This window comes from Megascapheus bottae, chromosome 23 (genome assembly GCF_031878675.1).
Source record: "Megascapheus bottae isolate mThoBot1 chromosome 23, mThoBot2.hap1, whole genome shotgun sequence".
NCBI lineage: Eukaryota > Metazoa > Chordata > Mammalia > Rodentia > Geomyidae > Megascapheus > Megascapheus bottae.
In genome coordinates, this window is record NC_143531.1 from 477,132 (window position 1) to 549,220 (window position 72,089).

Below are 72,089 nucleotides of genomic sequence, written 5' to 3' on the forward strand. Positions count from 1 at the left end.
TCAAATGGTATGGCTCTAGCCTTTAGTAAGCCCAAGGACAGACCTCAAGCCCTGAGATCAAAGCCACAGGACTGGAAATAACAAGTCTTATGAGCTTCTGTGCCTCTTCTGGCTTCAGACTGGGATTCTCTGATCTGAGCCTTCTCAGTAGTAAAGATTGTGAGTGTGCCTTTTTTTTTTGCTAGTCCTGGGGCTGTAATTCAGGGCAGGCACTGACCCTGAGCTTTTTTTGATCAAGGCTAGTGTTCTACCACTTCAGCAAGAGTACCACTTCTGGCCTTTTCTGTTTATATGTTTCTGAGAAATTGAAACCAGGGGTTCATGCATGCGAGGCAAGCACTCTAACTCTAAGCCACACTCCCAGCCCCAGGATGTTATTTTTGAATTAGTTTAATCTGCATATCAATTCTATGTGTGTGTGTGTGTGTGTGTGTGTGTGTGTGTGTGTGTATGAATGCTGGTCCTGGGGCTTGAACTCAGGCCTTGGGCACTGTCTCTGAGCTTTTTATGCTCAGGGATAGCACTGTATCAATTGAATCATAGTCTCACTTCTGGCTTTTTGATGCTTAACTGAAGAGTCCACAAAATTTCTTGCCAAGGTTGGCTTTGCACCATGGCCCTAAAATCTAAGCCTCCTGAGTAGCTAGTGTTATAAGTGTGAGCCACCAAGTGCTTGGGAATCTGCATATCTAGACTTTTAATAACTTGTGTTTGTATTAGTGTATTTCTTTTTACCCCAGAACTTCATTTTATGTTGTCTTCATTCATCTACTGCAAACAGTAAGCTGGACTCGTGGCATTTCCCTGGTAGATTTTCTTTCCTCTATTCTGTACAGCTGTCTAATGAGTCACTTCAATGTCCACTTTATGGGCCCCATATGCATTTCATTTAATTACCAAATGCACAACAAATGTATGAAAACCTCTCATGAGGCTGTCACTCAAGAATGCCTTAGATCAGTGGGTGGTTGGAGGAGAGAAGAGGGAAAAGATTGAATGGATTCATCCACACAGCAGCAGTGCTTTAAAGTCCACCATAAAGAACACTGCATGTGGGATCAGAAAACTACTCTGATAACCTGACACCAATTCTCTCATTGGGTCTCTGAATCAATAACAGTATGAGAATTCTGTTTATTAAATAAAATTTTAAAAGTAAATAAAAAGGTTGTTTCATAAATAAAATCACTCTGACAATATATACAATACAGTCAGTACCTGTTATAACTCCTGCATCAACTCTTCAGCTAATGTATGCATGTATGTGTGTGCATTTGGTACTGGTTCTAAATCTTGAACTCAGGGCCTAGGCTCTAACCAAAACCAAATACATGCTCTACCATTTGAGCCTTAGATTCCCTTCCAGCTTTTGATACTTACTTGGAGATTACAATCTCATAGACTTTCCTATTATGTTGATCTTTAGAGAGTTTAGATCTTGGCCTTCTAAGTTGCTGGGATCACAGGCATGAATCACTGACACTGAGTTGCTTCTTGTTTATCTTATCTCCTAGTCATATAAACATCTGTGAAAAAAATCTTTTTAGGAAATGATGTGAGATATAAACAACATACTATTTAGCCTTAAAGCATTTTAATATAGAGTACACAAGCCCCACCAAGTTCTACCTCCAGGCTCTCTTTGTCTGCCTGATCCATTTTCAGCATTAATTAGCCAATGACTGTTGCTTGTCCATGCCTATAACCCTACCTACTTAGGAGGTTGAGATCTGAGGATCTCAGTTCAAAGCCAGACTGGGAAGAAAAAAATACAGGAGTCTTCAATTAGCCAGCAGAAAACTAATAGTGGAGCTCTGATTCAAGTGGTAGAGTATGGGCCTTGAGTGAAAAACACATGTAAAAGTAAGAGTATGTATTGTTCAAAAAAGCTAAGGGAAACCATCTAGGTCCTGAGTTCAAGTCCCATTACCCAATATAAATGATTCCCCACTGTGCTTTCTTAGCACATTCTGACAGCCATCATTCCCTATTCTGTATCTATGGATTTAAGTCTTGTAAATTTGTAATAGAAATAAAACTACACAGAAATCTATAATGTCCTTTTTACAGGAGCTTGAACTCAGGGCCTGTTCACTGTTCTTTCCCCTTTTCACACAAGACTTGCATTCTACAACTGAGCAACAGCCCTACTTCTACTTTTATTGTAATCCATATGAGAGAAGAATCTTGAGGACTTTCTGCCTGGGCTAGCTTTGAACTTTTATCCTCAGATCTCAGCCTACTAACTAGAATTATAGGCATGAGCCACCAATGTTAGGTTGTAATGTCATTTTGTACCTCAACTTTAATATTCCTTTTTTCCCCTCTTCTTCTTCCTCCCACATTGGAATTGAAAATATCTAAAGTTCAGGGATCAGATAGACACATAATAGTGAATCTAATCTAGGACCAGTTCCTAGATTGATGTTCTTTCCTTGCAAAAGACTAAATGCTTTATTTTTCTCATTCAGAGAATAAAATATGCCATTTAAGCTAAAAATTTAGATAAACTATTACAAATTAAATCTATTTCAATTTCAAGTAAGAATTGAAAATAATAATAATAATTATGTGGTAGTATATGAACAAAAATCATATACAAATTTGTAAAAAAAATTATTACAATCTAAAATATTCCTGATACTTTATAGACTACAAATATCTACTCATATCAACCCACTGAAGAAAATACATGATAGGCAGAGTCCAGTGGTTCTCATCTGTAATTCTAGCTACTGAAGAGGCTGAAATTTGTGGATTGCAGTTTAAAGCCAGCCAGGGTATGAAAGTCTCTGAGACTCTTATCACCAATAACTTACAAAACAATGGAAATGGAGCTATGGCTCACATGGTATGGCCTAGTGGTATAGTGCTTGCCTAGCATGCACAAAGACCTGGGTTCGAGTCCTTGGTTTCATATACATAGAAAACAGCCAGAAGTGATGTTGCAGCTCAAGTGGTAGAGCTCTAGCTTTGAGAAAGCTAGAAAAAAAAGAAATAAAATCTCAAAAACTTGTTTTCTTGGTAAAAGATGAAGAAGAAAAAAAAAGCCCAGGATTGCCAAATGTTTCCTGTAAAGTTCCAAATAGTTAATACTTTTTTCTTCAAAAGCTGTTATGGGTTAAATTGTGTATTCCCAAGAAATGGGCAGCATTCCTAACTCCCAGTGCCTCAGAGTTATTTAGATGGAGAGTTGGTGCATATGTAATGAGTTAAGAAATCACCCAGCAGTGTAACATAAGCCTTTAATCCACTGTGACAGCTGTATGTGACTGTCACGTGACCACCCAGAGACAGACTAACATGGGGTGCTTTGAACAGAGAAAAACCTAAAGAAAACATCTCTAGGACAAACAGAAGCTTGAAGAAGGGTGAACAGGGTCCATGACCTCAGTTTCAGACTCCAGACTTTAGGATGATCAGAGAATGAGCTGTCACTGCTTCCAGTTTGTGCTGCTTTGCAATGGCAGCTGTGGGTAAATATGAGACTGGCCTTGTAGTCTGCATTGAGCGTTGTCCTCACAGGGACTCGATGCAAAGAATTCATGCAACCAATGTCCTAAGAAACACTTTATAGACAAGCAAACTTGACTTTCCATGGGATGTTTTTATTTCATGAGATACTCTTGACATTTATTAGTTGAATAGCTTAACTAGTTAACTAGTTAAATACAAAGCTATTATTTTCCCAGTGGGTAACTGGTGGTTCATGTAATAATTTTGGCAAACTTAGCTGAAAAATTGGTTTTCTTTTTGTAAAAAACCTTAATCTGCTCAACTACCTGCATGTAGTTTCATCCATGTGGTTACTGGCTGTGGGTATCATAAGGTGACATCATAAGGTGATGACCACTTGTGGAGCTATGATCACCTGCGTGTGGGGTTTACCTTTAAAAGCTCAGCTCCACTGAAACATGTGGATGCTCTCTATTAGCCTGAAAGTAGAGAGTAGACCTTATGCTGCTGTTAAAATGACTTCTAGCTCAGTTCACTAAGTGCTGGTGACTATTGCTGGGGAGGGGGGTGGTTCAGGGTCCCCCAAAGTGGCCAGAATAGTACAGTTCAGAAAACAAGCGCCCCATGACAAACCCACAGCTAGCATTATACTTAATGGCGAAAAGCTAAAGCGAATTCCTCTAAAATCAGGAACGGGACAAGGATGCCCATTCCCTCCAATCCTCTTTAACATAGTATTAGAATTCCTAGCCAGAGCAATAAGGCAAGGAGCAAGCATAAATGGGATCCAAATAGGGAAAGAGGAAGTGAAACTTTTCCTCTTTGCAGATAATATGATTCTGTATTTAAAGAACCATATAGACTCCACTCCAAAGATGCTTGAGCTGATTCAAAACTTTGGCAAGATAGCAGGGTATAAAATTAACCCTCAAGGGCCGGGAGTTTGGCCTAGTGGTTAAAGTGCTTTCCTAGCATGCACGAAGACCCGGGTTCGATTCCTTGGTACCACATATGTAGAAAAAGCCAGAAGTGGTGCTGAGGCTCAAGTGGTAGAGCTCTAGCCATGAGACAGTGCTCAGGCCCTGATCTCAAGCCCAGGACTGGCAAAAAAATATTTTAACCCTCAAAAATCAACTGCCTTCCTATAGGCCAATAAGGAGAGGAACAAGGCAACAATCAGGAAAGCAAATCCTTTTGCAATAGCCTCAAAGAAAATAAGGTACTTAGGAATTAACTTAATTAAGAATGTAAAGGACCTTTTTGATGAAAACTTTAAAACCCTGAAAAAGGAAATTAAAGCAGAACTGAGGAAATGGAAAAAACTTCCCATGCTCCTTGATTGGAAGAATTAACATCGTGAAAATGGTAATCTTGCCAAGGACTATCTAAAAATTCAACGCAAAATCCATCAATATCCCAATGTCACTTTAAAGAAATTGAAGGGGCGATCTAAAATTTCATATGGAATAATAAAAGACCCCATATAGCAAATACGATTCTTAGCAGAAAGAACTGCATAGGAGGAATTTCAATACCAAACTTTAAACTCAACTACAGAGCTATAGTGACCAAAACAGCTTGGTACTGGCACAAGAACAGGCCTGAAGACCAACGGAATAGAACTGAGGACCTAGATATTAAACCACAGACCTATGGCCACCTAATTTTTGATAAGGAAGCCAAAAAAGAGAATGGAAGAAAAACAGCCTCTTCAGCAAGTGGTGCTGGCAGAACTGGTTAAGCACCTGCAGAAAACTAAAGTCAGATCCTTCTTTGTCACCCTGCACCAGTATTAACTCCAATGGATCAAAGACCTTGAGGTTAAAGCAGATACACTGAAAACTTTACAAGAAGGAATAGGAGATACACTAGGTCTCCTTGGCACAGGTAAAAACTTTCTTAATAAGGACCCAGAAACACAACAAATCAGAGAAAGTCTGCATAAGTGGGACTGCATTAAACTGTAGAGCTTCTGTATGGCAAAGGACAGAGCTAGCAAATTAACTAGAAAGCCTACAGAGTGGGAGAAGATCTTCACTAACCATACAACAAACAAATGTCTCATATCTAAAATATATCAACAGCTCAAAAAATTTAATCACTCCAAAACTAATCTCTAAAGAAACAACCATTCCATTAAAAGATGGGCCAAATATTGAAAGAGAGTCTTCTCTGAAAAAGAAATAAAAATGGCCTATAGACGCATGAAGAAATGATCAAAATCTCTGGCAATAAAAGAAAGGCAAATCAAAATGACTCTAATATTCCACCTCACTCCAGTTAGAATGGCCAGGGTCAAGAAATCTAATAACAACAGATGCTGGAGGGGTTGTGGCCAGGAGGGATCACTACTACACTCTTGGTGGGAGTACAAACTCATTCAACCAATATGGAAAGCAGTATGGCAGTGCCTCAAAAGACTAAATATAGAACTCCCCTATGACCAAGCAATTCCACTACTTGGCATTTACCCAATCATCCAGAAACAAGGACATACTAAATCCACTAGCACAACGATGTTCATTGCAGCACTATGTACCATAGCAAAGATATGGAACCAACCCAGATGTCCCACAGTTGATGAGTGGATCAACAAGATGTGGTATTTATACACACTGGAATTCTATGCTGCTGTCAGAAAGAACAATATTGCCCCATTTGTAAGAAAATGGAAAGACTTAGAAAAAATCATATTAAGTGAAGTAAACCAGACTCAAAGGAACACAGGCTCAATGGTTTCCTTCATTTGTCATAATCAGTGGAAACCTTGGGCTTTCTAGCAGAGATTCACAATAGAACAAAATCTCCATACATAAGGCCATATAGTATGACTCTAAGTGTTAGTACCTCCAGGATATAGAAACAAAAGCTATATAATGAGTGATTGTTGTCCTTAATGTACTATGTTCTCTCTCATCACTTTTGCTGACTCTTGGTTATCTCATATTGCTACAATATTTCTCCTTGTTATCTGATATATTTTATATGCTTAATTGGTTATTTCAAATAGGAGAGGGAAGGGGGAAATCAAGATGAGTGGGGGGGAAGAAGGGGAGGTAAACTGGGACCCATGACATGAGAAATTGTATCAATATTTGTGAAGTACTTTCTATCTGGTGAATATAATGTAACCCTTCTATTAATTACAATAAAAATATATGAAAAAAAAGTAATCTAATAACAACTGATGCCGGAGGGGTTGTGGCTAGGAGGGATCACTACTACACTGTTGGTGGGAGTGCAAACACATTCAACTACAATGGAAAGCAGTATGGCACTTCCTCAAATGACTAAACATAGACCTCCCTTATGACCCAGCAATTCCATTACTTGGCATTTACCCAGTTGTCCAGAAACAAGGACATACTAAATTCACTAGCACAACGATGTGCATTGCATCACTATGTACCATAGCAAAGATATGGATCCATCCCCCCTTCAGTTGATGAGTGGATCAACAAGATGTGGTATTTTTACACAATGGAATTCTATGCTGCTGTCAGAAAGAATGACATCAACCCATTTGGAAGGAAAGGTAAAGACAGAAAAATCATATTGAGTGAAGTACCCCAGACTCAAACATTTGTCATAATCAGTAGACACCTTGGGCTCTCCTAGCAGCAATTTACAATGGAGCAAACTCTAGATATATAAGGCCATATAATATGACGCTAAATGAAAGGACCTCCAGGATATAGAAACAAAAGCCATACAATGAATGATTGTTGTCTGTAATGTACTATGTTATCTCTCATCTCTTTTGCTATTCCTTGGTTATCTCATATTATTACAGTATTTTACCTTCTTATCTAATATATTCTATATATACTTATTTGGTTATTTGAAATAGGATGGGGAAGGGGGAAACAAGATGAGGGAGGAGATGGAGGTAGCGAAATGGGGACCAAGACATGAGAAACGGTATCAATGTTTGTGAAATAATGCACCTTCTATCTGGTGAATATAATGTAACCCTTCTATTAATTACAATAAAAATATATGAAAAAAATAAAACAAGCACCCTTGGTACTCATGGCTCATTCCTTTAAAACCACCTATTGGTAGACTGAGATCTGAGGATCACATTTTGAAGTTATCCCTGCCAGGATTGTCCCTGAGACTCTTCATTCCAATTAACTAATAATAGGCAAAAAATAAATGAATATAAAAATTAAAAATGCAGGAGTGATTTAAGTAGTAGGGTCTGGATTGATCTCAAAAGCTCAAGAACAGCACTCAGACCCTGAGTTCAAGTTCTAGTACAGCCACATGTTGGGGCCTAGCCTCCATCTCTGAGGCCTGATTCTGGCTCAGCTGCAATTAAAGGGCTTTGTCTAGGCATTCGGTCTTTTGCATACCTCTCTTAAGGCATCTCTGTGTACGTGACTCGATTGAACCCCCCGCAGTTTCGCGGGTCTCACAGCAGCTCAAGTCTCGCGTGCTTTCCTGCACCTGTCCTGCCCACTACCTGAAAGCCCACCCAGACCCTTAGTGGTAACACAGAGGCCCTCTTCCTATTGGCTAGCTTCCCAGTGCCCACCTTCTCCTACCCTAACAGTGTATAACTAATTGTCTGACGCAATAAAGGAGGAGAGCATCAGAGAGCATCAGAGAACAAGAGATCAGCAGAGAGATCTGATGCGCTTTCATGGTTAACACTGCTTCTGACTCAGCATGGTTTTTTCTTCCCTGGTGATTGGGGGAGGGCTGGGTCTTCGACACTTACCATCTCTCTCGGCTCCCGGGGGACTACAGGCTGGCCCTGTGTGTCCCTCCCCGTTCCCGTGTTGCTGCCCCCGAGAGGAGCAACAGCCACACACAAAAAAATCAAAATCAAACAGAATAGGTGCAGGACCAGATATGATTCCAAGTTCTTGTGGCCTGTGTTCTAAAAACTTCTATTGTTTCTTGATGATTTTCATAATATACATATACACTATGATTTAGGGTACATTTAAGATGCCCCATCCTCTTTTTGTCAATTCAGGCATCTGAGCTCAGAATCTCATGCCGTCTTGGTTGGTGTTTCTTTAAAATCAGCTAGTGCTCTACCACCTGAGGCATACCTACCTCTAGCCCAGACTTTTGGTGGTTATTTTGGAGACAGAGCTCCACAGACTTTTCTGCCCAGGCTGGTGTTGTATCGGGATCCTCAGGATCTCATTGTCCTGAGTAGCTAGAATTACAGGTGTGAGCCTCCAGAATTCCTTTATCATTACCTGGTAATGATAGTAAAATCACATAGTAAAAAATCACATAGTATAGACAATTGAATGAATATGAGAAACTCCAGGTTACCCACATAGAACACAAGCTACTCTTAACTACCTGCCTCAATTTTGATTTGAAGCAGTCTAAATTCAGTTTGAGTGAGTCCCCATCTCCACCCTCTGTGGCTAGGCAATACTTCTATATCTGAAACCTTCAAGTAAATAAGGAGTCAGTGCAGGTAGCTCACACCTGTAATCCTAACTACTCAGGATTTGAGAATCAAGGTTCAAAGATAGTCTAGACTCCTACCTCCTACCTTATTCCTACCTCCAGTGAAACCACCTAAAACCAAAAGGCAGAACTGAGGCTGAGACTCAAGTGGTAGAACATTAGCCTCAAGCAAGAAAGCTTAACCATAGCACTTAGCCCTGAGTTCAAGCCCTAAGCCTGACACCAAAAATAAATACATAAAAAGTAGAACATAATGATAGCATTTATTTATGATATGGAGATTATTAAAGCAACATTTTCAGTTAATACTAATGCATCTAGTATAATGAAATAACTAAATAGTATAATGAAATCACTAAATAGTAGAGAGGAATTTGTATCTCATTCTTGTAATAATTCATCAGAATCCACTCCTATCCAGAACAAAATTTATCTTCAAGGTGAAGGGATTGTTGTGTTAGTGTTCAATGTGGCATACTATTCTCAAATTCCTTACCATTAAAGCCTCCCCAGTACCAGGGTGGCACATTCAAGCAAGCCCTTAGGCTTCTGGCATGGCTTTTTCTTGGTTGTGTAGCTACATGTCATCATGGTAATTGGTCCTAATTTCTCACAACTCTGAAAAATTACAGTATCCTGATATGTGCTTCGATGTCTTTATTAATGACACCTGCAATCATAAAGCATTAAGATTCCCTTTCCTTAGTGTGTTGTTTAATCAGGATACACACAAAATTTGGGAAATCATTACAGCTAAAAAACCATAATGGAAAATTAAGATCTAGATGACTTTCCTCTAAATTTTGAAGTTATTGAAATGTAAGACCAAAAATCTCTATATGTTGTAGCCACAGAAATAAGTAGACATATTTCATTACAGTAAATCCTGAAAGAAAGTAACTAGACAATCCATAATGCTAATAAGAATGGTGACAGAAAATGACTTAATAGCTTGGTGCAAACGGCTATTAATGGAGGGTGAATGCTGAGGCTTTATGGTTCAAAGCCACCCTGGGCAGGAAAGTCCATGAGACTCATCTCCAATTAATCTGCCCCAGTTTCTACAGAAGTGGAGCTGTGCTTCAAGTGGTAGAGCACTAGCCTTGAGCAAAAGGCTTAGGGACAGTGTCCTGGCCTCAAGTTCAAGCCCCCAAAAATGACAAAGAAAGAAAGAAGGAGAGGGAGAGAGGGAGGGAGGGAGGGAGGGAGGGAGGGAGGGAAGAGAAGGAAAGAAGGAAGGAAGGAAGGAAGGAAGGAAGGAAGGAAGGAAGGAAGGAAGGAAGGAAGGAAAAGAAAGAGAGAAAGGCAAAGAGGGAAGGAGAAATGGAGAAAATAGAGAAAATGAAGGAAGAAAGGAACTCTCATAAGTTAGATTTCTGGTGTGAACAAACAACAGCCTCAAACAGCTTATATATGTACAGAACTTCCAATGACATTATAAATAAAGTAACAGACTTTATATTTTATTGTTGGAGTAATGTATAGAGGGGTTATAATTACATTCATCAGGTACTGGGTATATTATTTCTAGAACATTGATACCCATTCCCATGTTTTTCTCCTACTTTCCCTTCCTGAACCACCTTCCAATCATCTTGTTTTTCTCCTTTCCTTCTCTATTTTCAATAAACAAAATACATATGATATACCAGGTACCAAAGTCAGATATAGTAACAACATGAGGTAAACAATAAGGGGGAAAAGGGAAAAGAAATAACTTCACATTGTAGTATATTAAGAACAACAATCATAAAGATAAACCTCTTGTTTCCATATCCTGGAGTTCATTTCACTTACCTTTATCCTGTACGGCCATATGTACATAGCTTTTGAGTTATTGTGATCCTCTGCTAGGAAAATGGTACTAATGCTAAGGGATATGTACTAATTATTACAAATTAGGGAAACCATGGAGTCTATGTTTCTTTTGGTCAAGGAAACTTAATTACAAAATTAAAGTTTTATTGGGAGAGCTAGATCAAAAGCAAAAAATATTTCAGACTTGTCTCGTATGTTTATATATGAACAGTTTGTGGCATTAAAACTATATTTCATGAAAATATAAGACATAATAAAATCATATAAATCAGAAAACTTTCAAAAATATAATCTTCCTAAGATCTGATTTAATTATACTCTCCCAAGATCATTGTCTGAATTCAAATGCATAAGGCTAATTTCTCAGTTGCATTCAAGTTCACCATACTTACCACTGAGAAACTCTTAAATTGAGATACACCAAAATGAAGAAAAAGAATTTAATTGCTAGTGCCCTTTTATCACAGTAGGCTCATGTGTGCACTCACATCTATAGCAGATTTCAGTCCCATGAAGAAGTACACATATGGTGTTTGACACCCTTTTCTCTCTCTTTCTCATTCTCATCTTCCCTTTCCTCTTTCCAAAAGAGGTCACCTGGGACCATGAGCTCATTTTGCCCAAAGGAAGAACCATCCTGAGGGCTGGGAGTGTGGCCTAGTGGTAGAGTGCTTGCCTAGCATGCACGAAGACCCAGGCTCGAGTCCTCAGTACCACATTTAGAGAAAACGCCAGAAGTAATGCTGTGTCTCAAGTGGTAGAGCCCTAGCCTTGAGAAAGCCCAAGGACAGTGCCCAGGCCCTGAGTTGAAGCCACAGAACTTGAAAAAAATAAAGAAGAATCATTATCTCCAATTATCTAAAAGATATGGAGCTGGGATTGTAGCTCCAGTGGTAGATTGTCAGCCTTGAGTGAATAGGTTAAGTGAGAAAATGCGGCCTTGAGTTCTAATCCCAACACCAGTACACAAAGAAAAAAATATGCTTTGGAATTGAATCAATACTTCCCAATACTATATACTGGACTGTTGGAATCCAATGAGATAATGTAAAATATTAACTTCTCTGATCTTTTCTTACTCTATTTTTTCATACCAAAATATTTTTTTGCTTTGGATTGGCAACTGATATTATTAATGTTTCTTCATGTATTAATATTTCTTCATTATGCCTAATGCATTCTCAGTGAAGATTAGTTGAGTTATTTTAACTATAATTTATAAACAGCCTAGAATGAGGTACTGGAAGATCATACCTCTAATCTTAGTCATTCAGGAAACTGAGAACTCAGAATTGAAGTTCAAAGGCAGCCTAATCAGGAAAATCTATAGAACTCTTATCTCCAAGTAATCACCAAAAAGTGGTGGAATACTGGCCTTGAGTAAAAAATAAATGGGACAGTTCTCCTCTACTACTGGCATACACTCACACAAAATAAAACCGCACAAACACATGCACATAGAATAAAACCACACACACACACACACACATACACACACACACACACACGCATATTAACTAGTCAAATTTATGATTTCAGCCTTTTACCATTTAAATTTACAATATGGTGGTGGTGGTGTGTTTGTGTTTGTGTCTGTGTCTGTGTCTGTGTCTGTGTCTGTGTCTGTGTCTGATTGTGTCTGTTTGTACTGGTTCTGGGGCTTGAAATCAGGGCCTGGTTGCTATTCCTGAGCTTTTGGGTTTTGCTCAAGGCTAGTATTCTATCACTTGAGCCACACTTCCACTTCTGCTTTTTGTTGCTTAATAAGAGAGATAAGAGTCTCAGACTTTCCTGCCTGCATTGGCTTTGAACTTCAATCCTCAGATTCACCTCCTGAGTAGCCACACTTACAGGTATGAACCATGAGCACTTGAGCACCCAGCTTAGTTTTTACATATGGCATCAGAGCAAGTCATAGCTTTCACCTTCTATCGAACACAAATGAGTGATGTGGTTCGCCTCTTGAGAAACTACCATATAACTGTTTAAAAGAATAAAGTTTTAGCAGAAGTCTTTCCTTTTTCTGTGATATTTGAAAAAGGTAGCTTATAAAAAGTAAGTTCAATTGAGAAGTCCACTGTCATGATAGATACATGGCTGGTATACATGTATATGTGTCCATGATACATGAAGAGTATATATGCATGTGTAACTAGTATACATGGTAGTACATATGTGTACATGGCTGGCATATGTGGATAGATATATAGTTAGTATACATGTCTAGAATACATGTGTAGGTGTCTAATGCACATGGCTACATATATGGCTACATACATGGCTAGTTTCAAACAACATTGATGAGATGCCAGTGTTCAAGTGCACTTTGTCTTTGCCATTGCAGCACATTTTTAGGCTTTATCATTTTCTTTTTATTACAGCTTACTTACTATTTACTGTTATTTTTTCTGATGAGATAAGTTAAAACTCTTCGGTTAACTATTTTTTTTTTAATTTTTGCCAGTCCTGGGGCTTGAAATCAGGGCCTGAGCACTGTCCTTGGTTTTTTCTCAAGGCTAGCACTATGTGAGCCACAGCCACTAATTCCGGCTTTTTCAGTGTATGTGGTAACGAGAAATTGAACCCAGGTTTTCATGCATGCTAGGTGAGCACTTTACCACTAGGCTAGCTAGGCCACACTCCTGGCCCCAAACAAGATATACATTTTTTTTTGCAAGTTCTGGGGTTTGAACTCAGGACCTGAGTGCTGTCCTTGGACACTCTAACATTAGGCCAAACTTCCAGGCCAGGGTTAACTCTTAATTCTTAGTAAATTTATGGAGCATTTTAGAAAGTTATCACAAACTTCAAATGCACAGACTTCCAGGCCCTGGAATCCTGCCACTCTATAATAAATCAATTCTTATTTGAAGTTTACTGTTCTTCCATTTCAATTTCCCATTGTCAACCATGGTCTGAAAACTATGAATGGTAAATGTTAGAAATAATTCAAAGGTTTCAAAGCACATTCCATTTGAAAATGGAATCAATGTTTTCATTATGTTATCAGTATTTCCATAATATTAATAAAATCTAGTATCATTGTACTCCAATTGACCTGGGATGTGAATCACCCCCCTTTTCAGGACAACCATAGTGCTTGGTGCAAGTAACCTTGAATTAGGATAATAATGTCTGCAAAGAGTGAAAAATCGGTTTTGCCAAAGAAAAATCAAGAAGTTCTAAGTAGATGCAGAGTCCATCTTTCCTATAGGGTCACATTTGGCTGAAAGTTTTGATATTTATCTATCTGAAATAAAATAAGATTATTGCATGATGTGTGTGTGTTTGTGTGTGTGTGTGTGTGTGTGTGTGTGTGTGTGTGTGGTTCAGGGCCTTGTAATCTTGCTTGGCTGTTTTTTTATTAAAGAATGTATCAACATTGATTTTTACACCATATTTCAAATGATATATTTAACAAACAAGTATTCAATAAGGGAATCTCTATATATAATCACTGGCACTTAGAGTTTAGAACATAATTAAAATTAGGCTGAGGGTTTCTATGTCATAGATACATATTAATCTATGTAATAAAATATTATGTCTACAGAGTAAAATATTTTTATGTCTATGTAGTTGTGTTTATATTTCCAGTACCATGCCCATAGCATTGGGTATGCAAATACTGAGTCCTCGCTCTTGTACTGTTTGGGTCTAATAGACACATATTAAGGATACCATGTGCCTTTTGTTTCTTTGGTCTTGACTTGTTTCACTCAACATGATTTGCTCTAGATTCATCCACTTCCCTTCAAATGCCATTATTTTATCTTGACTTGGCAGTTTTTATTCAAGGCTTCTGCTGTACTACTTGAACCAAACTCCATTTCTGGCAAACTATAATACAAGGAAAAAAATGTAAAAGCTTACAGTAGTAGAATGCTTACTTAGCAAGCCTGAAGTCATAGGTTCAATATTCAGCATGACAAGAAAAGGAAACTGAGATTTTCAAATCTACTACTTAAGCCATGTCTTTACTTCTTGCTTTTTGATGGGTAAATGGGAATAGTCTCTCATATTTCCTTGACCAGACTGGCTTTGAACTGCATTCCTCAGATCTCAGTCTCCTAATTATCTAGGATTATAGGTATGAGCTACAGGTGTCTAGCTGATGAATATTTTAAAATAAGAAACAAATATGGGTATGATGTCATGAGAATCAAATTAATGAGAATAGAAGTTTGTTTTTTGCATAGAATGGCAATTTTAAGTCTGGGTTCTTGATCTATACAATCCTTGTGTGATTTTTAAAAAATTATTTATGCATTTATTTAATTATTTAATGCTGGTCCTAGAGTTGAACTAGGGACCAGGACACTGTTCCTAAGCTTTTTGCTCAAAGTTATTGCTTTCCCACTTGAAGCACAGCTCCACTTCTGGAGAAATTGATGCTGATTAATTACAAATAAGAGTCTCATGGACTTTGTTGTGCAGGCTGCCTTTGAACCATAAGCCTCAGAACTCAGTCTACTAAATAGCTAGACTTACATATATCAATCATTTTTATCTGGCTATTAATTCTTTTTCCTTCACAATTCTTATTAGCCATATGAACCATCTAGTTATTATTTTTCAGGATTTACTGCAATGAAAATGTGTACTTTTTTGTGGTCACAACAAATATTTCTGACTTTATGCTCCAGTGACTTCAAGGTCATCTGGATCATAATATTTCAATTATGCTGACACTTAAGTTGTAATGATGCCCCCACCCCCGCCCCTGGTTTTGTATGTATCCTGGTGAAATAGCACACTTAGGAAATGGAGTTGTAATACTTCATGATTGCAGGTGTCATTAATAAAGACATTGAAGCACATATCAGGATACTGTAAGTTTTCCAAGCTGTGAGAAATCATGATGTCATTTAGCTACATAACTGAAAAGCCTCAGGGCTTGCTTGAGTGTGCCCCCCAGGTACTGGGGAGGCTTTAATGGTAAGGGACTTTAGAATAGTGTGCCACATTGAACACAAACATGACAATTCCTTCACCTTGAAGAGAAATTTTGTTCTGGGTAGGAGAGGATTCTGATGAGTTATTACAAGAATGAGCTACAAATTCCTTGCCACAATGGTAGTTGTGGCATTTTTTTTTTTGCCAGTCCTGGGCTTGCCTATCCTTGGACTTTCTCAAGGCTAGAGCTCTACCACCTGAGCCTCAGCACCACTTCTGGCTTTTTGCTATGTATGTGGTACCCAAGGAACTGAACTGGTTCTTCATGCATACTAGGAAAGCACTCTACCACTAGGCCAAACTCCAGGCCCCTCCAGTCTTTTTTTTTTTAATTCAAGTCTTGGGATTTGAGTTAAGGGCCAGGGTGTTGCCCCTGGTTTTTTCTTTTTGTTTTTTTTGTTTTTTGTTTTGTTTTGTTTTGCTAAGAGATAACACTTTACCACTTGAATCACAGCTCCACTTCAGACATGTGTGTGTGTGTGTGTGTGTGTGTGTGTGTGTGTGCGTGTGTGTGTAAATATTTGGGAATGAGAGTCTTATGGATGTTCCTAAATTGGCTGACTTCAAATACCGCTCCTCAGATCTCAGCCTCCTCAGTATGCAGGGCTACAGGTGGGAATCACCAACACTTGGCATCTTTAATTAAATAAAATCGTACTTAAAATCTAGTAAGAGAAAATGGCATTTAATGTCATATATCTAAAATGATTTTCCCATTGCCCTGTAATGCTATTTGACAGACTTTTTTTTTTGCCAGTTCTGGTGCTTGAACTTGAGGCCTGGGTAATGTGCCTGAGCTTTCTCAAAGCTAGCACTCTACTACTTGAGCCACAGCACCACTTCCAGATTTTTCTATGGATGTGGTACCAAGGAATCGAACCCAGGGCTTCATGCATGCTCGGTGAGCACTCTATCACTAGGCCATACTCCAGGCCACCATTTGATTCACTTCTATCATGCATATTGTACTGTAAGTATTCTCAATCTAAGTAGTTCACTTTACAATTCTTATTATTTTTCTGAAAAATAAGGAGTGTTGAAGAATTTTGCTACGACAGAATAGTAAACTTCAATATGATGTATATATCCATTTAGTCACTTGGTGGATTTTTTAAATCATCAATAACTGCAAGAGTCATACTGTTATTTCTGGGAACAATCCTAGCTCATAGACTCAAGTCCTGCAGTCTTGATATTTCTATAAAAAATATCTGTCATTAGTAGATATCTACCCTCTGGAACTTCTGCACCGTGTTCTGCTGGTTTCTTTCTCTGATTTTTCCCCCATATGTTTCCAAATGATTGTATTAATTCTTACAAAATAAAATGAAGTAAATAAAAAACTTATATTGTGACATGAATGTGCAAAACATTTTATGAGGCTTATTTTCTCAAGGCTAACATTCTAGCACTCGAACATGCCTCTATTTTCCAGCTTTCTGATAGCTATTTGGATTTCTCTCTTTGGGCTGCATTTGAGCCACCAATGTCCAGCAGATTTTGTTAGTTTTGCTTTTCAACTCAGTAGCTTGGTCTTCAAATATCATTAAGGTTCCATTTGAATGTTGACACATATTTTCCTATTGACTATTACTTCAACTCTAAAAGTTCTAATTTGTTTATTTTATTTCATGTTTCATTGCTTCATACTGTTCTTTCTTAATAACATTTTTCTTTTCAACTCTATGTGAAATGTAAGTATTTTCAATGTAAAAATAACTCTTTTTCGGGGGTGTAGGAGGGAAATGGGGACCAAGACATGAGAAAGGGTATCAATGTTTGTGAAGTAATGCACCTTTTATCTGGTGAGTATATTGTAACCTTTCTATTAATTACAATAAAATATATGAAAAAGTAGAAAAAATAACTCTCTTTACACCTCTTAAAATTATTTTATTAAATTGATTCATTGGGAATTAAATCCTTTAGTGTTAGGTTCAATATTGTACATATATATGGTTTTGCCCATAAATATCATAACTCAGTCTTCAAAGAAATGAAATTTATTTCCAAGTGGTATCCTCAAGTTATGTATGACATGTAAATTTGAATTACCTGCATGAATAACAGACAAATTGATTGAATTACAGAAATCGCATAAATCAGTGTAGTAAACAAGACTAACAGCCATCATGTAAAATCAATCATAAAAATTTAATACAAGAATATCATTGAAAATGAACCATTCAACTTGTGTGTGAGGATGGGACGGAAAAACTGGGAAAGAGTGAAGAAAGGGATGACATTGTCCAACAAGAAATGTACTCATTACTTGACCTATGAAATGGTAATATCTCTGTATTTGTAATAGAAATAAAAATTAATTTTCAAATAAAAAATAATCTCGACTCATGAAAATTTCAACCTTGATGGCTTTGAACTCTTTACTGAAAGTGTGTGTGTGTGTGTGTGTGTGTGTGTGTGTGTGTGTGTGTGTTGGTCTTGGGGCTTGAATTCAAGGCTTAGACACTGTCTCTTAGATTTTTCACTCAAGAATGGCAATCTACCACTTGAGCCACATCTCCTCTTCTGGCTTTTGGATGGCCAAGTGTCTCACACATTTGTCTTTCTATGCTGGCAGTTCTCAGTCACTGAATTGTGAGGATGATAGGACTGTACCAGTGGCCACAAACAACTTTTAGTTGGGGAGGTGATCAGACCAGCACATTCCCAAGGGGACAGGTCCATTGTGAAAATGAGGAATTCAAGAAACAGTCTTTTATCAGGAGATCCAGTGAGCCAAGACAGGTAATCATATCTACAGACATTCAAACTCTTACAATGGAATGACATCCACTTCTCTTAGAGGAAATTATTTGTAATAAGATTTATGCCACAATTTACAGAAAAAAAGTAAACTTCAGAAGATCAGGTAAGCATTTATGATAACAATGTACTTTGTTATTCTAGAATTCTTGTTTTTTAGATCCAGTGAGTAGAGAATACAAAATCAGTCAGAAAGAAGTATACAAAATCACTTGTGAAAAGATTCCCACAATAGCAGGCGTTTATTAATGTGTTAGGCAAAGACACCCGAGGAAGGGTGGACTTCCAGAGGACAGAGAGACTAGAATATTTATGGTATATTTACTGTACCTGGTGGCCTGAGATTTTGTGCACAGCTGCCATCTTTTCTGGTGCTGGTTTTGGGGTTGAACACAGGGCCTGAGTGCTTTTCCTTACACATTTCACACAAGGTTAGCAATTTACCAGTTGGACCACATCTCCACAACCACCTTTTTGCAGCTAAGCAGCTCAAGGACTATCCTGCTTCAAATCTCAGTTCTTGGGTCTCATTCTTCTGAGTAGCTAGGGGTACAGGTATGAACCACTGGCACCAAGTAGAATCCACTATTGTTTTTAAAATTAATTTCCTTTATTATTATTATTATAAAGGTGATATAACAGAGGGATTGCAATTGCATGAATCAGATAATGAGTACCTTTTCCTTTTGTACAATGTCTTTTGTATTTTAAGCTACTAAATATCTAATTCCTATGTAAATATTTCTGAAATCTTTTTTTTTAATCCAGGAACAGGACTTGAACTTTGTACCTAACACTTTATCTCACTGACTGGAGCTTTACCAACTGAGCCATGCCCCCAACCCCTGAAATCTTAAGTTATGATTCTCTGAGTAAATTTTAAAAGAAGTGGTAACATAGAGCTAACTACTACATACTGTCGAATAAGTATATAATACTCATGAAGTGCTTTTATTACCTGTTGGGGGCTGAGTAATGCCATGTCTAACTTTGAGCTATATCATCGGTATTGTGAATAACTTTCTGCTGAGAGGCAAGGTAACACGCAAGAGGCAAGGGGCAGGAGACCAGGCAAGGCGCAAGAGGCAGGGCACAAGACTTGATTACCATTGGTTACAAATGTGTCATGGCTTTATCACTCTCTGCTGAGACTTAGAGTGAGGGTATATTAGCTAGAGGGACTTCCTCAAGAGGGTTTTTTTCAGGGGGGAGTGAGAGATTCCTGCCTGGGCTGGGTGTAGGCGGTCAGTGAGCCCTCTCCTCTCTTGGCTTGTCCTGGTTGGGGCGTGTTTTCCCTCTACCTCCTGCTGGTCAAGAGGGACCGGGGACGAAAGACCCTGACAATTACTCTCAAGTATATATCTTTATGTCATCTGGCTCTTGCATCCTTAGTTCATATTGTAGACCACATTGTCTGGATGTGCATCACCCAATTATAGCATGAACAAAAATAAGTCACATCCAATTGTCCAAGTATTCATGCTGCATAATAGCAAGCATGGGCTTAGCTTTAATTTTCTCACGTAATGATTGTTGATATATAACGACAGGTTTTCCAGGAGGACATACTATCTTTTTCCATATGAATATGCTTACTGTGAAATAAAGAATGCACCATAAAGCATTCAAATGAATATGAGAATTCTTGGAATTGATAGTTTAAAGTGCAAATTTTAAAATAATTTATTTTAAAAGTAATGTGTTTATTATACAAGAAATTATTATAATGTAGAATTGAATTAACAACCTTGTTTTTACCCTCTAGTCCAACTTCTCTGACCTAGAAATAATTAGTTCCTCTTCTATTTCTTTTATGAGTCTTATAATTGCCCTTATTTGTTTTTTTACTACATTAGCATTTACCATTTGCTATTCAAAAATTTTAATACTGGCCTGGCACTGTTGACTCATGTCTGTAATCCTGGTTACCCAGGAGGCTGAGATCTGTGGATCCTAGTTCAAAGCAAGCCAAGCAAGAGCCATTCTTACTTCCCAATAATCTGTAAAAGGCTGTGTGCAAAGGTGTGAATCCAATGGTAAAACATCCCTATTCAGCAAATAGGCAAGCAACAATTCACAGGCCCTGAGTTCATTCTCCAGTACCAGAACAAACAAAATCTATAACATTGATGATTTTTGTCATTGTTGCTACTATTATTTTTTTTTGCCTGTCCCGGGCTTGAGCTCAGGGCCTGAGCACTGTCCTTGGATTTTTCTCAAGGCTAGAACTCTACCACTTGAGCCTCAGCACGACTTCTGGCTTTTTCTAAGTATGTGGTACCAACGTATCGAACCTGGGTCTTCGTGCATGCTAGGCAAGCACTCTACCACTAGGCCAAACTCCCTGACCTGTATTTTATTTTATTTTGGTTTCTTTGTGGCTTCAGCTTGAGGCTTGGACACTGTGTATCCCTGAGCTCTTTTACCCAAAGCTAGCACTGAGCCACCACTCCACTTCCAGTTTCTGGTGGTTCATTGGAAATAAGAATTTATGGACTTCTCTGCCCAGATTGGCTTCAAACCACAATCCTCAGATCTCAGTCTCCTAAGTAGTTAGGGTCACAAGCCATGGTTGTCTGTCTCTTCATTTTATTATTCTCAGGTAGTTGTGAAAGGAGGCTTCAATTCCACAGTCATCTTAGAAGTACAATGTATCTTGATCAATGCCACCTTCTGTCACAGTTCTCCTCCATGTATTCCCTCCCATCCCCAACCTCAAGTTCTGTAGTTCATGTATTACACAGAGTGCATTGAATGCAATCACTGAATTTGCTCACCCTCCCTCCCTCCATTCATGTGACCCCACTTACTTTCCCTGAATATATTTCTGCTGCTTAGTATTCACTTTGTACCAGTGGACACCTGTAAATATTAGTTGGGCATGTGATCATCCCAGATCATCCACATGGGAACAGACCCACTGTGCCAACGAAGAATGCACAAAGCAGTTTGTTAGGTGTGCAGAGAAGTGACAATTCCCCTAAGTATACCATCTCTTAGTCCATTTGTTTGAATGTGTATGCGTAAAACTTTGTAAATGCTGTCATGTGTGTTTGTATTGTGGATTAAACTTCTACCTATGACAGAAAGGATACTGTTTACCTCTTGACTTGTAATGAGTAATGCTGGCTGAAATGGAGTATGATGAGGTGCAGTACTTTGAAAGTGATTTCTCTAGTGCAATTTGTTGGATGCATTTCCATGAGTGGATCAATTATAGTTCAATGCTTTTTTTTCTGAATTTTGCAACACATTAGTTCAACCTCTCATACCACTATTTCAATTGTACCTAGAGTCTATTACACAACCATCCTTTTCCTCTTAGAGAAACCAACATGTCTTACTTCTAGGCTATGCTGAAAAATGAACTGTTTGAATTAGTATGAGTGTGACATGAGCTCTCATGAACTCACTACTAAAACCTGTTCCTATAAAAGTTCAATCTAAATCAGGCTTGAGATTGTGTGAAAAACAGCAGAGAACATGAGCAAACAACAGGAGAAGCTGCACTTCACCTTTTACGTGTTTAACAAAAGATTATGGAACTGTCCCACAAGCATAAAGCTAAATCATGAAAATTTACATTCCTTTTGTGGAAGACAGTTCATCCAAACATCCTGTGAACAGCGGCTCATTTTCTTGTGCCAGTGTTCTATTCCCTAAACTATAGCTTGGCAGAAACCAGGTCTCAAATTTCAACCACATGTATTTAAAAAAAAATCAAAAGACCCTTATTTGGCACTCCAGTCACATATCTTTTAAAAAGCTATGTTTGTTCATCAGATTTAAAAATAATTGAAACCAGGGGGTTCAGAAAACCCAACTTTTCTTCTAAGATGTTTCAACTGCAACTGATTCCAAAAACATTGAAAGCAGCAGAATGGAACTGAGAATAGAAACCACATACAGCCTGTAGCATCATATACTGACAGATCTGTAGAAATAAGCTCAAAATGTACATTGGACCCCCAAAGCCAGGGGACAAATCCCTGTAGTGCTTAATCTTGTTTGCCCAAAGCTTCCCTGAAAATATCCCAGGGTTCTACAAGTCTTGAATCAGTTCCGAAGGTCATTATGTCTAGACTGAGCTCATAGGCAAAGATGGGCATATTTATAGAACACTTAGATTAGTTATTCAGTATTAAAAATCTCATTAAATCTATATGTATGTGTATTTCATGATCACAGCTGAGTTTCCATTTCTCAAATTTGTCTTTCTTGGAAACAGATTTTAACAGAAGTGCCTATCACATTAAAAACAAAAATTTATGGCACTTGCTTATGTCCTCAAACATAGCTAGTTTTGGAGTTCTATTTCAGGTTTGAGTGTCAGGTAGACCTAGTCAACTAAAAATGAAACTGTATAAGTTGCCTTTAAATCCCTTCTATTAAGCTTGCTGAAAAAGGCCCAGGTGCCTTTAGGAAAAAAAGGGCCTTGTTGAATAACACGGATAAAGGACACAGAGCAGAGCAATTGGCAAGAGATTCCTTGAAGATTCATAGCACATGCTCCCTTATTTTGTGCAATAGGGTAGCAATAAAATAATCTTTCCAATTCAAGGAGCAATCAGTATTCTCTTCTCAAAGAGGAACCAGGAAACAATTTTACCCCGCCTACAAATGAGACAGAGATGTGCAGAAAGAGAAAATTCAACATCATTGAAGTTTTGGGTAAATGTATTTTAGACCTAATATTACATATAAACTTTCTTTGGTGTAATTAAGGGTATAAAATATTACTTTATCCATACAAATGACAATGAACTGTTAATAATTTTGTGATTCTCTAGCTTTTTGTTCATTCATCTCATATATTGTTCAAATCATGTGACCTCATTATAGCAAACTGATTTTCATGTTTGTGTATCTGCTCAAAATCTGTTAACAATTTTCTAGTTAGTTATAGCCAAGACCTTTAGTTTAAAATTAAATATTTTTACACTTTTAGATTTGTCCTTCAAATTCTTACTTGCAATTTATTTTCAAATCTATCATCTATCTATATATCTTCTGTATCTATCTGTCTGTCTACTTTATATTTATTTTTCCAATTCTGAATACTGAACTCAAAACTTTGAATGGCAAGAGCTCTACTGCTCTATCTACACACCTGTTCCTTTTCTTTCATTTGTTTTGCTCTTAGTTAGGATCTTAATCAATGTGTGTCTACCTGCCAAGAATCTTTTCTTAAAGGCGCATACCACCTTGCCTGGCTCACAATTTATGACTAACTGATTAAGAGCAATTATGCATATTTTATGATATAATAGAATATTTTAGTATATAGATTATAGAATGTCTATGGAATTCTATAGAATTGTAGTTTATAAAATCAAGTTAGTTGGTATATATATCACCTCATTAATTTATCATTTTTCTGTGATGAAAACTATGGTCAACATGCAGTGCTAGAGATAACTAAAATGTAGTCCTCCAGTATAATTGAAAATTTTCAACATTTACTTACAATATTCCCTTCCCACTTCCTCTGTATTTCCACCTATCCATTTGATTTCTTGAGATTAATTCATTTTGGATTTCAGTATTTCAATTCCTGGCTTATTTTACAGAGGATAATATTCTTCAGTGACATTTATATTTATGAAATAACAATATATTTCTTTGCTGAATGTTTACATAAAATATGTTATCTGTATCCATTCATCTGTTGGTGGATAGTTAAATTGCTTCCATATCTTAGCTATATGAATAATGATGACATGAATATGGAATAGAGATAGCTTTTTAATATACTAGTTACAATTTGTTTGAATATGTACCTAGAATTGGGGTTGCTAAATAATACGGTAATTTGAAATTTAGTTTTTAGAGGAAGAAATTTCATGGTATTTTCCAGAACATCTTCTTCATCATTTTATATTACCATCAACAGTGAAAACAAGTTGCTTCCTCACTAATCCTTTGTTACACACACATATATATATATATATGTATGTATATATTTTTGCCAGTCCTGGGCTTGGGCTCAGGGCCTGAGCACTGTCCTTGGACTTTCTCAAGGCTAGCACTCTACCACTTGAGCCTCAGCACCACTTCCGGCTTTTTTTTGCTATGTATGTATTACCGAGGAATCGAACCCGGGTCTTCGTGCATGCCAGGCAAGCACTCTACCACTAGGCCAAACTCCCAGCCCGTTACTTATATCTTTTAAGCAGAGAAAATTTATTTGAAAACAGCAAAACAGACTTTCCATAAAGTAGTGTCCTGGAGCCAGGAATTCAGTGGAGTCCAGTAGAGTTCTCTCCTTCCCTTCTCTCTTTTCCCCTTGCCTCCTCTCCTGTCCTTTCCCCTTTCCTCTCCCCTCATCTCCCCTCCCCTCCTCTCTGCTCTTCCTTCCCCTCCCCTCCTCTCCTTTCCCCTCCCTTTCTCTCCTGGGTTTTGTGCTAATTGCTTAATAGTTTTGCATAAACTACCCCAATATTTTCTTAATTTTTTGCCAGTCTTGGGGGTTGAACTCAGGACCTGAACACTGTCCTTGAGCTTTCTCAAGGCTAGTGCTCTACCATTAGAGCCACAGCACCACTTTGAGCTTTTTTCTGTGTATGTAGTACCAAGGAATCGAACCCCAGTCTTTGTGCCTGCTAGGCAAACACTCTACTCCTAGGCCAAACTCCTTGCCCCTACTCCAATATTTTCATTGTTTAAGTAGGAACCCAGAGTACTGTGAGTAAAAGAAGCAATTGAGCACCCAAGGCATTGTGGCAAAAGGATGCTTTCAAGATTCCAGGGCATGGTGGGAAGAAGTGTCATGATGGGCCACATGTGATATGTCATATGAATTACTGAGTTTGTTTTCTCCCTATATTCCTAACTGAAGAGGTCTAACTCTGCTTCATCACTCCCTCTCTGATGGTACCCAGCTGACTGCCTTGAGAGGATAGGGCAAATACAGCTGTAGCTGCTTCCTACTGAAAGGTGATGGAGTGGAGTGTGGCGGTTTTGATCTTCCAGAAGAGTCATCTAGGCAGATGAGATGTGGTTTATGCGCTGGTACAACTCTGGAGGACAATTCATACGAACCCCCATTTTTTATGACCATTCATTAGTCTTTTTGATATAATCGTTCTAACAGGTGTGAAGTGAGATCATATCTCATGTGGTTTTAATTTACATTTCCTGAAGATTAAGATCTCCATCATTTTTGCATGTATCTATTGGACATTTATATATTTTCTTTGGAGAAATATCTGCTCTAATGCTTTGGCTATTATTAAAGCCAGATTGTTTTTTTTTCTTGTTAAGTTGTTTGAATTCTTTATGCATTTGGCTGTCAGCCCCTCATTAGACATCTAGTTTGTGAATATTTTTTTCCTGATTCTATGGATTGGCTCTTCTTCACTGTTTGTTCTTTTGCTAGGTACAAGCCATTTTATTTAATAATAATAATAATTATTATTATTATTTCTTATGCTTTTGCTAACCTATCCAAGAAGCCATTTTCCAAGGTCAGAGAAATTTTCTCACATGATTTCTTCTAGTACATTTGCAATTATACATTTTGTGCTAAAGATTTTCTTCACTTTGATTCCTTTTTGTGTATGTGTAAAATAAATGTTTGATTTCATTCTTTTGTGCATGGAAATCTAATTAACCAACTGTCATTTATTGAAAACTATTATTTTCCTTTGATGTGTTCTTAGCAACTTTGTTGGAAATAACTATAAACACTGGGGTTTAATTCTGGTCCTTCTATCTGCTTTTATTCTAGTTCAATATTTTGATTATAGTATCTTTGGAATAGTATTTTGAAGTCATGGAGTATGATATGTCCAGCCTTGTTCTATTTTTTAAGTTTACTTTGGTTGGAAAAGTAATTATAAAGCCATTCTACACATAGTAGCATAGGAAATCATTTAAGAGTAAAGTTTTTAAGTGAAAGCTCTGTATAGTGAAAACTATAATACATTATTGAAAAAAACTAAAAAAGACACAAGCAAATGAAAAGACATTCTATTTTTATGGTTGGTGGAAGTAATATTGCAAATACCCATGCTAACTAAATAGATTTAAAAACTTTTTGCCACCCCACCAAAATCAACTTTTTACAGAACAGAAAACATTCCATTCATTCTTTCCCTCCCTCCCCTCTTTCCTTCCCTTCTTCACTCCCTCCCTTCCTTCTTTCCTTCCTTTTCTGTTTTCTTCCTTCCCTCACTCCCTATATGTCTCTTTCCTTCCTTTATCTCTTTCCTCTTTCCTTTCTTCCTCCCTTCCTTTTGCCTTTTCTTTCTTCTTTCCCACTTTTCTTCTCTTCTTTTTCCTCTTCTTTTTAGTTAAAAAAATGTTTAGTAGTAGTGACTGAACCCAGGGCCTTGTGATTGCTACATTGGCACCAACAATGTAAACCTTCCTGTCTTAAAACCGGGCACCACTCCAGTACCTACACATTCCTCACCTTCGCCTGAACAGTAAGAAATGCATTGACTGCATAGTACATTGTAAAGAAAATACACTTTGAGTGCAAGAAACCAACTTCATCAAATAATAGCTCTAAAATAGCATCTAAATATAAGCTCTAAAATGTAATATTTACAAAAATGGCTTCCTGTCACTTTTTTCTAGAATAATAGTACTTCCAAATATAAAAATTTGAAGAAAACATTGGTGAACACTGACAGGATATATTGTTTCCACAAGGGTGTTGAAGCACAAACTTCATTATATTTTTTTCATATGTTTTTATTGTAATTAATAGAAGGGTTACATTATATTCACCAGATAGAAGGTACATTACTTCACAAATATTGATACCCTTTCTCATGTCATGGTCCCCATTTCCCTCCCCTCTCCCCCTGCACAACTTGATTTCCCCCCACCCTCTCCTATTTCAAATAACCAATTAAGCATATATAAAATATATCAGATAACAAGGTAAAATATTATAACAATATTTAAACTTCATTATATTTTAATTGTTTCAGAAAAACGGTTCTGTAAGTACACATTTTTTTATTCTCAGTGCCATAGTTCATCAGCTATTGAATTTGAGTAACTTAATCTGTTTGCGAATAGGTACCAATATTAAAGCTTATAAGATAAGAGTAATGATGATGGCTTGTGCAATGGGGTCTAGTGGCATTTAAAACAAATTTTATTTGAACAAATGTCTCCAATGGAGGAAATCCTAGGTAAGAGCTTCCTGTAATAATAATCATTGCTTTAAATAAAGTGAAATATGAATTTCCAACTCAGGATTTGCTGCAAACATGCAATGCTGCTTTCCAAGAAGGATATAATATACAGTTCTTCATATTTAATAAGAGATTATTTTTCAAAGATTATTTTGGTAAATATAGAACTTTACCAACAATAGTCATTTTTAAACTCACAGTTGTCTTCCTCACCTAATTTCCTTGTAAGGACTGGTCAGACCTGGTTAAGTTTCATAACGTTGGCAACTTTGTTTTGTTTGTTTTGGTTTGGTTTGGTTTGGTTTTGGAAGTTTACTTTCAGAACAGTTTTATTTCAGTGGGAAATTTTAAGTAGTGACTGAACATAAAGTTAACATATTTCTGTGTTCCAAGACTTTGCACATGATTTTCAACTGTGGCTATCTGTTGTATGCTGTTATATCTGTTATATTTGACATACAATTCTTGCCCCAAATTTGTACATTCCAGCTCTCTCCTGATAGTATGCATTCTGTTGACTTTAACACAAAATAAGGTGGCCCAAATCTCCTGGAGCCATACTTACTTGTACTTCTATCTCTCAATCTCCAACAGAAAGTATTCTGCCAAGATGCCCCCTACAGGAAGACAGTGACAAAATGCCTTTCCTCACAGGGTAACCTTCCTCAGCAGAGTCACACATGAATCCCTATGCTGAGATGAAAGCTTGCAGGTGTGAAGGCTTATCTAAAACTAGAATCCCTGGTGTGTCACTAGGAACATGGTTTTGACTTTGTCTTAGAGTTTTCAGCTTTTCCTCCCAGTGAGCCAGGAACAGCTGGGAATTTCTTGTCGTGTTTACTCTTTTGACTTGGATATCCTGTGTTTGCTTACCCTCCAGACAACTCCCTTGTCCTTCTTGATTTTCTTCCCCTCTCTTATCTTCAGAATCTAATGTCCTCTTATGTATTATCTTTTCACTCCTGGAGTGATAGATACTTTAAATGTACCATCTCTCTTCTCCTGTTTGTTTATTTTTTGCTAGAACTGGAGCATGAACTCAGGGACTTGTGTTCTCACCTAGGCTTTTCACTCAAGAGTACTCTCTATCACTTGAGCAGCATTCCTCCCAGGGTTTTTGGCTGGTAAACTGAAGATTACAGTCTCTTAAATTTGTGTTCCTGGGCTTCAAATCTTGAGCCTCAGATCTCAGCCTCTTGAGTCCATAGGATTACAGGTGTATAGGACTAGGTTCAGCATTAAACTACATTAGGGGAAGGTAACCATTCTTCCCCCAGCAGTTTGGGAAATTGAAAATTGTAAATGAACATTCCCTTATTTGAAGTCTAGTGATGATATGAATGTTTATACTTCTTATTTATGTAAAGTGATAAGTCTATCTTTGTGTGTGTGTGTGTGTGTGTGTGTGTGTGTGTGTGTGTGTGTGTGTGTGTGTGTGTACCTGTGCCAGTCCTGAGACTTGAACTTAGGACCTGGTCAGAGTTTCTTAAACTCTTGCTCAAAGCTAGTTCCATTTGCTGCTTTTTTAAAGTGGTTAATTGGAACTAAGCATCTCATGGATTTTCTGCATGGGCTAGCTTATACCATGATCCTGATATCAGCCTCCTGAGTAACTAGGAATACAGGATTGAGCTACTAGCACTCAGCCTACCTTAGTCTTTTTAGTGTTGTAATATAAATATAAGGCTGGGATGGAGGACTGTGATTCAGAGCCAGCCTGTGCAGAAAAGTAAATTAAAATTGTGGAGAGCTGTGGCTCAAGTGGAACAATATCACCATGAGTGAAAAAATGTTGATCGAGGGAAAAAAGGCACGAGGTTCAAGGCCTAGTACCAGTAAGCATATACACACAAAAGCAATCCTTTTGAGTGATAACTTAAAGAAACAATAACAAAGAAAATTGAATTAAGAATAAAAAATGTATTGTATATGAGAGACTTCACTGCATAACAAACTTTTGATAATTTAGTTGATTTTTGTTGTTGTTATGGGTGTTGTTACTGTTATTTCTGTAACTGCTCTTGTTATTACTTTGATGCTAGTACTGGAGATGGAATTCAGGGCCTTGTACTTTCCCTCAGCTTTGTGCTTCATGACTATTGTTCTCTTGCTGGAGGTTCATCTCCAGTTCCTTGTGATGATCATGTAAAGATCATTAATTTTTAATTATTTCTAGGTAATTTCTTTTTTCTTTTTTTTTGCCAGTCCTGGGACTTGAACTCATGGCCTGGGCACTATCCTTAAGCTTTCTCAAGGCTAAAGCTCTATCACTTGAGCCCCAGCACTACTTCTGGCCTTTTCTGTGTAGATGGTACCAAGGAGTTGAACCTAGGGCTTTGTGCATGCTAAGCAAGCACCCTACTACTAGGCCACACTCCTGGCACCTCTAGGTAATTTAAGGTCAATGAACTGAACACTAATTAGATTCTTCTGATGTTGCAGTTGAGCGGAGGTAGAACAGGGTCACTTGACATCCATTAAATCCACAGAGGAGTCTGTAGTCAGAGGCTGTTACTAGTTGGTTCTAGTGGGTGCATAACCTGTCCACTCTGTAGTGGTGCCTGATTGTAGCCAGACCTTGGTTGATAAATGTGGTGATAGAATAATGGCCCAAACTTCCCTGATATATGTCCTATTTGTCAAAGACACAAAAATGATGTTTCTATCTCTAAGAAGCTTCATTTTAATGGGTATTTAGAGTATTTTAATAAATGTATATGTATACACATATATATGTATATACCTATATGTGCATATGTATATATACAGATATATGTAAATATATGTATGTATAAATATATGCAAACGTTTTGTGAGGTACTTACTTGAATTCTGTAAGCACATACAATAACACATGCATACACCATTATTTTTTGAAGAACTGATCTCAGACCATGTCCTTACGGGAACTAAAACCAAGTTATAAAAATATTTCAGGATCCATTGAAAACTGAGGCCTGCCTTTGGGTCATCTATGAGACTGCCTCTTGGTGGGTTATAGTGGGTCAGGAATGGGTATGGCAGCCCTGTCAGCTGGCTGCATGAAGAGCACAGGGAGGTTTATCTCCTCTCTGAGTTATGTGGGGGTGGGGGCTTTCTTCTGAGAGATACCAGGACTGGATTTTAGAACTATGTCTCATCAGAGATAGGATACTCAGAAGGGCTTGCCTCTTGTGGTCCTCTTACATAAATACTGTATTTTTAGGACTATTAAAGGTTATACAGCTCTAACAAAGATGAGCAGGCTTGTCACCTAAGATGGAATTTAGCATGACTCCTTCTGACTGTTTTTGTCAGTTGTGGGGCTTGAAATCAGGGCCTGGGTGCTGTCCCTGAGCCTCTTGTGCCCAAGGCTAATAATGCTCTAACCACTTGAGTCTCGGCACCACTTCTGGCTTTGAGTGGTTAATTGGAGATAAGAGTCTCACAGGGAATACAGGGAATTTTCAGCTCCAGCTGGCTTTGAACAACTGTCCTCAGATCTCACTTAATCTCCTGCGTATCTAACATTACAGGCATGAGCCACCAGCACCTGGCTTCCTCTTGACTCATTAGTAGCTAGTACATGTAATACAGTCAAGACCTAACAGGCAGAGCTATGAACATGTGCACCGTGAGATGCACAGGCTTCTGGATGAGACAGGACATTGTTTATTAATCTGTCACCTGATTGCCATTAAAAATAGGGCATTTCATTCTAGAGTTTCCCCAGGTTTTCATAGCCTTCTATTTCAATGCCCATGACTGGCACCTCCAGAGGGTCTCATGTCTAGGGGTAGATGTGAGATTGCTATTGTTGTAATGAAGTATGAACAAAAACCTCCCATTCTCCATATTTATTTATCTATGTATGTATGTATGTATGTATGTATGTATGTATGTATGTATGTATGTATTTATTTATTTATTTGTGAGTCATGGTGCCTGTACACTGTCCCTGGGTTCTTCAGCTCAAGGCTACCACCCTAACCCTGGGCCTGGGCATTGTCTCTGAGCTTTTCAGCTCTAGGCTACCGCCCTACCCTTAAGCCAAGACCTGGGCTGGCTTTGAACTTTGATTCTCAGATATCAGCCTACTGAGTAGCTGGGATTACAGTTGTGTGCCGCCAATGCCACCTTACTTATATTTCACACTTTTTCAATGTCTGCTTTAAAAATACTGTATGGTGTACATATCAAAGTTCTCCTCATCCTCCTGTTAACGTTAAGAGTTTGGCCCCAACTTGTTCAACTATTCTTACAAGTTGCAGAAGTATTAAGAAATGGGACCTTAGGGCCAGGAGTTTAGCCTAGTGGTAGAGTGCTTGCCTAAAATGCATGAAGACCAGATTCGATTCCTCTGTACCACATGCAAAACAAAGACCCAAAAATGGTGATGTTGTTCAAGTGGTAGAGCTCTAACTTTGAGAAAGCCCGAGGACAGTTCCCAGGCCCTGAGTTCAAGGCCCTGGACTGAAAAAAAAGAAAAGAATAAGAAATGGGACCTCAGTGGAGGAAATTGGTCATCAGACCCACTTTGTCCCTGGTCCCTTCCTGTCTCTGCTTCTTGAATATCATGTGGTGTACAGCTCTTTCCTCTGTCATGTCCCTTATCACTGCTAATCATCCCCCACAGTGGTCTGATAGCAGTGAGGTCAGAAGTTCAAGAACTAACCTTTGCACATTTCAGCCAAAATAAATTCCTCTTTCTTAATTATTTATTCTGGGTACATGTCACAGTGACAAGAAATAAGCAACACAATCTCTGTTGTGAGTCGATGGCTAAAAGTAATTGAATTTAAAAATATGATCAGATTTTTTTTTAATGAGCATTTTTGTGTTCATTGTAAGTTTCACTGGATAAAGCTTCCAATGGATGTGAAACAGAATATTGAATTCATTATATAAAACCTATCATATGTAACATGATATAATGTATTATAATATATAGTGCAATAACTTTGCTGACATACTCAGTTGGTGTTCCCTTTTCAGATGTGTTTTCAAGAGGCTGTTATTTTTGAGATAAAAGATGTCTTATTTTATATATATATATATATAAATACACACACTCAGTATTTCTTCACTGGTTATCTTAAATAGTTCCTAAGTACCCTCTTGCTTAATATATTAAACAATTTGCTACTGTAAACATTAGGGCTAGCTTTACTCTGTGTACATAAATTTTTCATGTTATCTTTATAGACTTTTTAAAACAATAAACTTATGGAATCCATTCACTATTCTATTTTTAGACAGCATATTTTAGCTAATGAAAAGAGCCTAGAAAATGCCATATGTCACATATATCTTTCTTGTGGTCTTTTATCATTTGATTTATCAGGTTAGGAGCTATCTGTCTAATAAACCACAGACCATAAGAGAACAATGTGATTTTTTCTTTATGAGTAAGCTGAGCTTTGATATTGTATCTTCAATGAAAAAATACATATATGTCTCACTAGATTTGAAGTGGAAAAGACACATGCTTAATCAGTCTGAGAACTGTATTGGATCAAATACTCATTATAAGCCTGGTTTTGGAAAGGTAGCCATGTTTGTACTTTCTTGATAGCTTGAACATTTCATGAATCTTTGTCATATATTTCTAGGTAATTATGTCTAAAGAAGAAAGATGTTTTGCCCTCATACTTCTTAGCTATAATTTATATTCATTTATGACTGGTGTTCAATGAGCACTGGTAAATACTATAACTTTTAAGAAAACACAAATATTTGTAGCATACAAAAATCAACTTAGCATATCAATCTCAAACTTTTCATATAGAGTGTAAAAATAATGCTAAAGGAAGGAAAATAAATGAATATATTTATAATATAATTATATTTCCATATATGTTAATATAAAATAACATCCATATCCAAAATTTGATTTTTTCAAAACAGAATAACAACTTAAAAGAGTGGGCAATGAAGAACAGATTTATGAAGATAGGAAAAGAGGATAAAAGACACACTACTAAGTCTGGCAAACAGTACTTCAAGAGTAGACTGAACTTTATGACCACAGTTCAGATAACAACTCATAAAGCTGACAGGAAGTGTAGAAAAATTCAACCATCTTGCATTTATCCGATGAGACAAGATTTTATAAAAGTTCTTTGTGTCTCTGAATTATTGCACACTCATACAAAAGGAATCTAGTTACATATAGACACATGATTTCTTCAGGAGGTGAAATGAACAGCCCTGATAAATCTCTTCCTTCTAATGCCCTTTGATGTTAAAACATCATCTGCCTTAGTGCTGGTGAATAAAACTGATACATTTTAACCTCTGGACTCCACAAGTATTTTGTAATATAGATAAAATTAATATGTTTGTAATATACATTTAGGTATATGTTATTTTATAGTTACTTTAGTGTTTGATAGATATTATATATACCCATAATTTAAAAGTAATTATAGAAGTGATTTTGATTCAACATATTGATGTATGAGTAGAGTATTTATTGATCAATGTCATCCTTCCATAATTTTTCCCAATCTGTCCCAACCATACCATCTTCAACTTACCTGGTTTAATTTTCACATATGCACACTGAATATTGTATTTTTATCCAAAGCAATACTGAAAGTGTTCTGGGAAAAAATTGTATATTGAAAATGATCATATTGCCTTAAATTATTCAAGTTCTTCATATTTTACAAACTTAATGTTCTCTATTTCTCATTACTATAAGATATATGCCTAATTATGTATTAAAGTGTCCTAAAAAGTGTACTAAACATGTACTTGGACTAGAAAATATATGATCCAAAAAGTATCAAGTCATGTTGTGATGACAACATGTTCGAAGTTTGAGTTCCAAGATTTTTTCATCATTACAGAGTAATTGTGCTCATATTTCGAAGGAGGTTAGATTTAAAATTTTAGTACTTGAAGAATAATTTAAAGGATACTTGAAATAATCTGAAAAAAAATTATCTGTGAATCTCTTCCCTTTGTCTGAAAGCTGTATATTTTTTTTACTTTTAGGAGAAGCCTAAAGCACTCCCATCTTTCTGGATGTCACTGGAATCTTTACAATCCTTTCCCTAGATTTTTGAGATCACAAATGATTTTATTTATACCATGTTAAATATTAAATCAACTTATAAGAAATTAAAAAAATAAAATATGATTCTTTCTTTGTAAGGAAAAGTAATTGATTCAATTTTTAATATCAATTTGCATTTTATAAACCTTTTTTCTTTTGTCTTTTTTTGGTCAGTCCTAGGACTTAAATTCAGGGCCCATCTCTGTCCTTGAGCTTCTTTTGCTCAACCACTTAAGTCACAGCACCACTTCTAGCTTTTTCTGTTGAAATAGTACTGAGGAATCATTTCCAGAGCTTTGTATATACAAGGCAATCTACCACTAGGCCACATTCCTGGCCCTCCATTATAAAATAAGAGAGATATATAGAATAATTTTTAACTCACAGGCTGAGTTAGTTTTGATTTTTAAGACATTAGAAGTATTTTTCTCTCCACTTAATAAAATAACTGAACATTTCAGATAGGAGTCTCTGGTGCCTGATTACAGATTTTTTACTTGGTTTTCCCTTGGTAGCTCTAAGTAGAGAAAGGAAGACAACAGCCAGCAGAATGACAATGAGATTCAGGGTGTGAAATGCACATTAACTGAATAAACACAATTTCGGGTGATTTGGAAGATTAGATTCTTTGGAGTACTTTCTTACTGCAGAGATTGCTTTCTTCCTTTTTGCTTCCCAGGACCATTCTCAACTATTACCTCAAAGCAAACAGACATTTAGCAAGCAAGCAAAGCGAAGCACTGGTGTAGAGCAGAGAAGAGTATCCTTTAGGAAATGGGATGCTATGGATTGGAGTCAAGTATCATTTTCTATCTAGTCATTCAGGAATTCACAGGTTTGAAACTTAAGGAATTAACAAAGTGAGTACTGGGGATTCTTAGCTACTCACAAGGCTGAGATCTGAACACCATCTGAAGAGTTTCTTTGTAGACAATACAGAAAGAAAAATCGACATCACTCTTATTTCTGATTAAGCAGCATAAAAGCAGAAATGAAAGCATGGCTCAAGTAGTAAAATGTCAGTCTTAAGCAAAAGAGTTTAGTTTGAGCACAAGATGCTGAGTCTCAGCACTGGCACACACACAAACAAAAAAGAGAATTAACAAGTATACACAAGCCCCCAAGGAAACAAATTACTAGTTAATGATAATCTACAGAAATATTGAGTAACAAATTACATGAACTTAGAATATTAGATATGTTAATTTCAGAATATAAAAATAAGCTAAATTGAAATTTGTCATAAAATGAAATAGAAGCACAGGGGTGACTAGGCAAAAATACAATGGAATTTTTGAAAATGAACAATTAAATATTATAATAGATGTAATAAACAAAATGCTTAGAAAAATAATAGGAAAATATATTTTAAACATTTCTTCATTCTTAATGTGACTATTTCCCTAATTCCATTTATTTTGCTTTTAGTTAAATATTTTAAGTCAAATTAAATATTAATAAATCATTTAATTAATTAATTTAAATTAAATTTTATTAAATGAAATATCAGGTCTAGAAATATTAAAAGCAATTCTTCATTATTAAACTTTTGTAAATATTCTCTAATTCTCTTTATTTTGCCTTTATGTATATAGACTGACTGACTTTAGAAAATTATTCTTTTCTCTCCATGGGGAAAATTTAGGATTTAGTAGAAGTTAACTAATATATGACATTAATTTTGTGGTGGGAAATCTGCAGAAATTTTGAGTCATAATACATAATATGTTATATATTAAACTTCTTGCAAATAATTCTATGTCACTGAAAATCTGTGTTCTTTGACCACTATCTTTTCCAATCAATACTGTCCGTGTCCTGGCATTTATACTCTTTATTTCTATTTTTGCTTATTTATTTGTTTTCTTTAGTAGGTCATAGGTCTTGAACTCTGGGCCTGGGTGTTGTCGATGAGCTCTTCAGCTCAAGGTTGGCACTCTACCAGCTTTTCTGGCAGTTAATTGGGAAGAAGAGTCTCATGGATTTTCAAGCCCAGGTTGGCTTTGTACTGTGATCATCAGATCTCAGCCTCCTGAGTAGCTAGGATTACAGGCATGAGACACTAGTGCCCAGCTATACTCTTTATTTCTATGAGGGTATTCAATATTTTAGATTTTGTGTATAAAAGATATCATGTGATATTTGTTTTTTTGAGCCTGGATTTTTTCCCCTAACATTATTCTCCAGATACATGTGGGATTTCTTTCCTTTGAAAGATTGAATTGTATTTCCTTTATCCATAGTGATCAGTAAACTGATAGTGGTTATTGTGAATGGCACTATAATAATAACGTAACAAGCATGGAGATTGTCTTTTCTACATAAGGATATCATTCCCTTTGGATAGGTGGGGAATAACCTCTGTCCTTAATCACAGTACACAAGTGTGTGTACCTGACTGCAAGCCGGAGCCAGAGGGTGCCTGGTCCCACCCACCTGGAGCAAGTGGGATATGTCTCAGGATAACATTGGCTGACGGTCGTCCCTATTTGATGATGCGGCTGCGACTGCTCCATCTGTATTTAGCTAGCATGCTTTTTGGAATAAATTTAGACCTGCGCCAAGAGTCATGATCTCCAGGTCTGTGTTATTACTTGGGGGCTCCACCACCATCTTACCCCCGCCACGTGGGAATCCGAGAGGGACACCTACATATGGTGCCCAGACATGGGGCACGACTAAGCAGGTAAGTGGACCTAAGCAACACAAACTCTCAGCGAGAGGAGGTTCGTTTCATAAAGGGATCTTGGAGAGTAAACAACTTTATCTCCCCATCATGGCCTCCATCCTGAGTTGCCTTCACCTCGGCTCTGGCATTGGTCTGTGGGAGTGAGGCCTCCTTGGAATCCTCTCCCATGGTTCCTCCTGGAGACACTGCCAAGGCTCCTGGGCCCAACTCCAGGGCCCAGTTCCAGGGCCTGGGCAGCTCCAGGGCCTTGGCAGCCTAGAAGCTCCTCCCTGCAGTAAATATGCCCATGGGGGCCATTCAACCATGGCTCCCAAGTCTTTAATCAGTTTTCTTGTTATTGAGATAAAGGATTTCCTTTTTCCTATAAGCAGTGGTCTTCCTTTACTGCTCCTCCCATCAGAACCCTTTTCGGAAAAGATGCCCAGGTTAAAAGCAAAGGCCTCCAGAGGTTAGTAGAAGTCGGTCGACCCCCACCCCACCCCAGTTTTCTAAAGAGTGCACTGTGGCCTAAAACAGTATGGTCAAGGGACGCCTTGACCCCTTTTAGGGTTCTTGTCTATAACGGGATATGTCTGAGCGGATGTGTGGATTCGAATCCCACCAGCAAGATGTGTCTAAGGGTGTTTTACCCAGCCCAATTTTCTTGTTAGGGTTCTTGTCAATACGAGATACATCTGAGCGGGTGTGTGGGTTCGAGTCCCACTGGCAAAACATGTCTAAGGGTATCTACCCAGCCAAATTTTCTTGTTGTTTTGTTTTCCCTTTTGCTTGAGGATGGCCAGCTACCAGGAAATAGTTTAAGACCAGGCATGCCATCAGAAGTTTGTGTTACCTCTCTGCTTCTCTGTCTTGTCCATGTTACAAGTATACAAGTTTATACTTGAAACTAACATACAAAATATGGGTAGTTGGTTAAATCTAAGTCTAAACTCCAAGCAAAGTCAAATGCCTGAAGGGATTTGTATTGTTTTAAAGAGGAACTACTTTAAAATCTACTATTGTAATGCATAGAACTGTTTCCACTGTAAACATTGTATTCTGTTTAGCAAAAAGCCATCAGGAAACTTGGAATTTATTTCACTGAGTTTAAATTTGGAGATGTGATTTTTATCAATTTCCAAAACCTTGCTAACTGGTTTTTAGAAAGGAGAGGGCTTCATCCTGCCTCTCCCTTGCAGATTGACACTGGAAATCTGATGGTAAAGTAGGTGATGTGATTAGTATTTTTTAAAATGTATTAAATTGAGAAAAAGCATTTTAATAAGTGTAAAAAGGAAAATTAGGGCTAACAAAATGATTAATTGCTATTTAAATTTGCCCTTGTAAGTTTGTAACAGTTTCCAGCAGGCCCACAGAAAAGAACAGCAGGTCCTTATTTATTCAGATGTAAATTTGGTCCTTATCAAGTTCCAGGTAAAATCATGCTTAGAGACTATTTCTGAGTTGACCACCCTGTTGCTTCTAATTGGAGTAATGTGGCCTTTTATAGGACTCATTGATCTGAAAACTACAGTTCTGAGCCAGCCCAGGAAAAGCAAAGTCCCTGAGAGACTGTGGTGTCTAATCTAGCAGCAGAGTGCTAGTGCGACAGAGTTGCTTTTGAGCTCAAAGTGGCAGAGTACTAGCCTTGAGCTAGAGAACTGAGAGACAGTGCCCAGGCCCTGAGTTCAAGTCCAGCAACAAACCAAGTGAAATGCCAATGGGACATTTATCCCTGTGTGGAGAGACACTACTGGGACAATGAAGCATCCAGATGCAGTAAGTCATTGCTTGGATGGCAGAGATGGTGTCAGGTCCTAGAGTCACTTGTGCTTGGCCATTCAAAATTAATCAGAGACAGGAGGTCATAGAATAGTTTGTAAGCATGCCTTACTAATGTAGATGTCTATTTTCTCCATAACTGGGCATGAGCTTGTTAGTCATCTGTAACAGTGGGTAGTTACAATCCTAATTTTGCTCTAATCCCTAACTGAGCAGATTTTTGGTTGAAACCAGCCACAAATTCAGGAAAGAAGCTTGTGAACCTGAGGCTATGTATCAATCTGTAAAGTAGGCTAAACTTCTAGGGTCCCGGGTCAAGCATAGAGACATGCCCCTGAGTCAGCTTAAAGAGGTTATAGAACACAAATCTTCACCCAGATTCCACTCCTAGGACGTTAGCTAGCCTTCTCTTGGCCATTGGCCCCCTTAAAAACAAAAATGGGGGGATACAGGTACCTAAGGCATTAGGTCTCAAGATAAGCTTGTTGATACTTTATTTACATTAAACTTTATTTAAACTTTTAAATTTCAAATCTAATGGATTTCCCCCTGCTTATAAGCATTGGGGCACCATGCTACCTCGCCCAACCCCCTGCCCCTTGTCCAAAAAATGGGGTGAGGGTTTGGTTCATGTGTGCCATTGTAATGAGACGCGGACAGGAACCCTATGAAGTTGGCCCCAGGCCCTCACCAGGATGTACAGGTGCAGATCAGAGAATAAAAGGGTTTCCTTCATAGACATTGGCCATTTCCCCTACTTAAAATCTCCATTTGGGTCCGCCAACCCTGCAGGTGAATTGCCTGAAGAGCTAGGGTGGTAGTCAGTGACGGGTAAGATTCTCAGAGGAGGACAACCTAAGACAGGCACACCCTCAAGTAAGGCAAGCACCTGATAAATAAGGGGGAGATATGGAGCACATTACAAATGGAAACATACGCACCTCCTGGTCTTGGAACCACACCTGGCGCCTGGCGCCTGATCTGAGGGCATGGCTATGGTTTGTGACATAAAATAAGGCCACCTCTGTGATAGGCCCCTAACCTTTCCACCCTCTCAGACAGCACATGATCCACCTTTTTTGCGTAACTATTAACACTCAAGTTTCAGGAATAGGCAATCCACAAGTTCCTACCACCATGAAATGGCCTCTCAGCAACACAGCTGCCAGCTACAGCCAGCTGACTTGAGTCCTACCTCCACCTTCCTGACCTTGCCAGTACAGCCCAGGACACCGACCTATACCACCCTGGACTGCTCTGCCAGACATGGATGCCACAGACTCTCCTCAAAGATAACTCATCCTATGTCTACCCCGGCATGGGAGCCTGAAGAAAGAACTGTGGAGGTCCAGAGTAATGAACTTGACTCCCAAGCAGGGGACTGTGATATGAACAATCAAGTATGCTGGGGAGGACATGGGGGCTGTGATTCCCGTTTACCCCAATCCCGTTTCTGAAACCCACCTAGCCCTAGTCCTCTTTGGCCCACCAAGCCCATTTCCGCAGCAGCAGGATCCATATTTTCCTTAGCTAAGTTGGTTATGAGTGTTCATAAATAAAGAAAAAGAGGGAGATGTGGGAATAACTTCTGCCCTTAATCACGTACACAAGTGTGTGACTGCAAGCCGGAGCCAGAGGGTGCCTGGCCCCACCCACCTGGAGCAAATGGGGTGTGTCTCAGGACACCATTGGCTGACAGTCATCCCTATTTGATGACATGGCCACAACCGCTCAATCTGTATTTAGCTAGCATGCTTTTTGTAATAAATTTAGACCTACGCCGAGTCATGATCTCCCAGTCTGTGTTATTACTTGTGGGCTCCGCCTCCATCTTACCTCCGCTATGTGGATGTCTGAGAGGAACACTTACAAGTAGGTATCTAGGAATGGAAGATCTGGGTTACATGGTCATTTTCATTTTTAGCTTCTTGAGGAGCTTCTATATAATTTATTATGGTGGCTTTGCTAATTTACACTCCCATCAATTATACATGAGTTCCTTTTTCACACCATGCCCAATACCTATATTTTCCTGAGGTTTAATGATGTTGAACATCTTGTCCCATTGTTATTTGCTACTTGTATTCTGTTGGGGTCCTTTTCGGACGTCTACAAGTGGGGTGAGATGGCGGCAGAGCCCATGAATAATCCTGGGAACACAGACTGTGGAGACCAGACTCTCGGTGCAGATCTAACTTTATTTTACAAAAGGATACTCACTAAATACAGATTGAGCGGTGGCCAACACGTCATTAAATAGGGACATCTCTGAATATGACCGTCAGCCAATGGTGTCCTGAGACACACCCCACTTGCTCCAGGAGGGAGGGCCCAGGCGCCCTCTGACTCCTGACTGCTTCCGTCACTGAGTGTGTATGTGCTGAAGCACAGGTGGCAAGCAGCATGCTATCCCCACAGTATTCCACTTTTTGAGAAATTCTATTCAGGTTTTTGTACATTAGAAAAATAAATTTATTTGCTTTATTGTCTATAAGAAGCTTGAAAATCTATGTTTTCAGTTTGAGTTTTTGGATAGTACTTCCCATTCAGATGTAAGTTCTGCTCTGAGAGGAATTTTCCCATTCTACTTCTTACTCTTCTTTTCCATCCAGGTTACTCATGAGAAACAGGAAAATATATGTACACGTATACACACACACACTCCACCTCTATGGAGACATAAAACACATGTATGAGCTGTACAAAGCAGGAATATTGCTGAGCATTGCTATGCTTATATTTATTTTAATCTTTTTGGTATGATTTGATGTGAATATAATCAGAATGGCCAATTCTAATTTTGAAAGTTGTCAACATCAGAAAAATCTTCAAATGAACCATATTTTTTTTCTGAGGAAAAGTTAGTCATTGAATACCACCTATGGCAGATTTTGTTTTAAATGAAGATAAGTAAGGATTTCATTTCCTCACTCTAAGACTTTTGTAATTTGAAAAATAAGCTGAAGAAGCTGAAATGACATCCATTCAAATGGTGTTTCTGATGTAAGCCCATGAGATTTTATTTCTCCTGCAAGAAATCTCTTGTGGCTTTGTACTTAAGCATACACACATTTTGTCATTCAAGTTCAAGCATCAGAGAATTGCCTTAGATTCAGTCATCCACAGCTGTGAATAAACGAAAGGACAAAACCAGAGGCCTGGGGAAAATTTAAGCAGAGAACATAATGAGTAACTTCTGAAGATTTAATCCGTCTCTGTGAAAGTTATGAAAACACACAAATCATGAGATAAGGGATATCAGACACAAAAATATTCATTTTTTCCATATATTTTATTGTAATTAATAGAAGGGTTACGTATATTCACCAGATAGAAGGTGCATTACTTCACACACTTTGATACCCTTTCTCATGTCTTGGTCCCCATTTCCCTCTCCCCACCATGCCCCCATCTTGTGTTCCCCCCTTCCCTATCTGATTTCTAATAATCAAATACACATATATACAATATATCAGATAACAAGGTGAAATACTGTAACAATATGAAAGAGCCAAGGGACAGCAAAGAGAGATAACATAGTACATTAAGGACAAGAATCACTCATTATATGGCTTTTGTTTCTATATTCTGGAGGTCCTTTCATTTAGCATCATTCTATGTGGCCTTATGTATTTAGGTTTTGTTCTATTGTAAATCTCTGCTGTCCCATCCAGCAGGATGTCAACTAGGGCCAAGAACCTAGAGGGAGGAATGAAAGGGACAGGAGACACGAAGAAGGCAGCAAGACAAGCGTTCTGATCAATCTGCGAATTTTATTTTTCACACAGGGGTTTATATACCTCTTCAGGAGAGGCAAGAGGGGGTTGGGGTACTGCTGGGGGTAGGAGGTCAGGTGGTAAGATGTTTGCATATCAACACAAGCAGGCATTCCTTGCTTAGTAACCTAATTTACGAAATGTTGCCCTTAGGACAAGGAACTATGAAGGCACATTCTTACACTAAGAATTCAGGGAGGGGGATAATGTTCCCAACACTCTGCTAGAAGAGACCAAGGTTTCTATTGATAATGACAAATGAGGGAAACTGGCTTACTTCACCTAATATGATTTTTTCTAAGTCTTTCCATTTCCTTACAAATGGGGCAATGCTGTTCTTTCTGACAGCAGCATAGAATTTCATTGTGTATGAATACCACATCTTGTTGATCCACTCATCAGCTGAGGGGCATCTGGGTTGGTTCCATATCTTTGCTATGGTAAACTGTGCTGCAATGAACATTATTGTGCTAGTGGATTTAGTATGCCCTTGTTTCTGGACGATTGGGTAAATGCCAAGTAGTGGAATTGCTGGGTTGTAGGGGAGTTCTATGTTTAGTCTTTTGAGGAACTGCCATACTGCTTTCCATAGTGGTTGAACGAGTTTGCGCTCCCACAAACAAGTAGTAATTACACAAAAATATTCTAAAAAATCCAAGGGGCAAAGGATGACCTCAAAGAATAGAGAATGTCCTTCATATTACTGGTAACCTTTTTCTGTTTATTGTTACTGTTGTTATTGTTACTATCATTAAGAAGTTGTATAAGTTGACCCCTTTCATTATTATCCCCTATCTTTCTTGACTCCATTCATACCCTCAAGTTACCCAGTTCCATTTTTACCTATGAACATTGAATATAAATATCTTACCTGTCCATCATTCTGTGTATTCATCTTCCTTCCTTCCCCTTGGCCTACCCTATCCCTATGACAACACATTTTCCCACTTCTTGGTAATCACTGGTTGGCCTGCAATGTAGTTGTTGAAAGGAGTATATCATTGGAACCCTCTTTTGTATATTTTATGTATTGTATCTTAGTTAATACATTGTGTATATTGTATGAGGCCCTGTGCGTGTTTATATATACACATATATATTTATAATTGAGATCTAACTTTCACATATGAGACAATATGCATCTTTTGTCTCTCTGAACTTAATTTACTTCATTTAACATACATGACTTAAAATTAGTGACAAAGCTAGGCGTCGGTGACTCATACCTGTAATCCTAACGACTCATAGACTGAAATTTGAGGATCTCAGCTTAAAACTAGCCCTATAAGGAATGTTCATGAGATATGTATCTCCAATTAAATGCCAAAAAGCAAGAAGTAGACATATAGCTCAAGTAGTATAGTGTCAGTGAAAAGGCTTGATATAGAGCCCATGTTTCAAGACCCTGTACTAGTATACACCATACGCAGAATAGATTCACACACACACACACACACACACAATGAAATAAACCAACTGATTGAAAATATTCTAAGTAGATAATTAATAAGGTGCCAAAGCACATTAGGTTCAGAGTTTGTATTCAAGTTTGTATTATCCAGAATAATTGTTTTTGTAATTTTTGTAATTAAAGCAGTTATATTTGCCAGATAGAAGGTGCATTATTTCACACACATTGATACTCCTTCTTGTGTTTTTGTCCCTCCCTCCATCCCCTCCTCTCATCTTGTTTTCCCCCTTTCCTTTCCTATTTCAGATAAACAAATAATTGTATTTACAATATACCAGATAACAAGATAAGATACTGTAACAATATGAGAACAACCAATGGACAACAAAAGAGATGAGAAATAACATAGTACATTAAGAACAACAATCACACATTATATGGCTCTTGTTTCCATATCCTGGGGGTCCTTTCACTTTGCCTCATCTTATATGGCCTTATGTATCTAGGCTTTGAGGTATTGTAAATAAGGACTGTTTTTGCTATTTGGGATTTTTTGTTATTCCATATGAACTTTTGGATTGCTTTTAATGAATTAAGGAATGTTGTTAAAATATTAATGGATGGTGCTTTCAATTTTTAGACAGTTTTGGGCAATATTGCCAATTTTCATGATGTTAATCCTCTCAATTCAGGAGTATAGAGGGTTTTTCCACTTCCTTAAATATAGTTTAATTTCCTTTTTTGAGGTTTTTAAAGTTTTAATCATAGAGGTCCTTTACCTTTTTGATTAAGTTAATTCCTAGGTTTTGTTATTGTGGTTGTTGTTACAAAAGAGAAAAAAAAATGGAAGTGGCACTGTGGCTCAAAGTATAAAAGCTTGAGCTGAAAAGTTCAGGAATACTGCACAGACCCAGAGTTCAAGCCCCATGACTGATCAAAACCAAAACAAAACAAAACAAAAACAGAGAGCTGATTTTCTGATTTCAGCCTTGCTCTTCTCATTGTTAGCATATAGAAAAGTTACTGATTTTTGTGTGTTAATTTTACACCCCACTATTTTGCCAAAGTGTCAAATCAGCTCAAGTAACTTGGGGGAGGAATCTATACGGTATTTTAAATACAGGATCATTTGACACATTATTTTAAACCAGGAAGGCTATTTCCTCATAGATTTATAATTCTTTTTTTTGCTATTGTCTTTATTAGAATATTTTTACATAATTAAAAATGAAAAGCCATTGTTGTTATTTTTACCTGGTTGTACACAAAGATGGATTAGTATACGTAGTGTACAAATAATTAAACAAGAAGACACAGAATTGGTTGAAGTTTCAATCATAGAAGAAGAGGACCAGACAGCTTGAAGCTATCAGAAGGACATTGTAGAACTTCCTTCAAATGTCAGTCTGCAAGCTGCAATCCATGGGTCACATGCTAAACTGCATGTTGTTTTATGCAGCCTATGTGGTAAGAATATGTGTGTATGTGTGTTTGTGTGTTTTAAAGTTTGAAGAGTTAAAAAGCCAAAATAATTTTATTTTGTGGCACATGAAATGATATTAAAACTGAAGGCTCAGTGCCCATTAATAATATTTAATTGGAAGCCACGCCTACTCCTATTCTACTTAAGGTCAAGTGCTGATCGTGCACCATAACTACTGAGTTCTCTGACTCAAGTACAGTGCTGGGCAAACCTGGGAATGTTTACTGGCTGAGCCATGAACTAAAGAATTAAGATAATTAATCTCTCATCATCCCCAGAAGAGGTGTCTCCACTTAACTCTCAAATACCGAAGAGAAGGTAACTGGTAAACCCAATTAACCTTGGGTTAGGTATTTGTTCTTTGGCATAGATGTGATCGCATATGAGAGCCTTGTTTTTCTGTTAGACTAGATTTGTGTGTCCAGCATCATAATGGGTTATAAATAGTGCGAGAGGCATCCAGGAAAATCTTTAGACAAACAAAACATGGGGTTTGTTTCTCCTCTGCAGTACTCATTATGCAACTCTGTTTCTGGTGCTGCATCTCTTGACCACTAGCTGAATCTTGACATAGAAGAAAGGTTTTAGCAAGCACCAAATGGGGTTGCTGTAAACACTAAGTTGACTTAGGAACCAAGAAACAGGAAAGTACTAAATATTGCTGAGAGCATCCACCGCCCCAGGAAGGACTTTTCTTTCCAGAAGCTCTAAACTGGCACCACCCCCAATGTTCACATGGCTGACTTTATCCTCTATGTTCCATTTGGCACAGCATGTGGCAATATCTCCACCACCTATGATGGTGATGCAGCCCCCAGATGTGGCCTTTACCACCTCATCCATGAGAGCCTTTGTTCTCCAGGCAAAAGCTTCCCATTCAAATACTCCCACAGCTCCATTCCATACAATCTGCTTAGCCTGATCCAGCCAGCAGGTATGCCAGAAGCCACAGTGGCTTGGCTAATCTGGGAATTTTCATCAAACTTGTCAACAGTGACAAAGTCAATAGGCAAGGTAATTTTTACATCAGTCTTCTCAGCTTTCACCATGAGATCTTTTGACAATCTTGGCTCCCTCTTCATCAAACAAAGTACCAGTCTCCATGTTGCTGAGTTCCTTGGAAAAAGTAAAAGCCATTCTTCCAAATAATCATCTCACTGACTTTGTCCAGTGTATTATTTATCAGCTGGATCTTGTCCTCCATTTTAGCTCCACCCAAGATGGCCAAAAAGAGCTGCTCTGGACTCTCCAAGGCCTTGGCAAAGTAGTTTATCTCTTCATCAAAAATTCACCTGCCTTCTGTGGCAGATTGACTCCCAGCATGGAGCTGTGTGCTTGCTGTGCAGTGGCAAAAGCATCATTGATGCAGACATCCCCAAGTTTGGAAAGTGAAGCTTGAAAGGCTTCTATTTTGGCTGGTTCAGCTTTAATCTCATTCCCAGAAGCATCTTTTCCTTTCTCCTCTTCCCCTACATGAAAGTGCAGGTTCACTAGCAGGATGACAGACCCTGCTGCTGGCACAGGCTTTCTCTACTTCTGGGGCCACACAGTCCTTTAAGAACAGAACATCCTTGCCCAGGAAGGACTTCAGTTCGACAACAACTGGTTCTAAGGAGTGCTTGTCCTGACCTGCCCTGGGAAACCATCAGGCAAGCCCAGGTGGCTCATAAGGACAACTGAAGTGGCTCCATTGTCCAAGCAGAATTTGATGCTTAGGACAAACAGCCTTGATCCTCTCTGGTTGTTTGTTATCTGTTGTTCTTCCTAGGAACATTAAAGTCCACTCTCATCATGACCCGTTTTCCCTTCACGTTAGCTTGTCCAGAGTCAGCTTATTAGAAAGTCACATTTTGGCATTATTGCAAGGGTGACACAGTCTGAGAACTGAGACAGAAGTGGATACATCAGCCAAAGTGCACTAAGGACCCATGCAGAATCTGATCACTATATTTTTGCCAGTCCTGGGCTTGAACTTAGGGCCTGAGCACTGTCCTTTGACTTTCTCAAGGCTAGAACTCTACTCCTTGAGCCTCAGCACCACTTCCGGCTATTTTTTTCTATGTATGTGGTTCTGAGGAATTGAACCAGGGTCTTCATAACTCCCAGCCAGATCGCTATTCTTTTAAGTACATGTGATTTCTATATTTAAACTGTGCACAAATAGGCCACTATTTACATAGTGCATATCTTACTATAAGTAACATTTAATATGAAACATATTATTGAATATGTTATTATAAAACACTTGAGAGGCATATCACAAATATGCTATGCTGTCAAATTAATAACTAGAGCACTGAGAAATGTCACCCATTCCTGGCTGAAGTTGGATATAGAAAATGCAGACCAGGACTGTGTGCAACATGGTAGGGAAAGGTGACTCAGCTAAAGACACCTGTCTTTTTCCACACAGCTTTGCTTGGGCCCTAGCATGCCCCCTTTTGCCCCTGGGACCTCCATCTGATCAGGAGTCTTTTCTGGTCCCATGTTTGGTGATGGAGGAATCTAAGTATAAGGCAGCTATCCTGCTCTAAAGTGAAAGAACCAATCATGAGGCGTCCACAGCGCATTTCCACCCCTGGGCCTACCATATCAGCAGCATGCTGATACAGGGAGCCTTGTTTATACCACATCTGACTGAGGGACACTGGCCCCTGGATCAGGGACCCCTGCTTGCACAAAGGGTTTATTTGTTTTGCTTGTTTCTTAAGCAGTAGAGAAAGCAAACCCAAACCTTAGAAAATACCAGCATTCTAGAGGTCTCTCGCCAGCTTTGGTTTATAAATTTTCAGTCCTCAGAATAAATTTTGATTGTGTGTGTGTGTGTGTGTACGCCTGTATCATTTTTCCCAAATTACTCATGAAGCTTTGTTTGAATGTTCAGCACAAGACCTCCAGGTGTTCCAAGGACACGTTATGGATTCAGTGGTGTGCTTGGGCTCCTCTTTGTGGTGATGTGATTGTTCCTCTTGATGGAACATGGATGGAAGCCAGACTTTTCCTGCTTAGTTTTGCCAATTGTCAATAGGAGCCATTTTCTGGCAGTATTCTTGCCATATGATTGCTTTTGTCTCAAAACAGGATGTGGTACATTCTCTTTGCATGACATTCCCTTCACCCTTCAAGCCTCTTTCTTTGGGAACAGCTCTGTCTTTTGTAAGACATCACCTGATTAAGTGAGGCCAACCTTGGATGGCTGCTACTTCTTAAAGTCTGATGCCTCACAGACTACAACATAAGAACAAGAGCAGAATTTATCACAGTCAAACTCCTCTGGGTAGAAGAGATCTTGAAGAGTAAAAATGCTAAAAAGCAGGATGTTTTGAGTAAAAATGCTATATATATATAAATACATATATATGATTAATAAAGACAGAAAGTAGGAAGAAACTGGGCCTCTCTGGAGGTAAAAAGATGCTGCTAATATAACTGTTTTTCTTCATTTTCTCTTTTTCTTGACCTCAGTACATGTTCATTTTCTAATATTTTTTCATTTGTTGGTTACTTAAAAATTTTATTTAGTAATTTTTTGGGGGGTTACCAGGTTTGAAATCATGTCTTGGGTGCTGTCCCTGAGCTTTTGTGCTCAAGACTGGTGCTCTACTACTTAAGCCACACTTCCATTTCTTGCTTTTTCATGGTCAGTTGGCAAAAGTGTCTCATGGACTCTTGGGCAGGCTGGCTTTAACCTGTGATCCTTAGATCTCAGTCTCCTGAGTAACTAGGATAACATGTAAAACATGCATGTTTATAAATTATGAAGTCTAAAATGATTAATTCATCCTTCAGATTAAGATTTTGAGGTTTAAAGCTAGCCCAGGCAGGAAACCATGGGAAACTCCAAACACCAAACACCAAACTCCAAACACCAAAAGTCTAGAATGGAGCTATGGCTCAAGTGGTAGAGTGCAACCCTTGAGCTCAGGGACAGCAACCAGGCCTTGGGTTCAAGCCCCATAATTGACATATACACAAGTTTTGAATATGTTGGTACCATTATCATTGCATAAGCTTTGGCTTTACTCCTAGTTTCACTGTGCCCAGAGTTCTCCTTTCGTTAGTGTTTTTAGTCATAGTTCCACGGGATTTATTTATTTGCCTCCTATCTTCTGCAAAATTCTCCACAATTCTCACCTTGCCTGGGTTTGTCTTTTGGGAGAGAAGAGGAGTTAAAGTAATACTAAAATGGAAAACTCTGTTCTTCAATCATAGTGGGCATTTACACATTAATAATTCATTAATTTTCACTAGTAAAATTAATCTCCTTGTCCTGGCTAATGTAACACTGTCTTCTACGGAAATATTTGCCTTGGCACATGCCTTCAGTGTACACAATCTTACTGAATTCATGTCCTGAAATATTTCTATTCGTGACTGCATAGTTTCTGTCTTTTGCTAAAATATGCAGGCACAGCTGCCCACGTGTTGTTATCCTGGACTGTTTGTGTCCCTATTCTGCCTGTTTCTCTCTCTGTATCTCTGTCTCTGTCTCTGTGTCTCTGTCTCTGTCTCTCTCTGTCTCTCTGTCTCTCTCTCTCTCTCTCTCTTTCTCTCTCTCTCTCTTTCTCTCTCTCTCTCTCTCTTAAATTTATATTAGTGCTCTACCACTTGAGCTGCAGCTCCACTTCTGGATTCTTGTACTGAATTGCAGCTCAGGCTGGATTTCAGCCTCATTCCTTAAATCTCAGCCTGCTGAAGAGCGAAGATAATGGGCATATGAGTCAAGAGCTAGCACAGCTCCCAATTTCATGATCATCCTTTTCTCTTTAAAGAAAACTCTTAATCTTAGATTTGTTTTGATTTGCATTTCTTTTATGACAAGAGATGTTGAGCATTTCTTCATGTGTCTATAGGCCATTCTTATTTCTTTTTCAGAGAAGACTATCTTTAAGTCTTTGGCCCATCTTTTGATGGGATGGTTGTTTCTTTGGAGATTAGTTTTGGAGTGATTCAATTTTTGAGCTGTTGATATATTTTAGATAGAGGCCTTTGTCTGTTGTATGGTTGGTGAAGATCTTCTCCCATTCTGTAGGCTTCCTAATTAATTTATTAGCTATATCCTTTGCCATACAGAAGCTCTGCAGTTTAATGCAGTCCCACTTATCCAGCCTTTCTCTGATTTGTTGCGTTTCTTGGTCCTTATTAAGAAAGGAGGCCTAGTGTGTCTCCCATTCCTTCTTGTAAAGTTTTCAGTGTGTCAGCTTTTACCTCGAGGTCTTTGATCCATTTGGAGTTAATTCTAGTGCAGGGTGACAAAGCAGGTGTTTAACCAGTTCTGCCAGCACCACTTGTTGAAGAGGCTGTCTTTCTTCCATTCTATTTTTTTGACTCCCTTGTCAAAGATTAGGTGGCCATAGGTCTGTGGTTTAATATCTGGGTCCTCAGTTCTATTCCATTGTTCTTCAGGCCTATTCTTGTGCCAGTACCTCATTCAACCACTATGGAAAGCAGTATGGTAGTTCCTCAAAAGACTAAACATAGAGCTCCCCTATGACCCAGCAATTCCACTACTTGGCATTTACCCAACCGTCCAGAAACAAGGGCATACTAAATCCACTAGCACAATGATGTTCATTGCAGAACTATTTACCATATCAAAGATATGGAACCAACCCAGATGTCCCTCAGTTGATGAGTGGATCAACAAGATGTGGTATTTATACTCAATGGAATTCTATGCTGCTGTCAGAAAGAATGACATTGCCCCATTTGTAAGGAAATGGAAAGACTTAGAAAAAATCATATTAAGTGAAGTAAGCCAGACTCAAAGGAACATAGGCTCAATGGTTTCCCTCATTTGCCATAATCAGTAGAAACCTTGGACTCTTCTAGCAGAGATTTACAATAGAGCAAAACATAGATACATAAGGCCATACAGTATGATGCTAAATGAAAGGACCTCTGGGATATAGAAACAAAAGCCATATAATGAGTGATTGTTGTCCTTAATGTACTATGTTATCTCTCATCTCTTTTGCTGTCCCTTGGTTATCTCATATTGTTACAGTATTTCACTTTGTTATCTGATATACTGGATATATGCGTATTTGGTTATTTGAAATTGGATAGGAAAGGGGGCAAAACAAGATGAGGGTGGGAGTGGGGGGGAGGGAAATGGGGACCAAGACATGAGAAAGGGTATCAATGTATGTGAAGTAATGCACCTTCCATCTGGCGAATGTAATGTAACCCTTCTATTAATTACAATAAAAATTATATGGAAAAAAATAAAGGATGACCAAATGAAAAAAAAAAGGAAAAAAAAGAAAACTCTTAATCTGATATCTGATTAATAAACCCATGTGAATGTTCACAACATGCTTTGCATTACACATTTTTCTTACTACTTCATAATGAAACTAACTTACATGTGACTTGGAAGTTCTCATCCCAAGAGCCCTCCTTCTCATATCTGGATTATAGCAAGTTATCAGTGCTTTGCACAAAGATTAGGAGCTCATGTGTGTATTAGTTGCAATGAAATCTGTGTGTTCATTGATTTCAGAGATATTAATGGCTTCTGACATATAATGATTGCTAAACAACTGTTTATGTCCTTTGAAGTTCAGCATCCTGAGGATGCATCTCTGGTCCTCCTTCCCTCTCTGTGGAAGTGCTCTGTGCTTTATCTCTTTCCCTTTGTTCTTCTGGCCTCTCAACTGGCACATAGTGGGCTGTGGATATTACCTCCCCTTATCTCTTTCCTTCAGGGCACTCTAGCTTTCATCATCACACTCCACTCCTGTATGGGTTTCCTAATTCCTCCGTTGATGGTCCTGATTGCAGACAGACCAGAGGAGAGATGAGACTCACCAGACTCTCTGGCAGCAGTGCAGGAACCCAGTTCAACTGGTTCCCTGATGACCTTGCTACTCTCTCTTGTCTCCCGAGTCTTTCCAGGTGCCTCCAGGACACACCACCCATGCTTGGCCTCCTCCACATCCTCCTCCTCCCTCTAGGATGCCTGGAGGAGTTGTTGCAGGCAGTTCTGCAACTGCTCAGTGTGAGGATCCCAATATGTGAACACGACCTGCCTCCATCTCCAAAGCCCAGGTGGAAAAGCATAGGAGTGCACTGCCTTCAGTGCACACCCAGAGGTTCTCCAGGGTCAGAGGTGAACAAGCTAGGATGGACAAGATGAAAGGCCTAGAAGGGCCTTGTGCCAGCCCCGCAGGTGTGACTCCCCACCTGGGGCTCTCGTTTCTAGTCCAAAATGTCCTGGAGCCATGGAGGCATTAGGAAAACTCTGCCTTCGTCCACGGGCCTCAGTTTATTCTCAGCCTTAAACACGGTTGTCCCAACACATTAATACACCAAATGAAGCTGAAACTCTTCCATTAAGGGCATTGCGTGTGTGTGTGTGTGTGTGTGTGTGTGTGTGTGTGTGTGTGCGTGCGTGTGCGTGCGCGTGCCTGTGTGCCAGTTCTGGGGCTTGAACACTGGGCTGGGACACTGACCTTGGGTTTTTTCATTTAAGGCTAGCGCTCTACCACTTGAACCACAGCTCCACTTCCAGCTTTTTAATGGTTAATTGGTGGTAAGAGACTCCTTATGTGTTGCCTCCTCTTATCTCAACTTATAAATTAGCTAGGATTACAGGCATAAACCACCAGTATCTGATTGTATTGTTCTGAGAAAACTGCAGCTTTAGCTTAATAATCCTCATATGAGTATTGGTGAATTCTTATTTATTATATTTATTCAACCTATTTATGCATAAGTTCTTAATTTTATTTTATTCTACATTAAATATAATATGTAATATATAACATATTACATTATTAGGTGTTATATTATAATACATTATAATGCATTATATAATTATTACTATTTTATAATTTACATAGGTTTACAAAGGGATTTCAATTCAAGATATCACTTTAGGACAATGGTGCATCTTGATTTTGTTGTATGAGTTAAACCAACCTCACTTTTTTTTTTTTGCTTGTCCTGGGGCTCAAACTCAAGGTGTGGGCGCTGACCCTGAGCCTCTTTATTCTCAAGGCTAGCCACACCTCCACTTTCAGCTTTTCTGAATTGTTTATTGAAGAAAAGTCTCATGGACTTTCTTGCCCAGGCTGGCTTTGAACCATGATCCTCAGAGCTCAGCCCCTGAATAGCAGGGATTACAGGTGTGAGCAACCAGAGACCGACAATCTCAAACTTTTGATTCCCTTGCCTCAGCATCAAGTACTGGCATGTACCACCATGACTAAATCTCATATTTTTTTTAGACCTAACCAAATATTTTTACTATCAACTGCAAATATGATTTCAGATGTTATAGATTAATTAATGTTAAAATAATCATTTACAAGCATAGCTTTCGTTTTATTTTTACTTTTTAGTTAACCTTTATTTAACTTTATGTTTTAGTGCTTTATTTGTTGTACAGGTGATAAACTGAAGGATCACAGCTGATTTTTGATTTTAAAAAGCTGGAAATCATTAGCTCACCCCCATAATTCTTACTGAGGAGGTTGAGATCTGAAGATCAAGGTTCAAAGCCAGCCTAGAAATTCATGAGACTCTTATCTCTAATTAATCAACAAAAATACAGAAGCAGAGGTTTGTTTCAAGTGGTAGACATCACCATAAAAGTTCTGAGACAAAGCCCTAGAAATGGCATTATGTATTATGTATTTTATATTTTACATATGTTTGTATATGTGTATATATGATATTTAATACATAATACATATTATATTGTATATGCTGTTATATAATATATACTATATATTATATACACACACATGTTACATAAATCCCTTAAAATATAATAATCCATAATACACTCCTGTTCATTTGTGAATAAAAATCTATTTCCAAGGAATATTCAACTCACTATGAATCATGGGTTGGCATTTATTTTAAGGCAAAACACACCCTGGAAAGTTAAAGGTTGACTCAAATAACAAAGAAGTATTATGGGTCTGCAAGTCCAGTTACCTACATCCAATTTTTGCAACCAACTTACGCTCATTTCTGCATGTGAAAATTCATGAGATATTAGAATACTTGAAAAATAAATTCAAGACAATAAATACTTCTTGTGAATGCTTTCTAAAAATTCACAGGGGGGCAGGAGTTTGCCCTAGTAGTAGAGTGATTGTATAGAATACACAAAGTACTGGATTTGGTTTGTTGGCACCACATACACAGAAAAAGCCAGAAGTGGTGTTATGACTCAAGCAGTAGAGCGCTAGCCTTGAGAAAGCCCTAGGACAGTGCCAAGGCCCTGTGTTCAAGCTCCAGGACTGGCAAAAACAAAATCATAGAGTAGACAACTAACTGTGCTCTGTATCTTACACTCACAGAAAGCCTGGATCATGCAGACATTCCCTCAGGGCATTACAGGACAGTATTTCATATGTCTAAGGCTGTTTCAACCTTATTTCGAAAACAAGAAGAAAAATAGAGTAGGCAGATAAACTTGCAAAGCATCATTACATATTCAGGAATTTTAAAGACACTTTCATATGTTGAGCCTTTTTAGAGTAATACTTACGTGTTATGACATTTATGATGTATTGCAGTCTATATTCCTCATGAGTTACCTACCTAGTTCATAAAGTGGCACTTTTTTCACCTTTCAGAAAGGCTTACCTCTTTTTTTCCTTAAAGTTTTCTTTTATAAAAACTGAGAAATAAAGTATTCGCAAATAAAAATCTTAGGAAATGGACTTATGTGTCAAGGATGATTAATGAATCTTCAAAGAATGACTTCATAACAGTGAGTCCAGTGTTATTTTTAATAACTTTGATATGTATTTTTTTCTTTTCAGCTGCACAATATGTCATGTTTTCTTTATAGAATGTATAAGTCCTTTAAGAATAAGATCTTTTCAGACTTTTATTATTTTTGTGCTTGTCTTGGGACTAAATTCACCACTTGGACATTTTTGTCACTGAGTATTTTTGCTAAAGGCTAGCATTCTACCACTTGAGCCATAGATCTACTTCTAGTTTTTTGCTGTTAATTGAAGATCAGAGTGTCAAGGACTTTCTTGCCCCAGCAAGCTTTGTACTGCTATTCTCATATCTCAGCTACTTTACTAATTAGATTGCAGAGGTGATACCTCAGTACCCAAATTCTCACATATTTTTTGTTTAAAAGTAAAAAAATGTTATTTTATCTCATTAATTGTATGTAAGAAATGCCATATAATTTCCTAACACTGGAAACATTTTCTCTGATAATTCTCACAGGATTTCTCACTTTCCAAAATTCACTCAAGTGACATTTCATATTATAAAAAAATCAGAAGAGTTTATTTCTAACATATTATCTTGTGAATATTCCCGTTACCCTTTGTCCTTTGTCTCATCACCTTGTTTCTGCCCTTCCCTTCCCTGATTCAAACAAACAAATAAATGCACAGATAATATACCAGGTACCAAAGTCAGATACAGCAACAACAGGGGAATATGTATTATAAAAATTATCTTTAAGTATCTGTGAAGAGATTACCATTCAACAAGTCAGAAATTTGAAGGATGTTCTTCTCCCCTACCCTTCCCAACTCAAACATGGTTGTCTTGTAGGTTTTTGGCCTCTTCTCCTGAATGATATTTCTAGTTACTTGCATATCTTTATTAGAAAACTTAGTAATTTCACCTAAATGATTGATATCGGCATCCAAATCTCTCATACTGGCTACATATTCAACTGCTGGAGGTGAAGAAAAGGAGGAGCCACACATTAGACAATTAATATGTTGTTCATCTTATTTTTGTAGACTCTAAGACAAAGTAGATGCTTTATGTAAGTTAGACACAGGGAGAACATTAAATAAGCAGAGATAGAAATGTATCATTGTTACTATCGACTGGTTTTACTCCATTTTGAACCCAGTTACTTCATGATGAGTTTGCATTTAATATTGAATAGAGAAATACTGTTTTTTTCTCTCTTTTTATTGTTTTATTCTTGTTTTGTTACTGACAAGACAGAGTCAATCTTTAGATGGTCAAGTGAAGCTCTGTGAATTAAAAAAACAAAATAAAAGATTAATCAAGCAAGAGCTGGAGGCTCGTGCCTGTAACTCTATTACAGACACTGATATCTGTGGATGGAGGTTTGGAGCCAGCCTAGGCAGGTAAATCCATGAGACTCTTATCTCTAATTAACTAGCAAAAGTTGGAAATGGAGCTGTGTCTCAAATGGTAGAGCACCCACCTTGTCCAAAATTATTCAAATCCAGCACCTAGACCCTGAGTTCAGTCCCTAGCACTGGCACAAACAACGTTCATCAAAAGCTATTTCATAATGTGGCAACCTGTTTAGCAATTGAATCCTACACAGGACCTGAGCAGCTGAAGACCTGAGAGCTGGTTGGAATTGGGTATGGGCTTTGTGACTGAAGGCAAGGATGACAGATGTGTGGTGTCAAGAAGTAAGAGAATACTGCCTCTAGCAGTTCTATTCACATGGGGACATCTAAATTGACAGACGGCCACAGGATGTGTTGAGAGGGGAGTCACTTTTTTTTTCTGCATGTACTGATTCAAATGCTAATCATTTCCAGAAATACCTCACAGAAATATCTGAACATAATGATTCACCATCTATCTGGACATCATTTAGCACAATAAAGTTGACACATAAAGTTAACCATTACAATGATTAACGAGTTTTCTTGAAAGAGTATAGATTTTTCCAAACCTTGTAAGTAATATCTTTATCTCTTAGTCAAAAATGTCAAAGTCTATTTCTTGGCATCATATGGCAACATAAAGAGCAGTGCTTCACAAAGTGGCTATTCACTTTCTGAAAGATATAGCTTCTTTAGAGTATCAATTCATACGCTGGAATAATATTTACATGCTTCTTAAAACACCCACCAGAGAAATTGACTTCAAAATATGGTTAGGTATGGTAATGACAAATAGAAGGTGCAAATGCATAATTCCATTTGGTTATTCAGCCACCAGGCAGGATGCTTTCATGAGCTAACTGCTTCCATGTGCAGAAGTTAAATTAAGATTCCATAGAGGACCGGTTAACTGTGGTTCACATCTGTAATCTTAACTGTTCAGAAGGCTGAAATTTGAGGTCCATGGTTCAAAACCAGTCCATGAAGAAAAGTCCATAAGACTCTTATCTCCTATTAGCCACCAAAAACACAGAAGTGAAATTGGGACTCAAGTAGTTGACCACTAGCCTGTAGGGACAATGCACAGGGACAGAGCCCAGGCTCTGAGTTCAAGTCCCAGGACAAACACATACACACATAGACATAAACATACATACAACACAACTATGCACACATGCATACCCAAATCCACACTATGCACATACATAGATACATTTAATATACACATGCGCACACACACACACACACACACACACACACACACACACACACACATTCATATACAAAGACTCCAGCCCAAAATGTGTATGTATGAGAATGGAAGTAGGAAAGTAGGGGATGGCTGGGTTTGGAAGAAATGGAAGAGAAATGATGAAAAGAGTGAAAGTAATCAAGACACATTGTACTCATAACCTGACTTATGGAATTGAAAACTCTGTGCAACTAGTTAATAGTGATAATAGTAATGATACTACTAAGAAGACATGGCTAATATTATATCCAGCAAAACAAATGCATTGTATGCATAACTGACTTGTTGAATTCAAACTTCTCTGCATAACTAAAGATAATAAAAGTAGGGCTGGCAGTGTAGACTAGTGGTAGAGTGCTCACCTAGCATGCATGAAGCCTTGGGTTCGATTCCTCAGTACTACATATGCAAAAAAAGCAGAAAGTAGCGCTGTGACTCAAGCGGTAGTGAGCTAGACTTGAGCAAAATGTGTCCAAGGATAGTGCCCAGGCCCTGAGCTCAAGCCCCAGGACTGGCAAAAAAAACCCCAAAGATAATAAAAGTAAATAAATGAATATATAAAATAACAAAAAACCCTCTCCAGCTTATCACATACAGAACTCTTGAGCATTATTATAACATAATTGGCTGAAGTCAATGTTTTCTTCCATATTTATATTCAGAGAAAGCCTTGCATTTAGAGAGACCAGTAGCTAGATGCTGGCATGGCTTGCATGATAGGAATCGTCTAGTCTCATTTCAATGTTTATCACAGGTATCCCCAGATGCCTATGTGGAAGGTAAAATTGATCCCTGAAACTTTGCCATCTAACAGTTTCTTGGTTATAAGTAATGTGTTATTGCAGCTTAGCAGGTCTGTGAAACCTCTGTGTGGCTTCTCCATCCTCACTCTTCATCTGTCATCAATGTCCTGCTGCTTTATTTCTGCACCATTACCTACAGCAACAGACTACACAAGACCCTGTCATTGCTGGCAGACTTCATTGCAAACCTTTGAGAACTGAACAAATAGTGGTCATTATTTCATGTAAAGTGCTTAGCCTGTATGCATTTTTGTGGAGTGTGAGATGATTTTAGTGCTCAGCTTTTAGTCTGATGAACCATGACAAAACCTAATTGCTTTAGGATTCTCATCAGAAATGCCAAATCTTGTCCATGCAAAGGAAAGGTTAGGAGAACAAAGCAATGTGAAGTAAATACATGTAAAGCTGATTCCTTACCTAAAAATAAATTCACACATTTTTAAAAAGGATATAATTGTAACACAACTAATTTTGAGGTGCCAGTTCTGAGGCCTGATCGCAGAGCCTAGACATTAGCCCTTAGCATTTTTTATTTTTTATTTTTTTGCCAGTCCTGGGCTTGAGCTCAGGGCCTGAGCACTGTCCTTGGGCTTTCTCAAGATTAGAGCCCTACCACTTGAGTCACCACACCACTTCTGGCTTTTTTCTATGCATGTGGCATTGAGGAATCAAACCCGGAACTTCGTGCATGCTAGGTAAGCACTCTACTGCTAGGTCAAACTCCTGGCCCCCTTAACATTTTTCTCTCTCAAGAATGGCACTCTACAACTAAGCCACAGCTCCAATTTTGGCATTTTGGTGATTAGTTGGAGATAAGAATCTCATGAACTTTCTTGTCCTAGCTGGCTTTGAATCGCAATCCAGAGATTTTAGCTTTCAGAATAGTTAGGATTAACAGGCATCAGCTGCATTTTCATCTTCAAAGTAGATAATTTGTAGGGTGTTATTTGCTTACTACACAACTTTTACTACTTATTTTTTTATTTAAAAAGTTTTGGTGCCCATCCTGGTGCTTGACTCAGGGTCTTGGCATTGTCCTTGAGCTTTTCTGCTCAAGAATAGTGCTCTACCACTTTTGCCATAAAAACCACTTCTAGTTTTTAGTGATCAATTGGAGATAAGAGTGTTATAGACTTTCCAACTCAGGCTTGCTTTGATCATAATAACTAGAATTATAGGCATGAGCCACTAGCACCTGACATACATAATATATTTTTTCTATATATTTTTAAAAATAATTCTAATGATTGGTAACCTTTATTCTTTTGTGGAATAGTACTATTTTTGAAAATTAGAGTCTTTCACCCTCAAGAGGATTATCAATAAGCTGGGTGATGTGTGTGTGTATGTGTGTGTGTGTGTGTATGTGTGTGTGTGTTGTGTGTATATGTGTGTGTATTTTTACAAAATGCTACACAGATAGAAATAATGTGAATTGTTGTTGTGTACATGTTTCTAGATAGAGGTTTAAGGTAAATGACAGGAAATCAGTTTTAGTAACTCATTTGTATGTATAACTTCTGGTATCTTAGAATTTACTTACAAATATTAACAAAGTTGAAAGTCTTGTATTCCAATGCACTCATTGATAAGCTGTTAATCATCATATCTTTCTTTTCCTATTTTACTTTTTTCTCTTTTAAAGAATTTATATCGCTGTAATGAAAAGAAACTTTCTGTTATTTCTTCTACTCTTGCATTTTTCCTTTGCAATTTCAGAGGAAGACTTCCTGTTATATCTTTACTTTCTATGTGATCAAATCTTGCCTGCCTCAAATTCTACAAAAACACACAACCCTGTCATCAGAGTTAACAATCATTCTTCTATTTTACATCAAGTCACATAGTCTATTACTTAGATATTTCATTCATTTGGGAATATGCTCTGCTTAATGTATGTTGATTCTGATTAATAGATGCATCTCATTCTTTTGGCTTGTTTATGTTATTATTTTGTGCCAATATTCAGGGACTGGGCATTGTCCTGTTGCTCCTCTCTGGGGCAGCAACACGGGAATGGGGAGGGACACACAGGGCGAGCCTGTAGTCCCCCAGGAGCCGAGCGAGCGAGATGGTAAGTGTCCATGATCCAGCCCTCCCCCAATTACCGGGGAAGAAAAAAACCACGCTGAGTCAGAAGCAGTGTTAACCATGAAAGTGCATCAGATCTCTCTGCTGATCTCTGCTGATCTGATCTGCTGTTCTCTCATATTCTTTGATGCTCTCATGCCTTTATTGTGTCAGACAATTAGTTATATACTGTTGGGGTAGGAGAAGGTGGGAACTGGGAAGCTAGCCAATAGGAAGAGGGCCTCTGTGCTACCACTAAGGGTATGGGTGGGGCTTTCAGGTACTGGGCAGGACAGGTGCAGGAAAGCTTGCGAGACCTGAGCTGCTGCGAGACCCGTGAAGCTGCGGGGGGTTCAATTGAGTCATGTACACAGAGATGCTTTAAGAGAGGTATGCAAGGAGTGAATGCCTGGCCAAAGCCCTTTAATTGCAGCTGAGCTGGAATCAGGCCTCAGAGAAGGAGGTCAGGCCCCAACATTGTCCCTTAGCTTTCTCATTCAAGGCTGATGCTCTGCCCCTTGAGCTACATCCCTACTTTCAGTTTTTTGGTGGCTAATTAATGATAAATGTTTTTCTCATTTGGAGGTTTGAAGGGTGGTGAGAATGTTGAAAGGGGTGACACTGATCAAGATAAGCTGTATTCATAAACTGCTTTGTTAAATGATAACTCCTTTACAACTATTTAAAGAAAGGAAAACAGAAACTGAAAAACAAAAAGAATGTCTCATATTTGTCTGCCCAGGCTCACTTTGAACTGAAGTCCTCAGATCTCAGCTCCCGAGTAGCTAGGATTACAGGTGTGAGCTACCAGGGTTTGGCTCTTGATTGTTGTTTTCTGATATCTAGCTACCATGTTTGACAGGATTCTAATCACCATGGGAGCTTAGCCAATGATGATTCAAGATATTGAACATTTCTTCTTAGGGACTAAGACACATACAACCCAAAGGATGTTTGGACACCCATTTAATTAATAAATCTGCACATGCCTTACAGGTAAGTTCCCACAGAGAATCCTTTCAAATCTAATATTCTTTCTAGCAGCCTTGATGTCCATGCAAACCTGTTCATTGAGGCACAAGAATGATGTCAGAATGATTTAGTCTTAACAGTAAATTGTAATTTTCCACAGTGAGCTTAATGTGTGTTTCCTTACATACAACTTGACATAGATTTCAGACAAGATGGGAGACATAATTGTGCAATGGCTGGTAGCAAGGCATGTTGTTTTGTGTCTTTGTGATTCTCACATGCAAGACTCAGTTCAATTTGTTCTATTGTAGGAGACTGTTTTTCTGATGCAATAAAACACAGATCCACATAGAAAAATAAAACAATGCAAAATGAATTATAAGCCAAGCAATCTTTATAAGAAAATAACATACTTCTTTGTCTTAACGAAAAACTTTCTGATAATTAAAATGATTCCCTTGGCCTCTACTCATATTATGTTGTATCCCAAAGCTCTCATCTCTGGTGATGAACTGTAGTTGCATCCTATAAACTCAACCCCAGATTGATTGTTTTCATAAAATTGTAAATTCTCCAAGGATAGCATCTTATCACGATGTCTTCTCTCTGCATTGTGTGGGTTTCCTATAATTAATGTCAGTGCAGGAAGGATTACAGACCTGAAAATGAGCAGGGTCTTCTTAGCTTCAGGGTTTTTCACCTCCTCATATCTTAGAATACAATTTATGAAATTGATTTCCAACATGTATGTAATAACTTCTGAACTGGGTTTCATTAATCCATGTTAAAAGTTATATGATTCAAAGAACAACTCAGAAATTCACCTTCTCTCCTTTAGTCTTCCTTTGCTTTATAACCCTAACATCAACCTCACCAGTTACACATATATTATTGTTGTTGTCCTTCTCGGACATCCATGCGGAGGGTAAGATGGCGATGGAGTAATACAGACTTCCAAGATCAGAATCTCGATGCAGATCTAAGTTTATTTTACAAAACGTGCTTGCTAAAATACAGACCGAGCAGTCACAGCCACATCATCAATTAGGGACGACGTCAGACAATGGTGTCCTGAGACATGCCCCACTTGTTCCAGGTGGGTGGGGCCAGGCGTCCTCTGGCTCCTGACTGCTTGCATCACTGTGTACGTGCTTAAGGGCATATAGCAAGCAGCAGGTTACTGGCACATCTCCCCCTTTCTCTTTATTTGTGGACACTCATAACGGAATGTAGTATGGGGCCTAAACGGAGTGCAAAGATATTGGCTAGACTCAACCAACTTAGCTAAGGAAAACATGGGTCCTGCTGCTGTGGAAATGGACTTGGTGGGCCAAAGAGGACTAGAGCTAGGTGGGTTTCAGAAACGGGATTGGGGTAAATGGGAATCACAGCCCCCATGTCCTCCCCGGCATGCTTTGAGGACCTATGCCAGGGTGGACATAGGATGAGGTAGCTTTGAGGAGAGTCCGTGGCATCCATATTTGGCAGAGCAGTCATCCCAGGCCATACTGGTGAGGTCACGAAGGTGGAGGCAGGGGCTGTAGCTGGCGGCCGTGGCAGTGTCATAGTGGCAGGAACTAGATTGCCTATTCCTGAAACTTGAAAGTTAACGAGGGCTTTAAAACCCGCACCCCCCACCCCAGGTAATCTGACAGGCTTCTGATCCAGGGCTGTCCTCAAGGTGAGCTTCAGGGATCATCTCCATCAGGCTCATCTTCTGCAGTGTTTGTTCCATTTCCCTGGGCTATGTAGGGACGTATATATCTGCCGGGAATCCAGATAGGCTTCTCTGCTCCGTCTGGGAAAACACAAGCAAACCCTTGCCCCATTGTTAACAGAGAGGCTGGCTCCTTCCAGGTGTTAGTGATCAGGTCCTTCCATTGGACAAGGGGTATGGGGGTTGGGTGAGGTAGCATGGTGCGCCAATGCTTATAAACAGGGGAAAATCCTTTAGAATCGAAATTTAAAAGGTTCAATGTAAATAAAGTATCAACAAGCTTATCTTGAAACCTAATGCCTTAGGTACCTGTATCCCCCCCATTTTTATTTGTTTTTTAAGGGGGCCAATGGCCAAGAATAGGCTAGCTAAAGTCCCAGGAGTGGAATCTGGGTGAAGATCCGTCTTCTGTAACTTCTTCAAGCTGACTCAGGGGCATTGTCTCTATACTTGACCAGGGACCCTAAAAGCTTAGCCTAATTTACAGACTGATAGGAACATAGCCTCAGGTTCACAAGCTTCTATCCTGAATTTGTGGCTGATTTCAACCAAAAATCTGCTCACTTAGGGCTTAGAGCAAAATTAGGATTGTAAACTACCCACTATTATACTTACAAGTTCCTGCCCAGTAATACAGGCATTAGTAAGGCATGCTTACCAAAGATTCTCTAAGCATAATCTTACCTGGAACTCGGTAAGGGCCAAATTTACATCTGAATAAGGACCTGGAGTTCTTTTCTGTGGGCCTGCTGGAAACTTACAAACTTACAAGGGCCAATTGAAATACCAATTAAACAATCATTTTGTTAGCCCTAATTTTCATTTTTACTTTTTAAAACCCTTTTTCCCAATTTAATACATTTTAGGGGGCAAATTTAAGAAATACTAATCACATCACCCAGTCTACCATCAGATTAGTAACAATTCATGGGAGAGGATTACTGAGGGAAGGGCTCCCCACCCCAGAGGATTCCTGAGGAGGCTGAGGAGCATAAAGGAAGCATGGAAGATGATTCATGGAGGACACGCCAGGATGTGGGGGAGGTTTGCTTTCATTTTTGAGCTTGAGATCAATCAGAAATGGATAAATTTGCTAGCCCGCCCCTTTATCTACAGGGGCTGCGGAGCATTCTTCTGGGGGGGGGGCCCATCTCGGCCACTGGCGCTGGAGCAAGGTGGCTGTGAGGAGGTGGGGTGGGACAGGCAACTCATAATGGTGACCCCAGTGGGGATGTCCCACATGGACTCATTCCGTATCCTGCCTGGAATCCCCCACAGGCAGAGACAGAACAGTTTCATAAAATTGCTCAAGTTTTCTATCAGAAAAGTGAAGGTTCCTGCTCTCCAAGATCCCTTTCCACATAATTGCTTGAAGAGGTCCACTTACCAGCTAGCCGTGCCCCACGTCTGAGTGCCAGTTGTTGTCATCCTTCTCGGATGTCTACGGGGGGAATAAGATGGCGATGGAGCATACGAGTAGTACAGACTTCTGAGATCAGACTCTCGGTGCAGATCTGTTTATTTTACAAAACATGCTCGCTAAAATACAGACCAAGAGGTCACAGCCACGTCATCAAATAGGGGCAACATCAGCCAATGGTGTTCTGAGACACGCCCCACTTGCTCCAGGTGGGTGGGGCCAGGCTCCCTCAGATCCTGACTGCTTGGGTCACTCAGTGTGTACTTGCTTAAGGGCTTATAGCAAGCAAATTACTCCCACATATTACTATTATTTTTGTATAAAAATTAATTTGTATAATTACTACCTAATACTGGGAGCTCATAAACACTGTAACCACTATTTATACATTCCAACCTTATGTAAAAGGTTAAAAAAAACTGTACTTTGCTTTTTTTTTTTTTTTGCCAGTCCTAGGGCTTGACCCCAGGGCCTGAGTACTGGTCTTGAGCTTTCTCAAGGCTAGCGCTCTATTACTTGAGCCACAGCACCATTTCCAGATTTTTCTATGTACATAGTACCAAGGAATTGAACCCAGGACTTTGTGCATGCTAGGCAAGCACTGTTACCACTAGGCCAAACTCCAAACCCAAAAAACTATACTTTGAAACATAATTTGACCATATAGTTTTCTATGTAACATGTAAGTCTGGTTTTCATGGTTATTTTGAGAAATGTTACAATTTAAAGAAAACAATTTTATTCTGACTTTAATACTAGAAACTACATTTTGCCCACCGCTCTATATTTTTGTCTTTACTGAATTTATAGATTGGAAGTACTTCTGAGAGAAAATGTGAACTTTCTGGTCTCTCATAGACTTGCAATGTTCATACGGTTCAGCATTCTTTTTACAGCATTCTGTGTAAAATATCACACTATGAAATTTTAAAGCACAGTTTCAAAGGTTTCACATTTACTCTCTAAATTCAGTTTTAAATTTGCTGAGATAGCATCTCGCTGTATAGATCAGATTGACCTGGAATTCGTTACACAAATTTGGGAATACTCATGATTCTCCAGCCTCAGTCTCTTGAGGGGTGGAATTATAGGCATATGGTACCACATCTAGCTAAATTCAATTAAATAATTAAAATATTATCATTAAGCAGTTATAGAAAGTAATTTCATCAATTCAACATGTCAGTTTGTGAATACAACACATCTTGATCATTGTCCCCATCTCTCCCAACTTTACCCATCCTTTCAATTTTACTAGTTCCATTCTTTTTCTTATTTTGACTTTCAAGCCCAAAGTTTGGGCCCTGAAGTCAATCACTGGGTACTGTCATTCAGATTTTCTGCTCTAAGCTAGTGCTTTACCACTTGTACCAAAGCTCCACTTCTGGCTCTTCTTCCTTCTTCCTCTTTTCCTTCTCCCACTTTTTTTACTTCCCTCCCTCCCTCCTTCACTTCTTTCTTTCCTTTCCTTTCTTTCTTTCTTTCTTTCTTTCTTTCTTTCTTTCTTTCTTTCTTTCTTTCTTTCTTTCTTTTTTCCCCTCCCTCCCTCCCTCCCTTCCCCCTCCCCGTCTCTCTCTCTCTCTCTCTCTCTCTCTCTCTCTCTCTCTCTCTCTCTCTCTCTCTCTCTCTCTCTCTCTCTCTCCCTCTCCCTCTCCCTCTCCCTCTCTCCCTCTCCCTCCCTCCCTCCCTCCCTCCCTCCCTTTCTCTCTCTCTTTCTCTCTCTCTCTCTCTCTCTCTCTCTCTCTCTCTCTCTCTCTCTCTCTCTCTCTCTCTCTCTCTCTCTCTCTCTTCCTTTGTGATTAATTGGAGGTAAGAGTTTCTCAAGCCTGCAAAGCTTACCTGAACGCTTGGAGACAAGATGCAAGACCTCCATGCAGACACTGAGTGGAAGGTCATCTTATACAAAAATGGCTACCTGCAGTTGAAGGAAAGTTTTTCAGAGCTGCAAAAGGAACCTGATGAGGAATAACAGTGAATCCCCATCTGGAAGAGAATGAAGATGAATTCAGTTAGCAGGAGGAATGGGCTGCTGAGCTAGACTGGCTGAAGCAACTCAGCTGAAGAATAAGTTTGTAGAAGGTTTGGAGACCTCGGGAAAGGATTATGTTCAAGGAGTTACCATAGCTGTTGAATGCTTCTGGGTAGTCAGATTCCCCTGGGTGCCCTCATAAATCAATACTTCTCTGGGCCTGCCAGGAAGTTTCTCCATGTCGAGTTTATCAAGGCCATTTCAACAACCAGCACACCCAGTGCCCTGACAGGAATGTGCCACCATATTTGTGTGACCTGAAGGTCACATCAAGGTACCATTGATCCTCCGGTGTTTGGTGGCTTGAACCTGATCAGATGAGCTGAAGTGGAAACTGAGTGTGTAGCAATCAAGACAGACATGGAAGAAAACCCTAAGAAATCCATCGAAGACAAGTTGCTGTTCATCCCTTGAGAAGGGCTGGGGACTCTGGCAGTGACTAAACCATGCAGCTGCCCTAATGTTTACAACTTTTTCCATATAACATATCATCTGGATGTATCTTAGAAGAAAGCAAGAACCAATCCCTTTTTGGTTTTAAACCTTTTCACAACTACACTTTACATGTTACGTATTTCAGAAATTATTGCTGGGAATTACATTACATTTTTGGAAACAGTCTTTTTGAAAAAAAATTAAAAGCATTAAAAATTAAACCAGCTGTTGGTATGCCAACTATCTAAGCTTTCCCATATATAGTTTAAATAAGACATGAATTTATTCACTGTTTTTTTACATGAAATTATATAGGAGGGAATATGAAGCTTAGAACATTATGTGAATAAATTATACAGTGGGAAGTTGCAAAGAAAAAGAAAAAGAAATCCCTCTCAGACTTTCCTGCCTGGTTTACTTAGAAAGGTGCTTCTTAGTTCTCAGCCTCATGAATAGCTAGGATTACAAGGATTTTACCGGGGCCCAGCCCTAGTTCCATTTTTAATCTCTCCATAAAGAAGGGAAACTGGATCTGCAGAAACCTAACTCTTAGAAGACACAGTTTGTGGAAACCAAGAATTTGGTTTTGTACATGTACCTTTTCTATAGGATATTACCAGTTATGAAATAAAACATCAGCAATTGGTGGTGTTGAGTGACTTTGCTGAAGATGGTGTTAGATTTTGGACATTATTTGAGTTTCTACTGCCTAAGTCTACTCTTTTTAAACCTATGCACCAGTGTGGAAGATGGCTCAGAAGGGAAGTGTTGGAAGACGTTAAAGAAAATTTCAAGTTCACGTCTGCATTACTGTGCTCCAAACTGTATTATGAAAAATTAAGTAATATTGATAGCTGTTTCCTGAGGGAAGTGATGTAGTTTGCCAGGGATCAGTTGTTCACACCTGTAGCTCAATCTACTCAGGAGGCTAAGATTCACAGTTCAGTCAAGTTCAAAGTCAGCCTGGGCAGACAAATTCAAGATACTCTTATTTCTAATTAAAAAGCAAAAATCCAGAAGTGGAAATATATGTCATGTGTTAGAGTACCAGACTTGAGGGGAAAAATAAAGCCAAGTGAAGTTGTGAGGTTCTGAGTTGAAGTTCCAGTACCAGCACACACAGACATACACAGAAACACAGACACACAGACACACACACAGAGACACACACACACACACACACACACACACAGTGGTGTAGACAAACATCTTATTATCAGACTTTGTCCAATTTCATTTCCATTTATATTTACACACATAAAAACTTTAAAAAAAAGAGAGAAAACTGCTCTTTTTATAGGGAGGGTTAAAAAAGAGGATTGCTTACAATAAACATACATACAAATTTGAAGACATTACATAATTACAAGTGAATTAAACATAGTAAATCCACGGAACTCTGAATTATATACCCATTTCTTAGGAACTTGGCACCAGTATTTAGACATCAGAAGTTGTATCTATAGTATAGTGTTTTGAAGTTGCAATGCTTTAATTAAGCTTCAGACAGTTTAGTGGGAGATGCTTTATAATAAATCCTCTTTGCTTATGTGCTAATCATATTTGCTACATTTAATTACTGTATCATTTACAGCCTCCATCTTCAGTCACAACCAAATTTTGATTTATTAATTTATGTTTATGGACCATACATGCTTGCAAATGTATATGTTTCTTGTTTCTTTTCAATACAAACTAGATATTTTGGAAAGTGTAATATTTGTACCTTTGGATATTAGATTATTATTATTATTATTTCATCAATTCTGAGACTTGAATTCAGGGCGTAGGCTCTGTCTCTGAGCATCTGTGTTCTCTAGGCAGGCACTCTACTACTTGAGCCACAAGATCACTTCTGCCATTTTCTGAATAATTTATTGGAAATAAGAGTCTCACAAATTTTCTGCTTGAGCTGGCTTCAAATTGTGATCCTCAGATCTCAGCCTCCTAAACAGTTAGGATTTCAAACATGAGCTACTAACTCATGCCTTGGATATTGGGTTGTAACCCTTCCTCAAGACCAGTTTCTGTGCTTACTCGAGTGGGAATTCTTCTTATACTAGGTGAATCCTGTTTAGCTCTGCAAAGTTTATGCATTTCATTTTACTTTGTTGTTTGTATACCTTATGCTCAGTCAATGCTTAGATGGTAATTTTCTTACTCTTTAGCAAACGTGTGCCTATGTAGAGGGAAAAGAGAGAGAATATAGCCAGGTGCCAGTGGCTCACACCTATAATTTTAGATACTTGAGAGGCTGAGGGGCACAAAAGTTTGTGAGACACTTATCTACAATTAACCACTAGAAACCTGAAAGTGGCACTGTGGCTCAAGGAGTAGGGAAGTAGTCTTGAGCTGAAGAGCGCAAGAACACTGTCCAGGCCCATAGTTCAAGCCCAATCTCTGAGGGAGAGGGAGAGGGAGAAAGAGAGGAAGAGGGAGAGCGAGAGGGAGAGGGGGGAGGGGGAGAGGGAGGGAGAGAGGGAGGGAGGGAGAGAGAGAGAGAACAAAGAATAAGATCTCTCAAAATTTTCAGGATTTTTCTGTTCATAACATACTTCAAGGGAGTCAAGTTGGTTTCAACCTGGTTTCATCAGAATTGAAAGAACAGAAACTAAGCTATGCAGGTTTTTCTACAATCATGGTTGTTTTCCGAGTCCCCATTCCAAAGAATTTCTGTAGATATTTTTTTCTTATGCCAAGGCATCCTGTGCTCTAATATCTCTTGACCTTTAATATTTTATCCTAGTCAACTATTTTGGCTGCTATTTGTTTTATAAGCTTTGGGGGGAATGCTTCCTGCTTTTCAGCATGGAGGAGTTTGAGCTAGATGAAACAAATGGGATATCTTCTGCTTCCTCTGGCACCAGCAGCTAACAAGAGGACAGAAGGCTGAGCCTATAGTCGTAATCCAAAGACAAACAGATTTACCATGAAAATCTGGAACTGCATTTTACTTTCTGAAGCTGTATTTGTTGTTATTGGAAAGGTGATGTACAGAGGGGTAATAGTTACATGAGCGATGTCACCAGTACATTTCATTTTGAACAATGTCACTTCTTCCCTCATTCTCTCTCAGATTTTTCCTCCCATTCCCATGCACAAGTGGTACAGTTCAATTTCAACATAATGCCCAGTATCACTGCTGCATTTGTTCACTCTTTGTCCCTCCATTTCTGTGCCCCCTTACCCTGCCAAACAATCAAGACAAAAAGAAAAGTAAACAAAAACAGCAACAAAGGAAAAACAAAACTTTTGTCTCCACTTCCTGGAGTTCATTTCAATAAATACTGGTATCGTACTTATGTGAACTCTTCTAGAATGTACTTAGTTGGTCTTGCTCTGTGTGAATGACTAGAGACCTGGATATACATAGATAGATAGTCACATTTGACTACATTTTAAAAGATCGTATGTAAGTATTATTTCAGTATGTTGTACTTTAAAATCATAGTAATTTGGGGCCAGAGGTTTGGCCTAGTGGTAGAGTGCTTGCCTAGCATGCATGAAGACCTGGGTCCGATTATTTGGTACCACATTCATAGAAAAGCCAGAAGGGGTGCTGTGACTCAATTAGCAGAGCCCTAGCCTTGAGGAAAGCCCAAGGACAGTGCCCAGGCCAAGTTCAGTCCCCAGAACTGGCCAAAAACAAAACCAAAACCAAAAAAATAATAATTTTAGTAATTCCTTAATTTTTTCTGAAAATCTCAAAATCTTGTTATGCACCATATATATATTATTAAATATGCCTTTTTGAAGTTATTTTGTTTTTTTATATCAATACCTTTAACTTTTGTGACTTGATTAAAGAGTTGAGAAATATGATTCCTTATTTTTTGGAGAAAAACTGTGTTTGACTTGAGTCTATTTCTCATAGTTTCTATGAGATAATATCAAATGCTATATATGGTAGAATTGTATTGTATATTAAAAAACATGTCTGTTTTGAAAAAAAATTGTGGGACTGTTTCCATTGTCAGCTGAGCCAAGCACCTATTTATGGAAAACTATTAATATTGAAAACCTAGTTACAAGATACAGCTTTTCAGGCTGTTATTTAACACCATCCTCTCTTGAAAATGAACATGTAAGTCTGGTACTGCAAAGAAAACAAATGGTTACTATTTTTCATCAATAATAAAACTCAAATTTGAAATAAAAAAGCACAATTTTAGAAAGGTTGTATTTTCCCATGACCTCAATTGCTTCTTAGTATTAATTTTAAAAGAAGCTGAGGCCAGTAGTGTTGCCTAGTGGTAATATACTTGTCTATCTCACAAGAAGCCCTGCGTTTGATTCCTCAGTACCACACACAGAAAAAGCCTGAAGTGATTCTGTGGCTCAAGTGGTAGGCTACTAGCATTGAGAAATCTCTAGGACAGTGCCCAGGCCCTGAGGTCAAGCCCTAGGACTGGCAAAAAATACTTAAAGCAGCAGGTTGTTGACTCACCCATAGTTCTACTACCCAGGAGGCTTAGACCTAAAATATTCATAAGAAGCAATTTCTGATTCTTTTAGTTATATTCTTTATATTCTCAGAGTAAAG

The 72,089-nt window shown here is 38.4% G+C and overlaps 2 pseudogenes; one reads left to right on the plus strand and one right to left on the minus strand.

Moving 5' to 3' along the window:
* Nucleotides 1-46,403: 46,403 nt before the first annotated feature.
* Nucleotides 46,404-47,601, minus strand: LOC150047191 (phosphoglycerate kinase 1 pseudogene; annotated as a pseudogene).
* Nucleotides 47,602-66,940: 19,339 nt separating this feature from the next.
* Nucleotides 66,941-67,525, plus strand: LOC150047192 (phosducin-like protein 3 pseudogene; annotated as a pseudogene).
* The last annotated feature ends 4,564 nt before the right edge of the window (nt 67,526-72,089 follow it).